The following is a 69,344-nucleotide window of genomic DNA, read 5'->3' as shown; positions in this document are numbered from 1 at the left end:
CGTGTGTACTGTGTCATCCCCGTGTGTACTGTGTCATCCCCGTGTGCACTGTGTCATCCCCGTGTGTACTGTGTCATCCCCGTGTGTACTGTGTCATCCCGTGTGCACTGTGTCATCCCCGTGTGTACTGTGTCATCCCGTGTGCACTGTGTCATCCCCGTGTGTACCGTGTCATCCCGTGTGTACTGTGTCATCCCCGTGTGTACCGTGTCATCCCCGTGTGCACTGTGTCATCCCCGTGTGTACCGTGTCATCCCGTGTGTACTGTGTCATCCCCGTGTGTACTGTGTCATCCCCGTGTGTACTGTGTCATCCCCGTGTGTACTGTGTCATCCCCGTGTGTACTGTGTCATCCCGTGTGCACTGTGTCATCCCCGTGTGTACTGTGTCATCCCCGTGTGCACTGTGTCATCCCCGTGTGCACTGTGTCATCCCCGTGTGCACTGTGTCATCCCCGTGTGTACTGTGTCATCCCCGTGTGTACTGTGTCATCCCCGTGTGTACTGTGTCATCCCGTGTGCACTGTGTCATCCCCGTGTGTACTGTGTCATCCCGTGTGCACTGTGTCATCCCCGTGTGTACCGTGTCATCCCGTGTGTACTGTGTCATCCCCGTGTGTACCGTGTCATCCCCGTGTGCACTGTGTCATCCCCGTGTGTACCGTGTCATCCCGTGTGCACTGTGTCATCCCCGTGTGTACTGTGTCATCCCGTGTGTACTGTGTCATCCCGTGTGTACTGTGTCATCCCCGTGTGTACTGTGTCATCCCCGTGTGTACTGTGTCATCCCCGTGTGCACTGTGTCATCCCGTGTGTACTGTGTCATCCCCGTGTGTACTGTGTCATCCCCGTGTGTACTGTGTCATCCCGTGTGCACTGTGTCATCCCCGTGTGTACTGTGTCATCCCGTGTGCACTGTGTCATCCCCGTGTGCACTGTGTCATCCCCGTGTGTACTGTGTCATCCCCGTGTGTACTGTGTCATCCCCGTGTGTACTGTGTCATCCCCGTGTGTACTGTGTCATCCCGTGTGTACTGTGTCATCCCGTGTGCACTGTGTCATCCCCGTGTGTACCGTGTCATCCCGTGTGTACTGTGTCATCCCCGTGTGTACCGTGTCATCCCCGTGTGTACTGTGTCCTCCCCGTGTGTACTGTGTCATCCCCGTGTGCACTGTGTCATCCCCGTGTGCACTGTGTCATCCCGTGTGCACTGTGTCATCCCCGTGTGCACTGTGTCATCCCCGTGTGTACTGTGTCATCCCCGTGTGCACTGTGTCATCCCCGTGTGTACTGTGTCATCCCCGTGTGTACTGTGTCATCCCCGTGTGTACTGTGTCATCCCCGTGTGTACTGTGTCATCCCCGTGTGTACTGTGTCATCCCGTGTGTACTGTGTCATCCCGTGTGCACTGTGTCATCCCCGTGTGTACCGTGTCATCCCGTGTGTACTGTGTCATCCCCGTGTGTACCGTGTCATCCCCGTGTGTACTGTGTCCTCCCCGTGTGTACTGTGTCATCCCCGTGTGCACTGTGTCATCCCCGTGTGCACTGTGTCATCCCGTGTGCACTGTGTCATCCCCGTGTGCACTGTGTCATCCCCGTGTGTACTGTGTCATCCCCGTGTGCACTGTGTCATCCCCGTGTGTACTGTGTCATCCCGTGTGTACTGTGTCATCCCCGTGTGCACTGTGTCATCCCCGTGTGTACTGTGTCATCCCCGTGTGTACTGTGTCCTCCCCGTGTGCACTGTGTCATCCCCGTGTGTACTGTGTCATCCCGTGTGTACTGTGTCATCCCCGTGTGTACTGTGTCATCCCCGTGTGTACTGTGTCATCCCCGTGTGTACTGTGTCATCCCCGTGTGCACTGTGTCATCCCGTGTGCACTGTGTCATCCCCGTGTGCACTGTGTCATCCCCGTGTGTACTGTGTCATCCCCGTGTGTACTGTGTCATCCCCGTGTGTACTGTGTCATCCCCGTGTGTACTGTGTCCTCCCCGTGTGTACTGTGTCATCCCCGTGTGTACTGTGTCATCCCGTGTGTACTGTGTCATCCCCGTGTGTACTGTGTCATCCCGTGTGTACTGTGTCATCCCCGTGTGTACTGTGTCATCCCCGTGTGTACTGTGTCATCCCGTGTGTACTGTGTCATCCCGTGTGTACTGTGTCATCCCCGTGTGTACTGTGTCATCCCCGTGTGTACTGTGTCATCCCCGTGTGCACTGTGTCATCCCGTGTGCACTGTGTCATCCCGTGTGCACTGTGTCATCCCGTGTGTACTGTGTCATCCCCGTGTGTACTGTGTCATCCCGTGTGTACTGTGTCATCCCCGTGTGTACTGTGTCATCCCCGAGTGCACTGTGTCATCCCCGTGTGTACTGTGTCATCCCGTGTGTACTGTGTCATCCCGTGTGCACTGTGTCCTCCCCGTGTGTACTGTGTCATCCCCGTGTGTACTGTGTCCTCCCCGTGTGTACTGTGTCATCCCGTGTGTACTGTGTCATCCCCGTGTGTACTGTGTCATCCCCGTGTGTACTGTGTCATCCCCGTGTGTACTGTGTCATCCCCGTGTGTACTGTGTCATCCCCGTGTGCACTGTGTCATCCCGTGTGCACTGTGTCATCCCCGTGTGCACTGTGTCATCCCCGTGTGTACTGTGTCATCCCCGTGTGTACTGTGTCATCCCCGTGTGCACTGTGTCATCCCGTGTGTACTGTGTCATCCCCGTGTGTACTGTGTCCTCCCCGTGTGTACTGTGTCATCCCCGAGTGCACTGTGTCATCCCCGTGTGTACTGTGTCATCCCGTGTGTACTGTGTCATCCCCGTGTGTACTGTGTCATCCCCGTGTGTACTGTGTCATCCCGTGTGTACTGTGTCATCCCCGTGTGCACTGTGTCATCCCGTGTGTACTGTGTCATCCCCGTGTGTACTGTGTCATCCCCGTGTGTACTGTGTCATCCCGTGTGTACTGTGTCATCCCCGTGTGCACTGTGTCATCCCGTGTGTACTGTGTCATCCCCGTGTGTACTGTGTCATCCCCGTGTGTACTGTGTCATCCCCGTGTGCACTGTGTCATCCCCGTGTGCACTGTGTCATCCCGTGTGCACTGTGTCATCCCGTGTGTACTGTGTCATCCCCGTGTGCACTGTGTCATCCCCGTGTGTACTGTGTCATCCCCGTGTGTACTGTGTCATCCCCGTGTGCACTGTGTCATCCCGTGTGTACTGTGTCATCCCCGTGTGTACTGTGTCATCCCCGTGTGTACTGTGTCATCCCCGTGTGTACTGTGTCATCCCGTGTGCACTGTGTCATCCCCGTGTGCACTGTGTCATCCCGTGTGCACTGTGTCATCCCCGTGTGCACTGTGTCATCCCGTGTGTACTGTGTCCTCCCCGTGTGTACTGTGTCCTCCCCGTGTGCACTGTGTCATCCCCGTGTGCACTGTGCCATCCCGTGTGTACTGTGTCATCCCCGTGTGTACTGTGTCATCCCCGTGTGCACTGTGTCATCCCCGTGTGTACTGTGCCATCCCCGTGTGCACTGTGTCATCCCCGTGTGTACTGTGTCATCCCCGTGTGTACTGTGTCATCCCCGTGTGCACTGTGTCATCCCGTGTGCACTGTGTCATCCCCGTGTGCACTGTGTCATCCCGTGTGTACTGTGTCCTCCCCGTGTGTACTGTGTCCTCCCCGTGTGCACTGTGTCATCCCCGTGTGCACTGTGCCATCCCGTGTGTACTGTGTCATCCCCGTGTGTACTGTGTCATCCCCGTGTGCACTGTGTCATCCCCGTGTGTACTGTGCCATCCCTGTGTGCACTGTGTCATCCCCGTGTGCACTGTGTCATCCCCGTGTGTACTGTGCCATCCCTGTGTGCACTGTGTCATCCCCGTGTGTACTGTGTCATCCCCGTGTGTACTGTGTCATCCCCGTGTGTACTGTGTCATCCCGTGTGTACTGTGTCATCCCCGTGTGCACTGTGTCATCCCCGTGTGCACTGTGTCATCCCCGTGTGCACTGTGTCATCCCCGTGTGTACTGTGTCATCCCCGTGTGCACTGTGTCATCCCCGTGTGTACTGTGTCATCCCCGTGTGTACTGTGTCATCCCCGTGTGCACTGTGTCATCCCCGTGTGTACTGTGTCATCCCCGTGTGCACTGTGTCATCCCCGTGTGTACTGTGTCCTCCCCGTGTGCACTGTGTCATCCCCGTGTGTACTGTGTCATCCCCGTGTGTACTGTGTCATCCCCGTGTGTACTGTGTCCTCCCCGTGTGCACTGTGTCATCCCCGTGTGTACTGTGTCATCCCCGTGTGCACTGTGTCATCCCCGTGTGTACTGTGTCATCCCCGTGTGTACTGTGTCATCCCCGTGTGTACTGTGTCATCCCCGTGTGCACTGTGTCATCCCCGTGTGTACTGTGTCCTCCCCGTGTGTACTGTGTCATCTCCGTGTGTACCGTGTCATCCCCGTGTGTACTGTGTCATCCCCGTGTGCACTGTGTCATCCCCGTGTGTACTGTGTCATCCCCGAGTGTACTGTGTCATCCCCGTGTGTACTGTGTCATCCCGTGTGCACTGTGTCATCCCCGTGTGTACTGTGTCTTCCCCGTGTGTACTGTGTCATCCCCGTGTGCACTGTGTCATCCCCGTGTGTACTGTGTCATCCCCGTGTGTACTGTGTCATCCCCGTGTGTACTGTGTCATCCCCGTGTGTACTGTGTCATCCCCGTGTGCACTGTGTCATCCCGTGTGTACTGTGTCCTCCCCGTGTGTACTGTGTCCTCCCCGTGTGTACTGTGTCATCCCCGTGTGTACTGTGTCATCCCCGTGTGCACTGTGTCATCCCCGTGTGCACTGTGTCATCCCCGTGTGTACTGTGTCATCCCCGTGTGTACTGTGTCATCCCCGTGTGTACTGTGTCATCCCCGTGTGCACTGTGTCATCCCCGTGTGCACTGTGTCATCCCGTGTGTACTGTGTCCTCCCCGTGTGTACTGCGTCCTCCCCGTGTGTACTGTGTCATCCCCGTGTGCACTGTGTCATCCCCGTGTGCACTGTGTCATCCCGTGTGTACTGTGTCCTCCCCGTGTGTACTGTGTCCTCCCCGTGTGTACTGTGTCATCCCCGTGTGTACTGTGTCATCCCCGTGTGCACTGTGTCATCCCCGTGTGCACTGTGTCATCCCGTGTGTACTGTGTCCTCCCCGTGTGTACTGTGTCCTCCCCGTGTGTACTGTGTCATCCCCGTGTGTACTGTGTCATCCCCGTGTGTACTGTGTCATCCCCGTGTGCACTGTGTCATCCCCGTGTGTACTGTGTCCTCCCCGTGTGCACTGTGTCATCCCCGTGTGTACTGTGTCATCCCCGTGTGTACTGTGTCATCCCCGTGTGTACTGTGTCATCCCCGTGTGCACTGTGTCATCCCCGTGTGTACTGTGTCATCCCCGTGTGTACTGTGTCATCCCCGTGTGTACTGTGTCATCCCCGTGTGTACTGTGTAATCCCCATGTGCACTGTGTCATCCCCGTGTGTACTGTGTCATCCCCGTGTGCACTGTGTCATCCCCGTGTGTACTGTGTCATCCCCGTGTGTACTGTGTCCTCCCCGTGTGTACTGTGTCATCCCCGTGTGTACTGTGTCATCCCGTGTGCACTGTGTCATCCCGTGTGTACTGTGTCATCCCCGTGTGCACTGTGTCATCCCGTGTGTACTGTGTCATCCCGTGTGTACTGTGTCATCCCGTGTGTACTGTGTCATCCCCGTGTGCACTGTGTCATCCCCGTGTGTACTGTGTCATCCCCGTGTGCACTGTGTCATCCCGTGTGTACTGTGTCATCCCGTGTGTACTGTGTCATCCCGTGTGTACTGTGTCATCCCCGTGTGTACTGTGTCATCCCGTGTGTACTGTGTCATCCCGTGTTCACTGTGTCACGGGGGGGGGATTACCACCACCAGCTGGATCATGGCTCTGATCCTAGGGATCCCACAGGTGCCTAGCTGGCTAGGACAGCCCTAGAGCCACGTGGCCAGGCACTGGGCCCCTTAGCCACTGTCCCCGTTTCCTCCACTGAGGGCTCAGGTGAGTATCGAGGGCTAATTTCCTCTGTTCACAGTGGCTCTTAGCCTCGAGCAACTGGTTGGAAACTTCTGGGAGCTGGGTAGAGGTTGGGCAGGACAGCTAGGTCAGGTCACCAGAACTGAAGCTGCCCACTCTATTTGTGTGTGGATGCCGCTACTGGAGCTTGTTTGAGCTCAGGGCCTCTTGCTTAGCTTTTTTTTTTCCTTTTTCTCTCAATCGGGCACTTGAATCATGCTCCCACCTCTGGTTTTGCTAGTTCAATGGAGGTAAGAGTCTTTCAGACTTGTCTGCCTGGGCTGGCTTTGTACCTTAATCCTCAGACCCCAGGCTCCCACCCTCTGCCCGTCTATTCTGTCCAGGGCCGGGCCAGCTGACTGCTGACCTGTGGCCTACCAGACAGAGGCCGGCTTCGGGCAGGAAGGTCCCCCAACTGGCGGTGCAGCTGTGGAGACCACACCAGCCTCTCAGCTCCTGCTTACCTCCTGGAGCCAGGCACCCTCATGGCTAGAAGCCTAAGGAGGCCTGTCCACTCCCTGACTAGCAGCAGACATCCTGGATGGACAGCAGAGGGCGCCCATGCCCACCACACTGGCCTCCAGAACACAGCTTGGTCACTCAGCATCCTGTCTGCAGCTTGGGCAGCCTGGTTGGAGGGAGGAGGCTGGGGAGGCAGATTCTCCCACCCTGGGGGCAGATGGAAGCATCATGCCGTCCCACCCCCACTGGCCCCCTCCACCTCCCACTGCCTGACCACCTGCCTCGGGGCCAGGGGTGGGTTTGCTGGTCTGGGGCCTCAGCGGGCAGCTGATCCTGGGGGTGGACAGTACCCTGCCAGCGTGGGGCCTCAAGGCCTGCCATTTTCTTACCCCACTGGCAGGTTATTGCTGGCTGCTCTGCCCCTCAGGTTCACCGTCACTCCCTACAGGCTGGCCCGATGGCCACATGGCCTGGTACTCCTTGAACTCCAGGCTGTACACCTGACACCCAGGGAGGGGGACCCACGGGGCCTTCCTTGAAGAGGCTCAGTCACCACACCCACAGCACACCCGGGCCCGGCAGCCATCGTGACAGCACACCCTGGGCCCGGCAGCCATCCTGAACTCTGTGGTGGGGCGCTAGGCCCCCTCCCGACCCCTTCTCCCCTGCATCACCAGAAGTGCGGTTCCCAGGGCCTGCTGCTGAGGCTGGTGTTTTTGTGGGGGAAGGGAGTCTTCCCAGGGCAGGGACTGTCACCATGCAGAACCCAGAGCAGGGGTGGATGACCTCTCCCCTCGAGGGTCTCAGACCTATTGGCGTTTCAACCATGATTTTTTCAGCAGGAATTCTGCTGTGTTTTACCCTGGCCTTTAGCTCCCTGGGGTTGGGGCTGTGGGATAAGACCCCTTCCCCACCCAACAGGGTGTTACAGGGGCTTCTGGGGTTTGATGGGAAATGTGGAACCCCAGCAGCACAGCAGGGGCTGTGCCTAGGAATCGGCATGATGTACAGCTGCCCTCCCAGGAAGCTGGTCAGGAGCAGAACCAGAGACCAGGGCGTGGGTCTGGGGAGCCGAGACCAGGGCGTGGGTCTGGGGAGCCGAGACCAGGACGTGGGTCTGAGGAGCCGCGACCAGGGCGTGGGTCTGGGGAGCCGAGACCAGGGCGTGGGTCTGGGGAGCCGAGACCAGGACGTGGGTCTGGGGAGCCGCGACCAGGACGTGGGTCTGGGGAGCCGAGACCAGGGCGTGGGTCTGGGGAGCCGAGACCAGGGCGTGGGTCTGGGGAGCCGAGACCAGGGCGTGGGTCTGGGGAGCCGAGACCAGGGCGTGGGTCTGGGGAGCTGCAGGACTTCTTTGGCCCACTTCCCTGTGTCTGCCTATACTTCCTATACCTGCTGTACTTCCCTGTGTTACTGTACTTCCTTTATCTGCCTGTACTTCTCTCTCTCCACCCTTCACGACTGTCCATACTTCCCTGTATCTGTCTGTACTTCCTTTTCTGCCTGTAGCGTCTATGCCTATCTGTATTTCCTATGTCAGTCCATACTTCCTTGAGTCTGTCTATACTTACGTGCCTGTATTTCCTGTGTCTATCTGTACTTCCTTGTCTACTTGTACAGAGTCTATGTTTGTCTTTACTTCCTATGTCTATTTCCTGTGTCTGCCTGTACTTCCCTGTGTCTGTCTAATCTTCCCTGTATCTGTCTCTAATTCCTTGTGTATGGCTGTACTTCCCTGGATCTATCTATTGTTCCCTGTATCTGTCTATACTTCCCCATGTCTGCCTGTACTTCCTCTGTGTATGTCTGTACTTCCCTGGGTCTGCCTACACTTCCCTGTGTCTGTCTGTACTTCCCTGGGTCTGCCTGTACTTCCCTGGGTCTGCCTGCACTTCCTCTGTGTATGTCTGTACTTCCCTGGGTCTGCCTGTACTTCCCTGTGTGTGTCTGTACTTCCCTGGGTCTGCCTGCACTTCCTCTGTGTATGTCTGTACTTCCCTGGGTCTGCCTGTACTTCCCTGTGTGTGTCTGTACTTCCCTGGGTCTGCCTGTACTTCCCTGTGTGTGTCTGTACTTCCCTGGGTCTGCCTGTACTTCCCTGTGTATGTCTGTACTTCCCTGGGTCTGCCTACACTTCCCTGTGAGTGTCTGTACTTCCCTGGGTCTGCCTGTACTTCCCTGGGTCTGCCTGCACTTCCTCTGTGTATGTCTGTACTTCCCTGGGTCTGCCTGTACTTCCCTGTGAGTGCCTGTACTTCCCTGGGTCTGCCTGTACTTCCCTGGGTCTGCCTGCACTTCCTCTGTGTATGTCTGTACTTCCCTGGGTCTGCCTGTACTTCCCTGTGAGTGTCTGTACTTCCCTGGGTCTGCCTGCACTTCCTCTGTGTATGTCTGTACTTCCCTGGGTCTGCCTGTACTTCCCTGGGTCTGTCTATACTTCCCTGTGTATGTCTGTACTTCCCTGGGTCTGCCTGTACTTCCCTGTGTATGTCTGTACTTCCCTGGGTCTGCCTGTACTTCCCTGTGTGTGTCTGTACTTCCCTGTGTCTGTCTGTACTTCCCTGTGTATGTCTGTACTTCCCTGGGTCTGCCTGTACTTCCCTGTGAGTGTCTGTACTTCCCTGGGTCTGCCTGCACTTCCTCTGTGTATGTCTGTACTTCCCTGGGTCTGCCTGTACTTCCCTGTGTGTATCTGTACTTCCCTGGGTCTGCCTGTACTTCCCTGTGTGTGTCTGTACTTCCCTGGGTCTGCCTGCACTTCCTCTGTGTATGTCTGTACTTCCCTGGGTCTGCCTGTACTTCCCTGTGTGTGTCTGTACTTCCCTGGGTCTGCCTGTACTTCCCTGTGTGTGTCTGTACTTCCCTGTGTCTGTCTGTACTTCCCTGTGTATGTCTGTACTTCCCTGGGTCTGCCTGTACTTCCCTGTGTGTGTCTGTACTTCCCTGGGTCTTCCTGCACTTCCTCTGTGTATGTCTGTACTTCCCTGGGTCTGCCTGTACTTCCCTGTGTGTGTCTGTACTTCCCTGGGTCTGCCTGTACTTCCCTGTGTGTGTCTGTACTTCCCTGGGTCTGCCTGTACTTCCCTGTGTGTGTCTGTACTTCCCTGGGTCTGCCTGCACTTCCTCTGTGTATGTCTGTACTTCCCTGGGTCTGCCTGTACTTCCCTGGGTCTGTCTATACTTCCCTGTGTATGTCTGTACTTCCCTGGGTCTGCCTGTACTTCCCTGTGTGTGTCTGTACTTCCCTGGGTCTGCCTGTACTTCCCTGTGTGTGTCTGTACTTCCCTGGGTCTGCCTGTACTTCCCTGTGTGTGTCTGTACTTCCCTGTGTCTGTCTGTACTTCCCTGGGTCTGCCTGTACTTCCCTGTGTGTGTCTGTACTTCCTTGGGTCTTCCTGCACTTCCTCTGTGTATGTCTGTACTTCCCTGGGTCTGCCTGTACTTCCCTGTGTGTGTCTGTACTTCCCTGGGTCTGCCTGTACTTCCCTGTGTGTGTCTGTACTTCCCTGGGTCTGCCTGTACTTCCCTGTGTGTGTCTGTACTTCCCTGGGTCTGCCTGCACTTCCTCTGTGTATGTCTGTACTTCCCTGGGTCTGCCTGTACTTCCCTGGGTCTGTCTATACTTCCCTGTGTATGTCTGTACTTCCCTGGGTCTGCCTGTACTTCCCTGTGTATGTCTGTACTTCCCTGTGTCTGTCTGTACTTCCCTGTGTATGTCTGTACTTCCCTGGGTCTGCCTGTACTTCCCTGTGTGTATCTGTACTTCCCTGGGTCTGCCTGTACTTCCCTGGGTCTGCCTGCACTTCCTCTGTGTATGTCTGTACTTCCCTGGGTCTGCCTCCACTTCCCTGGGTCTGCCTGTACTTGTCCGTCTGCCTGTACAGCGTCTGTGTCTACAGCCTAGGCCTTGGCTTCTGGGAGCACCTGGTGATTGCCCTACCCTGACTCTTCCATTATGGCCCCAGCACCAGCCATTGAGGCCAGGGTGGGCTTACACAGTAAGGTCTGGAACATTAGACAGGTGAAGGGAGGACCTGATTGCCCCGCCCTCCATGCCCAGATCCCCAGCTGGCTGGGGAGGGAGGAGTGTCTGATGGCGGGAGCAGCCTGGATGCATTGCTGAAGGGCAGAAGGGGGTGCCGGCCCCCGAGCAGCACCCAGGGCCAGCGCAGGAGGGGTAGGTGTGGAGCCACATGGACCACACGAGGGGGTGTGCAGTGGTCCCAGCCGTGGCTCTCGGCCTCATGTATCTCATGCTTCATCTCCAGCCTGCGTGCCTCTCCACTCCCCCTTCCATGTGGCTCAGCCCCTCTTAGGGCCCCAGCTGCTCTCTGGCCAGGACAGGAAATGATTCTTGCGTGCAGGAATGTTTAGCTGTGCTGCTGGGCCCTGAGGACCCTTGGGTGGGCTCTGGGACCCAGGTGGCGAGTGGTGAGACGCCAGCCCTGTCATTACTGGCCAGGCAGTCCTGTCCCTGGGGTCTGGCCAGGCCTCCCGCTCCAGCCATGCCTGGTGTGCCTGGGAGAGGAGCCAGGCTCCCTCCCTTCCCCTCCCTACCAGGCCCAGCCGCCAAGAACTATCACTGCCAGATGTTTCCCTTCTCTACAGACCCAGAGCCAGTACAAGGTAATGGGAAAAACTAACCCATCAGGCCCCACGACACCCAGGCTGCAACCAGCTTCTGGGCCGCTGTCCTGGTGGGCAGCCCTGTGCCCAGTGGGTCCATGGGTCCTGGCCTTCAGCTAGACACTCCTTGGAGTGTCTCTGAGCCCCTCTACCCCTGAATCAGGATCCTTAACTGCCCTAGGACCCTGTCTCCACCCTGAACACAACTCAGGACTGTCTTCCAGGGGGCTACTCCTACCCCCCCTCCAGGCAAAGGAGGGGTCAGCCTCCCTCAAGAACCCTGGGGACCTTGATGGAACCAAAGGGCCTTTGGGTGAGGGGTGGAGCCACTTCTCTACCAGCTTCTGCCCAAATGCCCCCATCAGGCTCCTTGTGTGCTGGCACAGGCAAGCCTGGAATGGGTTCCAACAGCAGTGCTCCAAGCCCAGAGCCAGAATTCCACAGAGACCAAGGGGGCCGCCAGGATCCTGCCACCATGTGGGCAGGTGAGCACTTTCTGGGGAAGAAAGCGTTTGCATGGATTTGCTCTGGTTTCTGTGCCAGCCACAGCTTCCAGAATACCCACACTCAGACCCCTGGGCCTCACACCAGCTCCAGATGCTGCTGTCAGGAGCAGGGGCTGCAGAGACCTCTATGCAGCTCAGGGCCTGGGGTGGTCTCCTGCCCTCAACTGCCTGGCCTCACCCTGGCCCATGGCCACCAGGCCTCACCTGCATACTGACCTTTGATCTTGTGGTGTCTCTACAGAATGATGGTGTGCAAACCAGAGCCTCTATGTCTGATCTCACCAGAAAATAACATTCTCAACCTTCAGGCAAAAGAGCAAAAATAAATTAGGCCAATGCGTGGCTCAGGAAGAGACCGGAGCTCCACCTGTCCGGTGAGTGGGAGTGTGGACAGGTGCACACTGGTGTCTGTAGAGGGGCTGTGGGCATGGCTCCAGGAAGCGTGAGGGGTGCACACTGGTGGGCTGTGTGCATGGCTCCGGGAAGTGAGCAACCTGACAGCTCCTGTAGCCAGAGACTCCGCAGACAAGCAGCCCCTTGCTCGCTTTGGAAGGTCCTTGTGCCATGGCATCCTCTGTACTATGGCAACCTACAGCCTGGAACCAGACACCTCAGCTCTGTCCAGCACAGCCTGTAACCCCAGGACTGTCCCAATGGCTTTGTACTGCTGCCCTTCGGGATGTTGCTTCATTATTTTTGGTTAAAGAAAATGCTGCAGAAACCCACATTCTGGTATGGATGCTGTGCCTCAGCAGAGAGGTGGTCTCTCATTAGCCAGGGAGGTGCTGGGGACACAGTGGAGTTACTCGGTCTAAAAGGGAGTGCCACCGCCAGCCCCAGCTCCTCTGGGCAGCGCCGAGCATCCCGCAGCGTGTGCCGAGGTCTTCCACGCCTCCAGCCCTCGCTGGCTGCTGAGGTCTCACTGGAAGGTTGGTGCCCCACTGGCTGGCATGTGCTCCTGGGAGTACCTGCTCTCCCACCTAGCCACTGACCAGGGGTCAACGAAGACCAACTGGACACCTGAGGGATGACCCCAGGACAGGCAGCTCAAACCAGGCACCGCAGCTCTGGCCACTGGTCCTGGTAGAAGGTCCAGGACTCACTGCACCGCTCAGACCAGGTCCCTGCTGCCGGGAATGGCTGGCCGGGCTCAGGCCCACCGACCACAGGCTCTCCACCCTTGCCTCCTCCCCACCCCAGTGACTCATTTGGAAAACCGTGGCCACTGAGTGTGTGATGACCAGCGAGCCACTGACTGGTTGAGCGTGAGTACAGGTGGGTCACGGAGGGCTGCCAGGAGCCAGGCTCCGAGCCGCCCACATGGAGGGCTGGGCAGGAGTCCCGGCCACCACTGCATGGGGCCAAGGGTGAGGCTGTGCCGCCCAGAGCATGCCAGCTCTGTCCACCGTACAGGCTCCATAGAAACCAAACGTGCAGCGTGGAAAACATTCTCTGCCTGGATGAATCATGTCCCAAACCAGGAGGAAAATTTACTGGGTAGCTGAGGCAATAGAAAAATAAAACTGTCTTTGTAGGGTAGATGCCCAATGGGTCTGGGTCTTTGGGTGTGTAATGAAGGCAGCTTTTCAGAGCCCAGGAAGGGTGTGGACGGTCCGGAAACACCACCGCCTGTGGTGGACCCCTCAGACACCCCGCGCCCCCCATTCTCCAGGCCCGACGCCATGCCCCACAGCCCGGCAGTCACCACACCCTCCTCCCCCTCCTTCAGTGGGTGGAAAATCCTCTGTCAGAGTCCTCCGGGCCTTTGGCGGGTGATCCCTGGCCGCCCTGTCCACAGCAAGGCTGGCCCCTTGGCCATCAGAGCAAGGCTGGCGCTGTGTCCTCGGGCGTCTTTGAGGGCCCTGGCCTTAGGGTGAGTGGCATGGTGAGGAGGCCCAGAGGCTCGTGCAGCACAGACCTTGTCCCCGTGGGCCGTGATTCAGGCGCCCAGGGCTGGGCAGGTGTCCTTGTGTGTCCTGTGCATGCTGCCTGTGGCCCGGGGCCCCTGTCGATCGGGCAGAGCCTGTGGAGCGGGGCACATCTGAGCTGCTCCCAGATGGAGGAGCAAGGAAACGAGCAGACGGCCACCCACAGGAGCAAGGCTCCGTCAGGGCCCAGACCTGGCCCTCACCCTCAGGCCACTCAGCTGCCACACCCCTGCAGGCACATTAACCCACCTCACTGGACCCGGGCGAGCTCTTCCCAGTCCCATCCACTGACTGCCAGACAGCAGGAATTCACTCACGGCTACTATCGTGCGGGTTAAACAGTCTCCCCTGGAGACAATGCCAAGCCCTCTGCTAAAGTGGAGTCAGCTCCTGAGGAAACATGGCGCAGGGGCTTCTCCCCCAGAGCTCAAGCCCAAGACTCCACGTGACTGGCGCGCTAGCCCCAGGGATGCAGAGCACACAGAGCTGGCTGGGAAGCGCAGGCATGGTGGCTGTCTGTTTCAGACACTGCTGGCAGTGCTGTGATGACCTGGGTGACAGGCTGGCCCACAAAGCCCACCACAAGCAGAGGTGCGGCACGTGTGAGGCCTCGGGGCCCGGCAGGCCTCCGGCTGGGCACAGGGCCTCTCCAGACCAGGAGGCTCCAGTGGTCTTTTTCCTTCACAGGCAAACCTGCTTTGAGGCCCAGGGGGGCTCGGGACACTGAAGCCTGTCCCTAGGGCCATAGGTCACCAGGGCACTGTGGCTGCCACCAGAGCAGGCCCTGCAGGTGGCTCCCATCCACACCTCTCCTTCCTGTCGGCCCTCTCTGTCCAGTGTGGGCTCCTGGGCTTCTGTTCTGCTGTCCACCTTGGAGAGGGCCGCCCCGCCCTTCCGGCACAGCCAGGTGGGGAGCGCTAGGCGGGCAGGGAGGGACCAGCCGCCCACTTCGCTTCTCTTGGTGCTCAGAGCTAAAGCAAGTGGGGACCATTCCTTTTCTTTGTTTTTTTTTCTCTCTTTTTTGTCCCTCTCTTTCTTCCTTCCTTCTTCCTCCCTCCATCCCTTTCTTTTTTGTTGTTTAAAAGTCTTGTTCAAGTTGTATTAAGTAGTTGCACAAAGGGGTTACACATCCACAATTCAGTGTAATGCTTCTGCAGTGATGCCCCCCATCCCTGCCGACCTATGGACTCATTTTCTTTTACTTTTTCTTTCTTTCTTGGTCCGTCATGGGGCTTGAACTCTGGACCTGGGCTCTGCCACCGAGCTCTGCAGCTCAGCACTGGCGCTCTACCACTTAAGCCACAGCACCACTTCCGTTTTCTGGTGGTTCATTGGAGATAAGAGTCTCACGGACTTTGTGCCCAGGCTGGCTTTGAACTGCGGTCTCAGATTTCAGCCTCCTGAGCAGCGAGGGTTCAGGTGTGAGTCACCGTGCAGCGGCTTCATTTTCTTTTCTTAAAATGGTTTTTAGCAGACCCATGAGGACATAAAAATCTCAGGTGCTGTGGGACATCCAGGCTGCACTGTTGTTAGGCACAACACCCCAGCTCCAGCCCCACCCCACACTTTCCTCAGTGAAAAGACACCTAAGAGAAATCCCTTCTCAGAAAGAAAGGAATTGTGAGCGGGGCAAGAGGAGGAGAAGGAGAGGGAGAGGAAAAGGAATAGAGGAAGAAAGGAGGAAGAGGAAGTGAAGGAGGAGAAGAAGAGGGAGAGAAGAGGAGAGGGAGAAAGGAGGGAGAGGAGGAGAAAGAGGGACAGAAGTAGAGGGAGAGAGGAGGAGGAGGAGGAGGAGGAGAGAGGGAGAAAGGAGGAAGAGAAAGAGGGACAGAAGTAGAGGGAGAGAGAAGGAGGAAGACGAGGGGAAGAGGGAGCAAGAAGGAGTGGGAGGAGGAAGAGGAGAAAAAGGAGGAGGAAAGGGAGAGGAGAAAGAGGGACAGAAGTAGAGGGAGAGAGGAGGAGGAGGAGGAGGAGAAGGAGGAGGAGGAGGAGGAGGAGAGAGGGAGAAAGGAGGAAGAGAAAGAGGGACAGAAGTAGAGGGAGAGAGAAGGAGGAAGAGGAGGGGAGGAGGGAGAGAGGAGGAGTGGGAGGAGGAAGAGGAGGAGTAGTGGGAGGAGGAAGAGGAGGAGGGAGGGGAGGGAGAGGGAGAGAGGAGGAGGAGGAGGAAGAGGAGGAGGAGTAGTGGGAGGAGGAAGAGAGGGAGGGGGAGGGGGAGGGGAGAGAGGAAGAGTGGGAGGAGGAAGAGGAGGAGGAGTAGTGGGAGGAGGAAGAGGAGGGGAGGGGAGGGGGAGAGGGAGAGAGGAGGAGGAGGAGGAAGAGGAGGAGGAGTAGTGGAGGAGGAAGAGAGGGAGGAGGAGGGGGAGGGGAAAGAGGAAGAGTGGGAGGAGGAAGAGGAGGGGAGGGGAGAGGGAGAGAGAGAGGAGGGGGAGGAGGAGGAGGAGAGGGAGGGGGGAGGAGGCTGTGGACCTGGGGCGATGGCCGGGACTGCAGGGGGCGCTGTTGCTCCACTGAACGAGCTGACCACGCCCATCTCCCGGGCCAGGCCGGCAGGCCAGGTCCACTCCCCACGGCTCCCCTCTCAGGACTGCTCAGGACGGGCAGAGAGTCCCCGGGCAGCCTGGTTCCCCGTGAGGTAGTGAGGCTGCACTGGGGTAAACCTCCCCAAGTAGGCCAGCCTTGGGGTTCTCTGGGGTTTGGCTGGCTGTGGGCTTGAACGCAGGCTCACTCAGCTTGTTTGCTCAGCTGGTGCTCGGCCACTTGAGCCATAGCCCCCACGCAGCATTTAGCCGATCGGATTGTGTCGACTTTCCTGCCCAGCCTGACTTGGACCTGCAGCGATCAGCTCTCGAGTGGCCAGGTGTGAGCTGTTCTGTAGAAGTGAACACACTCAAAGGTTCTGGCCAGCGAGGCCTTGGGCTGGTGTCCGAGGCGAGGCCAGCTTCCTCTGGGCCCCACGTCCTTCCTCCACTGCACTGACACTCCCTCCGATGGGAACCCGTGTGGCAGCCTGCCGCCGTCCTGTGTAAGGGCGTGGGACCTGCCTTGTTCACACCTGTCTCTGCCCTGGCTCCACGCCTGACTCACGGAGCTGCCACTTGCAGGGACATCGGTCCAGAGAGGCCTCCTGGGCGTGGAACGCGGGCGATGGCCCAAACCGGGGCAGCGGAGCAAGCGTTCCCTGTGACTCATGCGTGGGGAACACGGGAGCCACACAGGGCCCTGGAGCTGAGTGGATTCTGCAGCCTTCCTCAAGGTCTCCTGTGGTCACACTGTGTGTTCCCAGCCCCTACGACAGTTAGGTCTCCTGTGGTCACACTTAGGTCTCCTGTGGTCACACTATGTGTTCCCAGCCCCTAAGACATTTAGGCCAGAACTAAGCAAGCCTCAACAAGTCCAATATTCTAAAATCGCTGGGGCCTCCCAGACCTGGATACTGATTGGGCCACCCACTCATGGTACACATGTGCACACACACACACACACACACACACAGCCACTCACAGATTCCCACACTACACACAGAGCTGACGCAGCGGCACTGCCTGACCCGCTGACTCTCAGCTCACACAAGCGACGTTCACACACCACACGGGCCTTCTCACGCTCACACCCTGCCACACACGTCCACACTCACACATCCACGTGCCCACTCCCACTCACCAACACATGGCCTCTAATGCAGACATGAGCTCCCACACGTGCTCACACACAGGGTCACAGAGGCACACCCACAGAAGGACAACTTGTGCACCAGCTCTTACACACACAAAGGCAGACACACTGGCACACACATGCACGTACATTCACACATCCGCTCACCATAGCCCCACTCACACATTTGTATGGTCGCTGATGCCTTTGCTTCCCCAGAATAAACATGAAAATATCTTGTGCAAAGAGTTACACTGTGAAGCAAGAGTCACCCGCCCGAAAACAGTTCAGGACCCCAGGAGCCAGGGCCCAGAGCTGCTGGCAGCCGTGAGCCTCGGCTCCACTGCAGGGCTTGCCCTGAAACGGCCCGGAATGTTTCGTGGAACTCTGTGGGGTTGTGCAGCCTGCAGCCTGCGGGAGCAAGCGCCCCGTCGCACTGCGAGGAGAAGGGGTCCCGTGGCTCGGGAGAGCTCTGGGTCAAGGCTGCTGCCGCAAAGAGGGGCTTTTCTTTCAGAAGGTTCTGGAGGCCCCAATTGCGTGACTCACCCAGCTGGCCGCCCCTCTGGGCCTAGCCCCTCCCCTCCCCGCTCTGCCTCCACCCCTTCCTCCCTCCTTCCTTCCCTCCCTCCCGCCTCCTCCCCTTCTCCTCCCTCCTCCCTCCTGGGTCCTGCACCGCCTTGGGCTGTAACTACTGTGGCAGAGACCGCTTCTCACACTGTGTCCCGGTTGCCCACCCTGGCCCCAGCCCTCGCTCCTTGGGGACCTAGGCCAGTGTCACCATGAGGCTGGGCCTCACCCTGCTGTCCCTGCTGCTGCAGGCCTGCCAGGCAGCTGCCCAGGATGACCCAGGGAGCTCAAAGACCCTGGCCTTCCAAGGTGAGTGAGTGGAGCCCGCCCTGCTGCCAGCGGGGGGAGAGAAGCAGGGGGTCCAGGAACCCTGCGGAGGGAACCTCAGCCAGAGGCTCTGTGGTGGGGTGCCCGGGTGCCCGCCTCTCTCCTTCTGTGTTGGGAGCTGGGGGAACCCCTGCCACTGCAGGTCAGGCTTCTGCCCTGGGCGAGGGGCTGTGGTGAGGAGCAGTGCCGGCCGGCCTTGGCTCTCCGGGTCCTCATACTATGGCACAAGCTGAAATCCAATGGCGAGACTTCAGTGGGTTTTGTCCAGTCCAGTCCCAGAGCCCCTGCCCTGCAGAGCCCCTCCCGCCCTTCAGGCCTCCACACTCGGGACCCCTCCTGGTGCCTGGGGGCGGGTGGGGCCCAGGGGCGGCCCACCTGCCGGGAATGGTGGCGGAGTACCTGCGGGTGGGGTGGGTGCAGGCGGGATGGCTGGATGGCTCACGGACCCTCCTCGGCCCAGACTGCCCTGTGGACCTGTTCTTTGTGCTGGACACCTCTGAGAGCGTGGCCCTGAGGCTGAAGCCCTACGGTGCCCTGGTAGACAAGGTCAAGGCCTTCACCAAGCGCTTCATCGACAACCTGAGGGACAGGTAGGGGCGCTGCAGGCTGCCCTGCGTCGGGTGAGCTGGACCAGCCAGCAGGCAGGGCCCGGCGGTGCCACCCACACCCCCGGCAGCTACTCTGCGCATGGGCCGGAGGCTGGGTGTGAGACCACGGGGTGTGAGACGTGGCCTGGCCATCAGGAGATCCACGGGGCCATGCTGAGAGGGAGGCCTCACAGACCCACGAGGCGTCTGCTCCCGGGCCAGCAGGTTTGGAGGGGGCCCCGGCTGGCAGCTCTGCCTGTGGCCCAGGGGCTCTGTGTCCAGCTGGGCCCCGCGCAGTGCATGCACAACCAGGAACGGGGCCCTCGGGGGTCCCACCCTGGTCTCGGTGACCACCCCACCAGGGACCAAGGCCCACAGCTGATGCCACAGACACAGAGATTGTACACTCCCACTGCCACGCCAGGCGTCACTGACTGCAAACGTGAATGTCGTAGAACGAGGGGTCTGTGGGGAGGAGGAGGGAGGACCCTACGAGGGCTCCAGGCCCTGCTGGGCGCTGCAGTCCTGGCTGTTCAGAAGGCTGAGATCTGAGGATTGTGATTCAAAGCCAGCCTGAACAGGAAAGTCAAGGAGACTCTTATCTCCAATAAACTGTGCAAAAAAAGATGGAAGGGAGGGAGGGAGGGAGGGAGGGAGGGAGGGAGGAAAAGAAAAGAGACGTGGCTCAAGTGGTACAGTGCTGGCCTTGTGCAAAAGAAGCTAGGGACATTGCCCAGACCCTGAGTTCAAGTCCCAGGGCTGACTGCGGGTGCCGGGGGGCGGGGGGGTTCCAGGACCCTTACTCTACTCTCACGTCCGTTTCCCACCTGAGGCGTGACACAGTGCCACCACTGTAGACAGTGCTACACTTCTGCTGGACGGAGGAGGGTGGGCTTCAGAATCTGGAGCAGACCCTGAGAGCCCTGGGCCGGGCCGGGGCCAGGCAGACCCACGCCAGAGGCCCCAGGTCCCAGCTGGCACTGCCTATACCTCCTTCCCCGTCAGCGGCTGCAGTCGTGGCCTCCACGCCGCACACAGCCCTCCACCTGGGGTCTCAAGAGGTCTGAGGCCGCCAGGTGGATGGGCCAAGCTGCTCCTGACAGCCACCTGCAGCTCCTGGCAGAGACCACCCTCTGAGCCTGGGCCAGTGCCCTGCCACCCGGGAGATGCGAACACAGTGCCTTTGGGCATCCTGAGGACGCCACTCCCTCTGGCCAGAGGGGCCCCGGAGGCTCTGCTCCCAGCTCCACTGCCCCTGTGCCCCCAGGCCTCCTCCCCTAGGCCTCCTCCTCTCCCAGCCCCCCTCGTCCCCCACCCCTGTGCCCTCAGGCCTCCTCCCCCAGCCCTCCCTCCTCCCCCACCCCTGTGCCCTCGGCCTCCCCCCAGGCCCCCTCGTCCCCCCCCCCCGTGCCCTCAGGCCTCCTCCCCAGCCCTCCCTCCTCCCCCACCTCTGTGCCCTCGGTCTCCCCCCAGGCCCCCTCGTCCTCCACCCCTGTGCCCTCAGGCCTCCTCCCCCAGGCCCCCTCGTCCCCCACCCCTGTGCCCTCAGGCCTCCTCCTCCAGCCCTCCCTCCTCCCCCACCTCTGTGCCCCTCGGTCTCCCCTCAGGCCCCCCTTGTCCCCCACCCCTGTGCCCTCAGTCTCCCCCCCAGGCCCCCTCCTCCCCCTCCCTGTGCCTCAGGCCTCCTCCCCCAGCCCTCCTTCCTCCCCCACCCCTGTGCCCTCGGCCTCCCCCCAGCCCCCTCGTCCCTCCCCCGTGCCCCCAGGCCTCCCTCCCCCAGGCCCCCTCGTCCCCACCCCTGTGCCCTCGGCCTCCCCCCAGGCCCCCTCGTCCTCCACCCCTGTGCCCTCGGCCTCCCCCCAGGCCCCCTCGTCCCCCCCCCCCCGTGCCCCCAGGCCTCCTCCCCAGGCCCCTCGTCCCCCCCCCGTGCCCCAGGCCTCCTCCCCCAGGCCCCCTCGTCCCCCACCCCTGTGCCCTCAGGCCTCCTCCTCCAGCCCTCCCTCCTCCCCCACCCCTGTGCCCCTCGGCCTCCCCCCAGCCCCCTCGTCCCCCCCCCCCCGTGCCCCAGGCCTCCTCCCCCAGCCCTCCCTCCTCCCCCACCTCTGTGCCCTCAGGCCTCCTCCCCCAGCCCTCCCCTCCTCCCCCACCCCTGTGCCCCCGGCCTCCCCCCAGGCCCCCTCGTCCCCCACCCCTGTGCCCTCAGTCTCCCCCCAGGCCCCCTCGTCCCCCTCCCTGTGCCCTCAGGCCTCCTCCCCCAGCCCTCCTTCCTCCCCCACCCCTGTGCCCTCGGCCTCCCCCCAGCCCCCTCGTCCCCACCCCTGTGCCCCCAGGCCTCCTCCCCCAGGCCCCCTCATCCCCCACCCCTGTGCCCTCAGGCCTCCTCCTCCAGCCCTCCCTCCTCCCCCACCCCTGTGCCCTCAGGCCTCCTCCCCCCAGGCCCCCTCGTCCCCACCCCTGTGCCCTCACCAGGCCCCCTCGTCCCCACCCCTGTGCCCTCGGCCTCCCCCCAGGCCCCCTCGTCCTCCACCCCTGTGCCCTCGGCCTCCCCCCAGCCCCCTCGTCCCCCCCCCGTGCCCCCAGGCCTCCTCCCCCAGGCCCCCCTCGTCCCCCACCCCTGTGCCCTCAGGCCTCCTCCTCCAGCCCTCCCTCCTCCCCCCCCCCGTGCCCCTCAGGCCTCCTCCCCAGCCCTCCCTCCTCCCCCACCCCTGTGCCCTCGGCCTCCCCCCAGGCCCCCTCGTCCCCCACCCCTGTGCCCTTGGCCTCCCCCCAGGCCCCCTCGTCCCCCCCCCCCTGTGCCCTCAGGCCTCCTCCTCCAGCCCTCCCTCCTCCCCCACCTCTGTGCCCTCGGCCTCCCCCCAGGCCCCCTCGTCCCCCCACCCCTGTGCCCTCGGCCTCCCCCCAGGCCCCCTCGTCCCCCCCCCTGTGCCCTCGGCCTGCCCCCAGCCCCGTTCCCCTGGCTGCAGGTACTACCGGTGCGACCGCAGCCTGGTGTGGAATGCGGGGGCCCTGCACTACAGCGACGAGGTGGAGGTCATCCGTGGGCTCACGCGCATGCCCAGCGGCCGAGACGAGCTCCAAGCCAGCGTGGAGGCCCATCAAGTACTTCGGAAAGGGCACCCACACCGACTGTGCCATCAAGAAGGGGCTGGAGGAGCTGCTCGTTGGGTGAGGGGCCACACCAGGCTGGCTGGCTGTCCAGTGCCAGTCTTCCTGGACCCTGGGGCCCCTCCAGACCCTGGGCTTCCGGTAGCCAGGTGACGGCTGGAGATTCAGACATGCCCAGCAAGGAATGTCATGCTAGGGAGCATGGGCCACCCAGCCTGACCAGAGCCCGGGGCTGCCCCACCCGTCCACCCACACACCAGCCCATGTCCCCAGACAAGGACCCCAGTGTCTCCACTCCACTGTGGCCAAGTTCTGCAGAGCAGAGGTGGGGACAGACCAGAGAGCTGCAGAGACTAACAGAAAGAGGTCAAGAGGTCAGAGAGGCCGGGAGCGTGGCCTAGTGGCAGATTTGCCTGCCTAGCACACGTGAAGACCCAGGTTTGATTCCTCGGTACCACATACATAGAAAAGGCCAGAAGTGACGCCGAGGCTCAGGTGGTTGAGCTCTAGCCTTGGAAAGTCCAAGGACAGTGCTCAGGCCCTGAGCTCAAGCCCAGGACTGGCAAAAAAAAAAAAATACAGAGTTGGAGAAAGGTAACAGACTGACTGTAGGAAAGCACCCTGGGTTCCCTGCCGCGGACAGAATGGAGTCCACAGAGCTCCCTCAGGCCTCCTTCCTGGGCTTCCCTGCCCCCAGCACAGGGGAGGGGTCAGAGTGGCAGAGCCCAGGATCCCAAGCAGGGACCGTGGGGAGGGTCTCACAGTGCCCACCTTTCAGGGGCTCCCACCTGAAGGAGAACAAGTATCTGATCGTAGTGACGGACGGGCACCCCCTGGAGGGCTACAAGGAGCCCTGTGGGGGCCTGGAGGATGCAGTGAACGAAGCCAAGCACCTGGGTGTCAAAGTCTTCTCTGTGGCCATCACCCCTGACCACCAGGTAAGACTTCACGGAAATAAAGCAGAGGGCTGCCGCCCCTGCCCCACCCCTGAGGACTCCCCACCCCTGAGGACTCCCCACCCCCTGAGGACTGCCCACCCCTGAGGACTCCCCACCCCTGAGGACTGCCCACCCCCTGAGGACTCCCCACCCCTGAGGACTGCCCACCCCTGAGGACTCCCCCCACCCCTGAGGACTCCCCACCCCTGAGGACTCCCCCACCCCTGAGGACTCCCCACCCCTGAGGACTGCCCACCCCTGAGGACTCCCCACCCCTGAGGACTGCCCACCCCTGAGGACTCCCCCACCCCTGAGGACTCCCCCACCCCTGAGGACTCCCCACCCCTGAGGACTGCCCACCCCTGAGGACTGCCCACCCCTGAGGACTCCCCCACCCCTGAGGACTCCCCACCCCTGAGGACTGCCCACCCCTGAGGACTCCCCACCCCTGAGGACTGCCCACCCCTGAGGACTCCCCCACCCCCTGAGGACTCCCCACCCCTGAGGACTCCCCCACCCCTGAGGACTCCCCCACCCCTGAGGACTCCCCACCCCTGAGGACTCCCCCACCCCTGAGGACTCCCCCACCCCTGAGGACTCCCCACCCCTGAGGACTGCCCACCCCTGAGGACTCCCCACCCCTGAGGACTCCCCATCCCTGAGGACTCCCCCACCCCTGAGGACTGCCCACCCCTGAGGACTCCCCCACCCCTGAGGACTCCCCACCCCCGAGGACTCCCCCACCCCCGAGCACTCCCCACCCCCGAGGACTCCCCATCCCTGAGGACTCCCCACCCCCGAGCACTCCCCACCCCTGAGGACTCCCCACCCCCGAGGACTCCCCACCCCTGAGGACTCCCCCACCCCTGAGGACTGCCCACCCCCGAGGACTGCCCACCCCTGAGGACTCCCCCACCCCTGAGGACTCCCCCACCCCTGAGGACTGCCCACCCCCGAGGACTGCCCACCCCTGAGGACTCCCCACCCCTGAGGACTGCCCACCCCTGAGGACTGCCCACCCCTGAGGACTGCCCACCCCTGAGGACTCCCCCACCCCTGAGGACTCCCCCACCCCTGAGGACTGCCCACACCCTGAGGACTCCCCCACCCCTGAGGACTGCCCACCCCCTGGGGACTCCCCCCACCCCTGAGGACTGCCCACCCCTGAGGACTCCCCCACCCCTGAGGACTGCCCACCCCTGAGGAGTGTCCCCCCCAGGACTCCGCCACCCCTGAGGACTGCCCACCCCTGAGGAGTGTCCCCCCCCAGGACTCCCCCACCCCTGAGGACTGCCCACCCCTGAGGAGTGTCCCCCCCAGGACTCCGCCACCCCTGCGGTGCTGGGTGTCCCTGCGGTCCCTGGGTCCCCCAGCCCAGCCCACCCTAGGCAGGCCCCGCGGGTGGTCCCGGCGCCCAGCGCCCCCTCTCTTCCTGCCCAGGAGCCACGCCTGAGCATCATCGCCAGTGACCACACTTCCTCTCCACCTCCACTCCCACGGCCGCCGAACCCGGAGGAACTTCACTGCAGCCGACTGGGGGCAGAGCCTCGGGGCAGAGGAGACCATCAGGAAGACCATCGACACCATCGTGGAGATGATTGTGAGTGCCGCCCTGCCAGGCGTGGGGAGGGAGAGGCCGCCCTGCCAGGCGTGGGGAGGGAGAGGACGCCCTGCCAGGCGTGGGGAGGGAGAGAACGCCCTTCCACGAGTGTGGAGGGAGAGGATGCCCCAGGCGTGGGGAGGGAGAGAACGCCCCTGCCACACCACACGTGAGGAGGGAGAGGACGCCCCTGCCACGAGTGTGGAGGGAGAGGACGCCCCTGCCACGAGTGTGGAGGGAGAGGACGCCACATGTGTGGGGAACCATATCTTGGCAGTGGTAACTCATTTATTTCTTTCTATTCCAGAAAAACAACGTAGAGCAAGTGGTAAGAACCCCGCCCTGCCTGAAACCTGCACACCAGGGCGTGTGTCCAGGGGCCTGAGCTCTGCACACGCATCCCTCCTGTGTTGGGCCTGTGCCCAGGCACATGGGTGTGCTGAACACACATGCGTGGCTGGGCACCTGTCTTCCGTGCTTGGACTTTCTGACCTGTCTGTCTCCTGCCTTCCTCTCCACAGTGCTGCTCCTTCGAGTGTCAGGTAAGTGTGGGGCTCCCCAGATGGCCATGCCCCGGGCGGGTTCCAGGACTGATGCTCCACGTCTGCCTTGCAGCCTGCCAGAGGACCTCCAGGGCCCCGGGGTGACCCTGGGTATGAGGTGAGTGGTCCTGAGATGCTCCTGTGCTGTGGAAAATGCCAGGAACACAGCTTCCACTGTGCCCTGAGCAACCTGTGCTGCCAGCCAGGGCGGGGCAAGTGCCCTGGGTCCAGGTAGCACCACCAGGTGTGGGGCCACACCGTGGGCAAGTGTGGGGTGGGGGGCCCACGGAGGCTGCGCCGAGGCCACAGCCCTCTGGGAGTTAAGTGTCTTTCTGGCACCTACCTGGCCCCTGGAAAGGCCTCTGGAAGGACCCAGGCGTGGACCAGGCCTGGCTTCTGGAAGGACCCGGACGTGGACCTGGCCTGGCCTCTGGAAGGACCCGGCGTGGACCAGGCCTGGCTTCTGGAAGGACCCGGCGTGGACCAGGCCTGGCTTCTGGAAGGACCCGGTGTGGACCTGGCCTGGCCTCTGGAAGGACCCGGCGTGGACCTGGCCTGGCCTCTGGAAGGACCCGGCGTGGACCTGGCCTGGCCTCTGGAAGGACCCGGGCGTGGACCAGGCCTGGCCTCTGGAAGGACCCGGCGTGGACCTGGCCTGGCCTCTGGAAGGACCCGGGCGTGGACCTGGCCTGGCCTCTGGAAGGACCCGGCGTGGACCAGGGCCTGGCTTCTGGAAGGACCCGGCGTGGACCAGGCCTGGCCCTCTGGAAGGATCTGAGCATGGATGAGACCTGAGACTGTGCAGCTCACAGATCCTGATACTAAAAAGCAGTCTGCATTTCTACCCTGGAGGCTGCTCGGGAGCATGGCTCTCCGGTTCCTCAGAAGGGTCGGGAGGGACTTCCAGTCCTGTAGCCACCATGAGCGGGGCTGAGCCACAGTACCCGATGACACCACCTGCTCCCAGGGCCCGGGACTGGGCAGAACTGGTGGGAGGAGATGGGGACTGGGTCCAGCCCGAAAGGCTGTGTTGCGGCCTACAGGTTTCTGGGCTCCCAGAGCCCATCAGGTCGGGATGGGGCCCGGAGGACTTGGCCCTGGGATCGACTCATCCCAGAGACCCTGTGTGTACCCGCTAGTCCCTCCCCCAGCTTTCTGGAAAGGGCTGCATGACCCTGACCTGGTCTGTTCTGTCCCCCAGGGAGAGCGAGGAAAGCCAGGTCTCCCCGGAGAGAAAGGAGAAGCTGGAGACCCTGTGAGTGCTGGGTGGCGAGGAGCCGTAGCAGGGGGAGCTTCAGAGGACAGAGAGATCACAGGGTGGAGGAAGTGCCCTATGGGCAGGCCCACAGACGCCCAGGGCCACCCTCCCTCTCGCTCTTCCCCTCCCTGACCTGTCCCCCTTCTTTCCCCTGCCCTCTCCTCCCCCTAGGCTACCTGGGTTCTTTCCTGGAGCTCACTGTGAGGCTCTGGAGCCCCAGAGGCCACCCTCAAGTCAGCAGCTCCCAGAGCCCCCAGAGGGCTCACAGCGACGCAGGCCTAGGCTTCAGGCTAGGGCGGGGTGAGCGAGGTGGGGCCACCTGGGTGCTGGGTCTGACTGCCCACTTTTCTCTTCCAGGGAAGGCCTGGGGACCTGGGGCCTGTGGGGTACCAGGGGATGAAGGTGCGTGTCCAGCCTCTGCAGTCTGCCTCCAGAGCAGACCGGACCCGGTGTGTCCCCGTGGGGTGTGGCATGCGGGGCCCCACACAGCTGTGACACTTCTTCCTCTTCCGTCTTGTTTTCAGGGAGAAAAGGGAAGCCGAGGGGAGAAGGTAAGCGAGGCCTGACTTGAGGACACAGCCCTCTGGGCCCTGAGCCTCCTCTTGGTTGAGAGCAAGAGCAGGAGCAATGCAGGAGACGCTGGTCTTCCCGGGGGCCATGCAGGAGCCTGCTCACCCTCCCCCTTGCCCTGAGCCCTGGACCAGGCCTGGGGCTCACCTGTTACTTTCACCGGCTGCAGGGCGGGGACTTGGGAGGCCGGGCCCCCTCCCCTCCTCTCTGTGCCCAAGTCCCACCCTGGCAGCACAGGACTGGCACGTGTGCATCCTCAGGGGTTCCCTGCCAGACTTCACCTGCCCCCCCATCTGCTGGGCGGAGTTGAAGTGAGGGGGCTCCCCACAGGCCAGCAAGGGCTACCCTCACCCCTCTTCTTGTCTCCACAGGGCTCCAGGGGACCCAAAGGCTACAAGGTGAGTGTGTGTGGACCTGGCCACCCGCGTCCCTGTGGTTAATGCCAGCAGACCTTCATCTGACCTTTTGTTTCTGTGCCCCCCCCCAGGGCGAGAAGGGCAAGCGCAGGCATCGACGGGGTGGACGGCATGAAGGTGACCCCTGGGGATGGGACGTGGAGGGGCTGGGCGTGCGCTCACCGGGGGAGGCTGGCAGGTGCCGCTCCCGGCCCCAGCAGGTCCCCGGCTGCACAGCCCATCTCCAGAAATGGTGGCCTTCCTGGGAGAGGCGGGAGTGGGCAGAGCCCAGTCCTGGCTGCCGACCTGGGAGCCCACCTGCCCATTTCAGCCGGACTTTTCCTCCTCCAGGGGGAGACAGGGTACCCAGGCCTGCCTGGCTGCAAGGGCTCGCCGGGGTTTGATGTAAGTCACTTGCCCAGTTCTGTCCCTCCACTGCTGCGGCTGTGCCCATCAGACAGACTCTACTCCTGACGGGCACAGCAGGCGCTGGCCCACCATGACTTGCCACATGCATCTTCTCACCAGGGCATTCAAGGACCCCCCGGCCCCAAGGGTGACGCTGGCTCCTTCGGACTGAAAGGAGAAAAGGTGAGTGGCACACAGCCCCACAAGGGCCGGCTTGCCCCGTGGGGACAGGCAGGCCGGCTAGGTGCCTCTCCCCACGGCAGAAAGGATGGGCCTGGCTCTGGCAGCACAGCCCCAGGGGCCTCAGGGACCCTGGTGGTCAGAGCTACAGCAGGACTGACCAAGGTGTGCAAGCCTGGTGTGTCCACAGCTGCACAGTGCCCTCCACCCAGCCCAGCCCAGCCAAATCTCTGTGGAAAAGCAAAGCTTGAGAGTAAGCAAGATGCTAGTGAGAAGAAGGTAACAGGCAGGGGCAGGGCAGGGTTTTCGTTGCTGTTTTGAGAGGGGGGAGAGAGTCCTGGGGCTGAAACGCAGGGCTCTGTCCCCAAGCTTCTTTTGCCCAAGGCTAGTGCTCTACCCCTTGAGTCACTGCTCCACTTCCACCCCTTTTTTGGTGGTGGTTAATTGAGGATAAAAGTCTCATTGACTTTCCTGCCTGGAGTGGCTTTTACTGCGGTCCTCGGATCTCAGCCTCCTGAGTAGTTAGGATGACAGGCGAGAGCCACGGGCAACCTGTAAGTCTCACGTGAGCCTGCGTTTCAGTTGCATGTCTCAGGATTATAATGAAGATAGGAGGTGCAGGAGAGGTGAGAGAAAGTCGGGTACGCTTCCCTCCCACTGTGTCCCAATACGGGAGGACGTCACCTCTCAGATGGCCTCCTGGCCCAGACAGAAGTGTGCAGCCGGCAGCTCCAGCCCCGAGTCGGGCGGGCAGGTGGACTGGGTTAGCCCAGCAGCGTGTGGGTCTAGGTGCTGCAAGTGGCAGCGGTGGCAGCCACAGGGGTGCCTGGGGTCCTTGGAGGCCAGCACTTTGTGGGCTTGGCAGTGGGGTGGGAGGTGGGCCCTGAGGTGGCCTCCACAGCCCGCACCCCCAAGGGAGCACGCGTGACCCCTCTTCTTCCTCAGGGTGAAGCTGGAGCCAATGGAGAAGCTGGAAGACCCGGGAACTCGGGGCCACCTGGAGATGAGGTGTGATGAGGGGGACAAGATGTCCATGGGTGATGGGGCTCAGAGCTGAGGGCTGCAGTGGTCATCCCGCCTGTCTTCCCACAGGGTGACCCCGGAGAGCCCGGTCCCCCTGGAGAGAAAGGAGAGGCTGGTGACGAGGTGAGCCCCTCCGCTTCTGCTTCCCTCCTGAGCTTGCCGGTGCCTGCCAGTGTGCCAACTAACGCTGGGTTTGCTCCTCCTGTTCCAGGGGAACGCTGGCCCAGATGGCGCCCCGGGAGAGAGGGTGAGTTGGCAGACAGCAGGCTGCTTCTGCCAGTCCTGCCAGGGGGACCCTGGCCCCCGCAGGTCCACTCCTGACAGACTCCTGGGTCTCAGTTCCCGGATGGTTGGACGCTGGCAGGGAAGGCAGACCCAGAACCACCTTGTGATTCTGCCTCGGGCCTGGGACCCTACGCATCTGTGGGGTTGGTGGAACGAGGGGATTCCTGGCCTCTGAAGTGACCCGGCTTGAAAACAGCTGCCCAGGCTGTCACCCAGCCACTGTAAACCCCCCTCTCCACACAGGGAGGCCCTGGAGAAAGAGGACCTCGTGGGACCCCAGGTGTGCGGGGCCCCAGAGGAGACCCGGTGAGTCACACTCTGAGGCTAAGGCCCTGCCCAGCCCTGTGGGGGACAGGTCAGGGGTTAGAACCCCAGGGCTTCCACACAGTCCTATGGGTGTCCAGACGTCAGCCCTGTCCACCCCACCAGCCTGGCTGCCTAAGTCCAGGACCCACGGATCTGGAAGGGAGCAGCCAAGAGTCCTGGGGAACTCACACCTCCCCCTCCCCTTTCCTGGGGGAAACGACCCCAGCATGTCAGCCACAGGGGTAAAGTGATCCGTGGTCTTTCCGTGTGACTGGCCATAGCATTCATGGCAACCTTTACCATGCAGCTCTGTTCTCAGGACACACCTGCAAGCTGCCCCGGGGGGCTCCAGGGTCTGGGTCCCCAGGCCAGGCCTGCTGGCCACCCCTACCCCAGGAATGTGGCGCTGGCAGACATGGGACTCCATGCTTTCTCTCCAGGGCGAAGCTGGACCCCAAGGTGACCAGGGAAGAGAAGGCCCTGTTGGCATCCCAGGAGACCCGGTAAGGAGCCTGAGGGGGCAGGGGGCCCGCCAGCCCCCATGGCACCCCGGCTGGTCCGCATGAGGCCAAGGTCATGATGAAGGGTATGAGGTCATGAGCGTGTGGACACACATCTGGACATGGCACTGGGGAAGGCGGCTCAGAGCTCAGCTTCAGGAGCCCTGGCCCTGTGGGTGATCAAAGCAGGCTGGAGACCCAGGGTTCAGACCCATGCAGCCTGGTTTAGTCCAGAAGCAGCACGGGGGGGAGTCAGGGCTGCAGGCCAGGTGCAGGCCAGGGAGCTCTGCAGGGAACTGGCCAGGGCCCTGCCCTAGGCAGAGGCCAACTGAGTCTGGGATCCCTCCCTGTGGTACCTGTGAGGCGGGCTGAGCGCTGGGCGGGAAGCCTCCATGCAGGTGGTTCCCAGTGTGTCCACGTGGGCTTCTGTGGGAGTCTAGACCAGTGTGGCCGCCCAGCCAGGCGGGGCACCAGGGAGCCCAGAGAGCCTCTGCTTGGAGACAGGAGGAACCTGGTCTGCCCACACCCAGTGCTGGCAGTTGTGGCTCACCCGCCATGCCATGGCATCTGTCCCTCAGGGCGAGGCCGGCCCCATTGGGCCGAAAGGATACCGCGGTGACGAGGGTCCCCCCGGGCCAGAGGTGAGTGCCTGCCCACCTGGATGCGGGCCGTCCAGGAGGGCTGCCCTGACCCCCTGCGGGCACCACTCCCTTTCCTTGGAGGGCGTGAGCTCCTCACCTACACTGTGAGCTGGCTTCCACTCCTCTCCCCCTCCTTAGGGTCTCAGAGGCGCCCCAGGACCTGTCGGGCCCCCAGGAGACCCGGGGCTGATGGGTGAACGGGTAAGTGTTTGGTCGCAGAGCCCTGCTGGGTCCATGCTGGGTCGTCAGAGAACCTTTCCCCCACCCCCTGCCCACCACCACAAGCCTTGGCTGGGCCTGAGCCAGCACTGGGGGAAGGGACCGTCCCTGGTGACCGGTGACCACACGGCCAGCATGCACAGTCTGCAGCCAAGCAAGAGGACATCTGGGCGTCCTTCCTGCTGGAGCTCCACTCTAGGGAGACGAGCCCCGGGGTAGCTGGATGAGGATCACAGGTCCCAGTCTGACCAGAAGAACCTCTGGGTGCTACTGTCTTGGGCCTGTGCTGTTCTTGGGTGTCCTGTGCTGTCCTGGGCCTGTCCCGGGTGTCCTGTCCTGTCCTGTCCCGGGTGTCCTGAGCCTGTCCTGGGCGTCCTGTCCTGTCCCGGGCGTCCTGTCCTGTCCCAGGTGTCCTGTCCTGTCCCGGGTGTCCTGGGCCTGTCCCAGCGTTCTGGGCCTCTCAGGGTGTCCTGTCCTCTCCCAGGTGTCCTGTCCTGTCCTGGGTGTCCTGTCCTGTCCTGGGTGTCCTGGGCCTCTCCCGGTGTCCTGTCCTGTCCCGGGTGTCCTGGGCCTGTCCTAGGCGTTCTGGGCCTCTCCCGGGTGTCCTGTCCTCTCCCGGGTGTCCTGTCCTGTCCCAGGTGTCCTGTCCTGTCCCGGGTGTCCTGGGCCTGTCCCGGGCATTCTGGGCCTCTCCCGGGTGTCCTGTCCTCTCCCAGGTGTCCTGTCCCGGGTGTCCTGGGCCTGTCCTGGGCATTCTGGGCCTCTCCCGGGTGTCCTGTCCTCTCCCGGGTGTCCTGTCCTGTCCCGGGTGTCCTGTCCTGTCCTGGGTGTCCTGGGCTTCTCCCGGGTGTCCTGTCCTGTCCCGGGTGTCTTGGGCCTCTCCCAGGTGTCCTGTCCTGTCCCGGGCGTCCTGTCCTGTCCCGGGCGTCCTGGGCCTGTCCTGGGCGTCCTGTCCTGTCCCGGGCATCCTGGGCCTGTCCCGGGCGTCCTGTCCTGTCCCGGGCGTCCTGTCCTGTCCCGGGCGTCCTGGGCCTCTCCCGAGTGTCCTATCCTGTCCCAGGCGTCCTGTCATGTCCCAGGCGTCCTGTCCTGTCCTGGGCGTCCTGAGCCTGTCCCGGGCGTCCTGTCCTGTCCCAGGTGTCCTGGGCCTGTCCCGGGCGTCCTGTCCTGTCCCGGAATCCTGTCCTGTCCCGGGCATCCTGTCCTGTCCCGGGCGTCCTGTCCTGTTCCGGGTGTCCTGTCCTGTCCCGGGAATCCTGTCCTGTCCCAGGCGTCCTGGGCCTCTCCCGGGCGTCCTATCCTGTCCCGGGCGTCCTGTCCTGTCCCGGGCGTCCTGTCCTGTCCCGGGAATCTGTCCTGTCCCGGGCGTCCTGGGCCTCTCCCGGGCGTCCTATCCTGTCCCGGGCGTCCTGTCCTGTCCCGGGCGTTCTGTCCTGTCCCAGGCGTCCTGGGCCTGTCCCGGGCGTCCTATCCTGTCCCGGGCGTCCTGTCCTGTCCCGGGCGTCCTGTCCTGTCCCGGGAATCTGTCCTGTCCCGGGCGTCCTGGGCCTCTCCCGGGCGTCCTATCCTGTCCCTGGCGTCCCGTCCTGTCCCGGGCGTCCTGGGCCTCTCCCGGGCGTCCTATCCTGTCCCGGGCGTCCTGTCCTGTCCCGGGCGTCCTGTCCTGTCCCGGGAATCTGTCCTGTCCCGGGCGTCCTGGGCCTCTCCCGGGCGTCCTATCCTGTCCCGGGCGTCCTGTCCTGTCCCGGGCGTTCTGTCCTGTCCCAGGCGTCCTGGGCCTGTCCCGGGCGTCCTGTCCTGTCCCGGGCGTCCTGGGCCTGTCCCTGGCGTCCCGTCCTGTCCCGGGCGTCCTGGGCCTGTCCCGGGCATCCCGTCCTGTTCCGGGCGTCCCGTCCTGTCCCGGGCGTCCTGGGCCTGTCCCTGGCGTCCCGTCCTGTCCTGGGCGTCCTGGGCCTGTCCCGGGCGTCCCGTCCTGTCCCGGGCGTCCCATCCTGTCCCGGGCGTCCCGTCCTCTCTCAGGCGTCCCTCCCTCTCCCAGGCGTCCCGTCCTCTCCCGGGCGTCCCATGCTGTCCCGGGCGTCCCGTCCTCTCCCGGGCGTCTCGTCCTCTCCCGGGCGTCTCGTCCTGTCCCGGGTGTCCCGTCCTGTCCCGGGCGTCCTGTCCTGTCCCGGGTGTCCTGCATAGGCGTCACGCATGGTGCCAGCAGCTCTGCTCTATTCCCCAGGGTGAAGATGGTCCTCCTGGAAATGGCACCGAGGGCTTCCCTGGCTTTCCTGTGAGTGTCCCCCAGCCATGCCACCCTCCACACCATTCTGGGTGTGTGCAGGGCCGGCAGGCCAGACCACTGACGGGTTGACCAGGACTCTGCCATGGAAAGGCTGTCTCCACCGTGTCCACGTCTGACCCTGGTGTGAACACCCTGCCTTTCTCCCACAGGGGTATCCAGGCAGCAGGGGCCCCCCTGGGCTGAACGTGAGTGTGCCCCACCCTGCCTCTGCCTGCCCAGCTTACACACACGTGTGGGCACGCGTGTCCGTTCACGCACACCTGCAAGAGCGGGGTCCACGCATGCTCACGTCTAGACACATGCCGTGACCTCATGCACTGCAGACACACGCACCCCTGCCCCCCACCTTCCAGCCCCCTCCCCCACCTTCCCTCTGCGAGTGCCCTGCCCTGAAGTTTCTGTCGTGCACAGGGAACGAAGGGCTACCCTGGCCTCAAGGGAGACGAAGGTGAAGCTGGAGAGCCTGGAGAGGACGTAAGTGGGGGGTGGAGCCGCCGGTGTGAGCCCCAGGTCAGCCTAGCGTTTGGGGCGGCAGGGTGGACCCAGCCGGGAGACAGAAATGAGGAGCCCGGGTGAGCAGGTGACTGTGGTGGACGGCCAGGCTGCTGACCGTGCCACCTCCTTTCAGAACAATGACGTTTCACCACGCGGGGTCAAAGGAGCAAAAGGGTACCGCGGCCCAGAAGGCCCACAGGTGAGCGATGAGGCTGTGAGAGGGGAGGAGAGAAGGGAAGGCCTGGGGAGGGGGAGAGGGAGAGGAGGGGGCAGGGGATCCAACTGTGTGGAGCCCCGGGATGCAGCTGGCACGGGGTGAGGGGCAGCGATTCGCTGCCTGGAGGAACAGAAAGGGTCCAGGAGGCTGGAGCACATTCTGTGCCCGTGGGGTGTGGGGCGATGGGAGTGGGGACGTAGGTGGGGTGGGGCCCTGGGCGGGGAGGCTGGGACCTGAGGGGCCCTGAGGGGCAGAAGTCCCCAGGGCCGTCTGGGCCTCCAGGAGCACACGCTCCACGCACACCCAGGAACCTCCCGGCACCTCCCACTCAGAGCTGCTGTTATGCCCTGACAGGGACCCCCAGGACACGTGGGACCACCTGGACCCGACGTAAGTGGGGTGCCCACAATGTCCTCCGGGGGCCACAGACCCTGTAGAGACCATGGGTGGGAACCTATGGTGCTGACCATGGATGGGGGGAGGGACAGGGGGAGGCTGGAGCCCCGCCCTTGGGCCCGAGTGGGTGCATGGTGGATGACCTTGAGGACACATGGATGACCTTGAGGACACGTGGATGACCCTGGGGACATATGGATGATCCTGGGGACACATGGATGACTGTGGGGACACATGGATGACCCTGGGGACATGAAAACCTTGGGTTGTTGACCATATGGCACATGGCATACACCATGGTGGTGAATAAAGGTCTAGTAGTCACGTCAGGACACCCTGGGACAAAGCAGGCCCTGGGGCTCCAGGAGTGACCGGAAGACCCCTAGCTCAGGGCCAGGGTAACTCTCCTGCCTCTCTCTCCTCAGGAGTGTGAGATTCTGGACATCATCATGAAAATGTGCTGTGAGTACAGCGATCTCAGGAAAAGCATTTAGTGAACAAGCTCATGCCCACCAGCTCCGGGCCCCATTGTGTGGAGAGGACTCCATGAAGTTAGGGGAGGGGGGCTGGGTACAGCCTACAAGTGGTGTAGAGGAGCAGGCTGGACTTGGCTACTTGTCCCCAGAGGTTGCTAACTGAGAGCCTGGGCAGAGCGGGGCAGAACTGGGCAGAGAGGCTCCAGGAAGGGGCCGGGAGCAGGGTGAAGGCATGAGTTATTTCGTTGTCTAATCACCTCCTTCTTCTCCTCTTTCTCCAGCCTGCTGTGGTGAGTACATCTTCATGCTTAGCAATCACCATGTGGCCTTATGGGTTCCTATCGTGGGCAGAGCGGTGCCCCTGGCTGCTGTGGGTGGAGGTTGAGCCTGGGCTGGGCCTGCCTACCAGTCACCGTGACTCCACGTGGCGTCAGGGTCAGGGCCCAGAGGCAGCCGGGAGCCACCTGGCCTGGGTCTGGCCGAAGGCAGGTGGCCCCCTGCCCAGGAGCCAGGGGAGGGGTGGCTGGTTCTTTTGTGAGGAGTGGTCTGAGCCAGGGGCCGGGGAGCATCCTGGGAGAGGTCCTGAGGGTCCACCCTGCCCATCCCCAGAGTGCAAGTGTGGCCCCATCGACATCCTCTTCGTGCTGGACAGCTCTGAGAGCATCGGCCTGCAGAATTTCGAGATTGCCAAGGACTTCATCATCAAGGTCATTGACCGACTGAGCAGAGTCGAGCTGGTCAAGGTGAGGAGAAAGCTGCCTGCGGGGCTGTCACCACTGTGAGCACAGGCTGACCCTCGAGGTGTGCACTGGCCAGTCCCGCCCAGCCTCTGCCTCGCACAGCCCGGCCCGTCAGGCGGCATGGAGGGGGAGCAGCCCCAGGCTGCCCCCCTGGCACGGGCTCATTCCTTGAGGGTGGAAATGGGGAGCTTCTTAGGGCCCTGGTAGACAGGCGGCCTGGAGGCCAGAGGCTGTGGTGAAGGGGCTCCTGTGGAGACACGAACTCTGGGCGTTGGGGACGGGCTCAGATGCAGCCCTGTCCTCCCTCAGTTTGAGCCAGGACAGTCGCATGCCGGCGTGGTACAGTACAGCCACAACCAGATGCAGGAGCACGTGGACATGAGGATGCCCAACGTCCGCAACGCCCAGGAGTTCAAGGAGTGAGTAGGCCCCCGAGCAGGCGTGGCCATGGCCCTTGGCCTGGACCCCGACCCCGACCCCGACCCTGACCCTGGCGTGGCTGTCCCGTGCTGAACAGAGCCGTGAAGAAGCTGCAGTGGATGGCAGGTGGCACGTTCACCGGGGAGGCTCTGCAGTACACCCGGGACCGGCTGCTGCCGCCCACCCAGAACAACCGCATCGCCCTGGTCATCACAGACGGACGCTCCGACACCCAGAGAGACACCACACCCCTCAACGTGCTGTGCGGCCCCAACATCCAGGTAGACGGGCGCTGGGCACACTCAGGGCTTCTTGGGGTGCAGGGTCAGCTGATGAGACTTGTCCTTTGCAGGTGGTCTCCGTGGGCATCAAAGACGTGTTTGGCTTTGTGGCTGGCTCTGACCAGCTCAACGTCATCTCCTGCCAAGGCCTGCTGTCCCAGGGCCGGCCGGGCCTCTCCCTGGTGAAGGAGAACTACGCAGAGCTGCTGGACGACGCCTTCCTGACGAACATCACCGCGCAGATCTGCATAGGTGGGCACAGGGCACACCCCACCTCGGGGCGGCAGCCGCCACCGCCTCCTCTGAGCCGCCTCGCCAAGGAAACGGCCTGCAGACGCTGCCTGGCCCCTCACCCGAGACAAGCCCTGGGGCAGGGCCGTGTGAGCACGTGACGCACACGCGAGTCCCAGGCCTGCGCTCGGCAGGGCCGTGAGAGGACGTGTGAGGCACACATCCCCCCCGACGTCCACCCGGCTCCCCACACGCAGCGTGTGCAGTTAGCCAGGCCTGGCGGCCAGCGCCCACTTCCCCCATGGGGAGGGCAGCAGGGCAGCAGGCAGAGCTGGTGCCAGGTGGATGATGGGCAGGTAATGGGGCACATTGGTCCCCAGACCACTCTGGAGCCACTCTTCCTCCGTCTCCACACTGCAAAGGAGCCAAGGCTCTGTCCTGCCCCTCGAGGGGCTGGTGACCTGCCTGGGAGCCCAGGCCCCTGGCAGGACTCGGGGGCTGGACAGGCTGTGGGGTCTGAGGCAGAGGCAAAGGCAGAACTCCTGGTTGGGTGCTCATGGCGGGAGTGTCAGTCACTCACGGAGTCATCTCTTCACAGACAAGAAGTGTCCGGATTACACCTGCCCAAGTGAGTACCTGGGTCTGGAGAGAGTGTGGGGTACCTGGCGGCCCCACAGTGCTCTGGAGCTGCCACCTGCCCCACCTGGGGGCCCTGTGAAGTGGGGTGTCTTGTCGCCAGCCCCGTGGCTGCACCGGGGGCCCCGTGAGGTGGGGTGTCTTGTCGCCAGTCCCGTGGCTGCACCGGGGGCCCCGTGAGGTGGGGTGTCTTGTCGCCAGTCCCGTGGCTGCACCGGGGGCCCCGTGAGGTGGAGTGTCTTGTCGCCAGCCCCGTGGCTGCACCGGGCATCCTTGTGCTCACAGCCTCTCTCTCACCCACAGTCACCTTCTCCTCCCCGGCTGACATCACCATCCTGCTGGACGGCTCGGCCAGTGTGGGCAGCCACAACTTCGACACCACCAAGCACTTTGCCAAGCGTGTGGCTGAGCGCTTCTTGTCGGCCAGCCAGGAAGCCCCCGGCCACGAGGTGCGTGTGGCCGTGGTACAGTACAGCGGCCAGGGCCAGCAGCAGCCAGGGCGGGCAGCCCTGCAGTTTCTGCAGAACTACACAGTGCTGGCCGGTACTGTGGACAACATGGACTACTTCAATGACGCCACAGACATCAACGACGCCCTGAGCTACGTGACGCGCTTCTACCGTGAGGCGTCGCCAGGCACCGCCAAGAAGAGGGTTCTTCTGTTCTCTGATGGCAACTCACAGGGGGCCACGGCGGCGGCCATCGAGAAGGCCGTGCAGGAGGCTCAGCGCGTGGGCATCGAAATCTTTGTGGTGGCCGTGGGCCACCAGGTAAACGAGCCCCACCTCCGCGTGCTGGTCACCGGCAAGACGGCCGAGTACGACGTGTCCTTCGGCGAGCGCCACCTGTTCCGTGTGCCCAGCTACCAGGCCCTGCTCCGGGGCGTCTACTACCAGACGGTCTCCAGGAAAGTGGCGCAGGGCTAGCAGGCACGCCCGCCACCACGGGCCTCCCGTCCCTCCCGCCATGACACCGCAGAAAGAAGAAATGTGACCTGATCTCCTCAGCAACCCCTGCAGCTGAGGAGAGACCTGAGAGCCGGGGCAGCAGGCAGCGCAGCGTGACACCTCCGCTGTTCACTAGAGCTGCCTCTGTCCCTCTCTCCCTCACTTCACCCAGCACAACAGTGCCCGGCCCCCTTCCCTCCCTCCCTCCCTCTGTGCCCTGCCGTCTCCAGCCCAGCTAGCCTCCCTTCCCTTCCTACCAAGCCTACCTGGCCAACCCCCCAGGCTCATCCTGTGCCCCTGCTCCGGTGAGATGCTGGGCTGTTTCGTGCTCAGGATGCCGGGGCAGAAGGTTGTCACACACGGGCCCTTCCTTGCCACTGCTCTCGGTGACTGACTCGGACCCGGCCCCCGAGGCAGATGCTGGCTGACGTTCTTGTGCTCTTAGAGCAAGGTGCTACCCCGAGGACCCCACCCTCACAGCCTGGCCGGGCAGCAGCATCCCGTCAGAAGCACCCTAGGATTTCCCTGGCGGGCATCGCACATCCTGCGACTGTCAACGACCCCCTCCGTAGTTCGTCCTCAGCCCCTGCTTCCTCAGCAGGGCCAAGTGGGCGGCCTCTGCCAATAAAAGTTTTGACTTCTCCCCATGGCTGTTTTCTGGGCACATCTATACCCGTGGGGAGATGCCAGTGGCCGCCCGGCCCCGGCCCCTGCCCATCTCTACCCACAGAAGCCAAGGTTCTAGCCCAGCGCTACCCCACTTGTGATCACTGCCGTGTGCCCTACAGGAAAGCAGGCATGGGGGCTTTGCCCCGCCTGCAGGCCAAGTGCATCACCACCTGGAGAACTGGGCGCAGATGCGGCATCCAATAAAGTAAACCCCCAAGTGCGCTGGGCCAGTTCTGGTACTGAAAAGACCCTCAGAGCAGGGGCGGCTGGGCCGCGGGGCCCCTAGGAGGTAGACCGAGGAGGCTTGACCAGGACATAGCAGCAGCCGGTAAGTGGCAGGGCCAGACCTAGGCCTATGGGCAGGAGAAGGCTCTGACTGAAAGGGCCTGCACAGGACGGGGGCGCTGACAGAGACCGTTACGGTCCAGTGTCACAACTTTGCAACCATTCTGGTTTCCAGAGGAACAGGCAGGGCATTGGTGGTCTGCTGGCCTGTGCTGTGTCTGCCCGGCGTGGCGGTGCCAGGGCTCCCGGGTCCTGCTGGCTCTTGAGTATCTGTCCCGCATGTCTGAGGACATGCCTGAGCTACAGGAGTGTAGCTTGGGGGGCTCCCCAGCCTCCTCCCAGGTCCCATAGCCCTCTCACTGCTGCTCGTGGGTACCACGGGACCCCGCCCACTGCTCTCCACAGTCTCACAGTAACCTGAATCTCAGTGTCAGTCCGAGGCCAGGTGTGGGTCCCCGTGCAGAGTTCAAAATCAGATGCCTGCCTCCTGGCTACCACTGTGCTTCGGTGGCCTGAGTGCCTGCATCCACAGCCCGAAGCTCTCACTCCAGGAGCCCTGCAGGTCAACGCTTCCCCACCCCCTCCCAGCCCCGTGGTGGCTGCTTCTGGGGGTGAGGCCTTTAAGGAAGCAGGTGAGGTCACAGTAGTGAGGAAGGCCCAGGTGCCGGGCACCTGCCCAGGATCATGGGAAGCAGAGATCGAGAGGCTCATAGTTCAAAGCTAGTCTAGGCAAAAAGTGAGACCCATCTCAACCAGTGAACCAGGTGTGGCATTCGTGTCACCCCACCCCTGCAGTCACCTTACCCCTGCAGTGGTGGCATTCGTGTTACCTCACCCCTGCAGTGGTGGCATTCGTATCACCTCACCTCTGCAGGAGATATAGATAGGAGGGTTTTGGTCTAGGCCAATCTGACTAAAGAAATGCAAATGCCAACCTGAAATGCAAATCCTGATCTGAACAATAACTTTAAAAAATGGGAGGGGGAAGCTTGGGACATGACAGGAGCAGAAGAGCACTGCCTGGCTAGTGTGATGCCCTGAGTTCAAACCCCAGCGCCGTGGGAAAGTGGGGCCTAGGGGATTCGGATAAGTATCATTTTGGAGAAAAAAGCCAAGAACTCCTGACTTTTCTCTTTCATCTCCCTGACACACATCCCTGTTCTCTCTCCCCCCTCTCCCTCTCCCTCTCTCTCTCTCTCTCTCTGTCTCTCTGTCTCTCTGTCTCTCTGTCTCTCTGTCTCTCTCTCTGTCTCTCTGTCTCTCTCTCTCTCTCCCTCTCTCTCTCTCTCTCTCTCTCTCTCTCTCTCTCACACACACACACACACACACACACGCGCGCGCGCACACACACAAATGCACATATGCTTTTGCCCTGTCCTTCTCTCCACCATGTGAGGACACCTCCTGAAGAAGGTGCTGCTGAAAAGGTTAGATCGCCACCAGACACCAATCAGCTGATCCTTCACCTGAACTTCCAGCCTCCAGGAAACTCCTTTTGTGAAGCACATGTGCATATCGGTTGCCATTTGCCTTTGAGACGTTCACACCATGGCTTCCTTGGAAAAACACTGGCTGGGGCGGGCTGCCACAGAAGAGGCAGGGGACGCCTGGAGAGTAAGAGCCAGCACTGCCATGAGCACAGGGGCCAGGCGGTCATCTCTGGCAAGGCCACACTCTAAACTGAGCCACCAGGGCCCAGGAGCCCTTGAGCCCCGAAGGCTCGGGAGAGGGGAACCTTCACACCCATCGCCCCTCACCCCCAGGCCCCTCAGGGTCTGCTCAGCTTCCTTCTCCAGGCTTCATTGAAGAGAGTGCTCATTTCGCTCAGGCCAGCCAGCCAGGAGGGCCAGGGGGGAGCGGGGGCGGACATCGCAGGTGTGGGGACCAGGGCAGCGAGGAGAGCCCAGGTGGGGGGACCGGACTTTGGTCCCCCTCAGTGATGCCACACCCCTCCTCTCCCGTGGCTTCAAGGCCCTCTAACAAAGCAGAAAATGAAGAGTATGGACACCAGGCCCAGGCTTCATGGGTGTCAGTCTGCCCCACAGCAGCAGGTTAAGAGGCCTGTACTGCCTCCGGTCCCACCCCGCCAGCCACTCAGAGCAGGCGGAACCCCAACACTCCAGTGTCATGTGCCAGCCAGCGTTTCCTGCACCCTCTCGTCCCCTCCTAGAACAACATGCCCTCATGACATGGCCCAGGTATCCAGAACACAAAGCAGTAGAACTTTAAAGTGGGACCCTCAACACCACAATACTGAAAGTCAAGCCATGGAAAGGTGGCAGGGAGCCCAGGAGAGGAGAATGTTCTCCAAGCTTGATGTCTCCGACTACTGGGCCCTCGAGCAGCTGCACACCTTTCGAGGCACACAGGTCAGTGGGCACCTTGGACCAGAGTGTTCAGATGGAATCCCGGGGGCCGTTTGTGAGCACCGAAGGTCCCGCCCAACCACGAGAAGGAAACCTCCTGGGGGCCTGTGACCAGACAGCCTGGCAGTGCCAGGTGCCAACGGGCGAGGCCGGCTATAACGGCTCCTCAGGCCTGATGGAAATACTTAGTGATACACATATTTCAGAGAAATGGCTCTTAAAATGTTAAACAGATGCTTGCCACGTGATCCAACAATTCCTCTCCTAGTTATATTTCCAAGAAAAATGAAAATCATGATTTAAATGAAGACCTGCTTGGAAACATTTGCAGCAGCTTCACTTCTAAAAGCCTGGACTGGAGAGTGTGGCCGGGAGGAGCTGCCATGGCAGAGCATGCCATCGAAAGGCCCTGCTCACCACCCGGAGGCAGGCTCTGCCTCACACGCCCTCCACATGCCCCTCTGAATCTTCCCCTGCCAGGTGACGTCTTGTGACTCCACCATGGGGCAGCAGGGGGAACAGACAACCACCTGGAAAATGAGAAACTGTGGCTGCCCAGGGCGTGGCACCTGGGGAGACCCTCGTCCTCCTCTCACAGAAGACACCCTGCCTCAGTGGACTCGGGAGTGTGGCAACCCGCCAAAGAGAGCAGGGCTGCTCTTTGTCTCCCACTGGCCCCCACTGAAGGCAGTCATGTGGGGCCAGGAAGCCTGCTGTCTCTCGTGCAGACGGAAGTTCAGTCAGAAGGCGCAGGGGGCAGGATGTGACATTAGTGTGGGGAGATGAGCAGTCCTCACTGAGAATGGCCCCGCATCAGCACAACGCTGGGGACATCCAGAGACAAGGCTGAGTCAGGAACCGGATGCAGAGCCGCACCCCGGCATCCCAGTGGGGAGCCACGGGTCTCTGAGGGCTTGGACTCTCCTTGTCTTAACCACAAACCCCCCTGCTGGGGGCTCACCCCTCCTCCTGGTCTCCCCCATGTTGTCCTCAAGTACATAGGAAACATAAACAGGAAGAGTCCAGAAAATCCTGGAAACATCAGCAATGGCGGGGGTGTGAGGCTGTCCTCGGCAGATGCTAAAAGTACTCCGAAGTGTTCACAGCTGAGTATGGCCTTGGTACCTCAGCAGAGCAGAGAGAACAGTCTGGAAGATCCAGCACAACCCCCACCCCACCCCGGTCAGTCCCAGCCGAGGACAGAGCCCCACCTCCACCTGGAGAAACATGCTCAGTGACTTGGCTTATGGTTAGGAAAACAAAGTTGGGTTCTGTGCCACGCAGTGTATCATAGGACAAACTCCAAAAGGAAAGGCCAAAAATAAGGCACGAGCTCATGCCTATAAGGAGGAGGCGTGTGAATGCTTCACTGTCTGTTCAGAGAGAATCCTCCCTAACTCTGGCTAGAGATTCCATGTAATTAGAGGAAACGGCACACGGCTGACGCCAAGCATCTGCCTGCCAAGAGTCACACAAATATGGCAAAGGGAATTGTCATCCACCTGGGAGAAAGCACGGCGACGCATCCTGACCTGTGGTCTCCGCAGCTTCAAGACTTCATGAGTGAAAATGAAAATGATTTTTCAAAGAAGAGATTTGACTTAAACAGGAGAGTGCGTGAAGTGTGAGGCCCTAGCGCTGATCTGTGTGTTTCGAGCTCAGGCAGCTGTACCCAGCCCCCTCATGTCTTTTCTTATCCTGGAAAAGCACTCCCTAGAAAACTAATAAACTCTACGAGAAGCCCTCCCCATAAGAAAATCACTCTTTGTGGCCAAGTTTAGGCTGCACGGCTTACACAAACCAGATGTTCTTGTGTCCAGCCAGCAGATTCTCTGGAAATCAAGATGGGGCCTCAAGACACCAACTGCTCCTCTCCCACGCGGGGGGAGGGGGGCTGTTTCCACTCCCTGTCCAGGAAGAGCCCTGCCCACCCTGTCTGCATGGGCAGGGAAAAAGAAGAAAGCTGTGGGATTACATCAGGAAATTGCTGGGGGGGGGGGACAAGGCAGTGCCAGGTCCTGAGCCGTGGGTGACTGTGTCCCCAAGTCTAGAGCACATTCACTAAAGCTATGACTTCCCTGGAGAGCTTGGACATACACTGTCAGGACTTGGGCATCATCTCTCATGCCTACATCTTACTTGCAATCACCTCCCCGCACTGAACATGAACTAAGAACACGCAGAATGCAGCAGTGCCACAGGGATAGTGTTCCTGCATGACAGAGGCTAGCGCAGGCCTGTGCCATGCTGAGAGCAGCCCCGTCACAGAACTACAGGAGAACCCACAGCCCACTTGCCCACAGCAGCTCACTGGTTCCTGCACCGAGTCTGCTCAGGTCACAGGGTCCCAAGACTCAAGCAGTCATGAGTCCAGTGAGTTATCAAACCCCAAGGGATTGTGTGGCAGCCAACTGCATGCAGCAGGAAGAGTGACACTGGAACTGCCGCCTTCCTGACCCTTCCTGATCACCTACACGGCGGCTTCGTGCTGTGTTTAGTTAGCAGTGCAGGGCTGGCGCCACCTGACTCACCTCAGGCCTTGTGCCCCCCTCTGCTGTGTGGCACATCCCACTGCAGGATGGCATCCCCTGGTCAGACCCCCACCCTGTTTTTCTGTGGCTCTGTCCTGAGTTCTGCAGAGCTGTATGTCCTTTGCCGGCTGGGAATAATGAGGTCTCCCGCAGGCTTGTGTTTGATCTCACTTCCCAGATGGCCCCAAATGTGGCCACAGAGGCCCTGGAGCAGCGGTGACTGATGGTGCTCTTCAGACATCTGGCTGTGGGGGACCCCAGGGGAGAACAGCTGGGACAAGCTGTCCCCAGAGCCAAGCAGGAATCCCAGGCCCACATGGCCCCTCCGCACGTCAGGCTGTGTTCCACCTCTGTGGAGTTGGCCAGGCACGGAAGGGGAAGAATTGGAGCCATCTCTACCAGAAGGCCTCAGGCCTGGCCAATCAAGTCCCAGAACACACAGTCTTTGCAGCCTTGCAGTCTTTGCAGTCTTTTCACCCTAGGCTAGACTTGGTTCAGAGAAGTCTCTGTGGACATGGATGCCAGGCCCAGCTCTCATCAAGCTAGTCTCACCCACAAAGCTGGGGCCTGGTCCAGCTAGTTACATGAAGAACTCAGGTTGTTTCAGTGGGCAGCCACTGGCTTGGGGAAGAGAAGCCCAGGGGCTCAGGACTGGGGTCTATACATTATTTCCATGCTCAGAAACCAAACCAAATGCCATTGAAATACACAGAGGAGGACCAGAGGCAAGCCCAGGGCCAGTGCTGGGCCGGAAGTGAGATCCCTGGATGGCTTGTTGGGGGATTAGGGATGGAAATAACTGCAAGGTCTCATGGATGAGCCTCCTAGAAAACAAGGTCCTCTACACCCCCAAGATGAGGGGAGCCTTAACCGAGCCCAAGAGTAGGAACTGAGGGGCCGGGAGTTTGGCCTAGTGCGTGCCTAGCATGCACAAAGACCCGGGTTCAATTCCTTGGTACCACATGCATAGAAAAAAGCCAGAAGTGGTGCTGAGGCTCAAGTGGTAGAACTCCAGGCTTGAGAAAGTCCAAGGACAGTGCTCAGGCCCTGAGCTCAAGCCCAGGACTGGCAAAAAAAAGAGTAGGAACTGAGATATTGGTGGGGTAAGGGAGAATGATGTGAGGTGCTGATGTAATCAGATGGATTGGATGGGATGAGGAAGAATGAGGGAAGGTGATGATCTGATCAACTACATTGGAGGAGATAAGGGAGAATGATTGAAGGTGTGGATATGACCAGGTTCAATGGAGGGAAGAGGGAGGATGGGAGATGGAGGTGTGATCAGGTTCAAGGAGGGATGAGGGAGGGGTGAAAGATGGAGGTGTGATCAGGTTCAAGGATGGATGAGGAGAAGGGTGGAAGATGGAGATGTGATCAGGTTCAAGGAGGGATGAGGAGAAGGGTGGAAGATGGAGGTGTGATCAGGTTCAAGGAGAGATGAGGAGAAGGGTGGAAGATGGAGGTGTGATCAGGTTCAAGGAGGGATGAGGGAGGATGGGAGATGGAGGTGTGATCAGGTTCAAGGAGGGATGAGGGAGGGGTGAAAGATGGAGGTGTGATCAGGTTCAAGGAGGGATGAGGAGAAGGGTGGAAGATGGAGATGTGATCAGGTTCAAGGAGGGATGAGGAGAAGGGTGGAAGATGGAGGTGTGATCAGGTTCAAGGAGGGATGAGGAGAAGAGTGGAAGATGGGGATGTGATCAGGTAATGGAGGGATGAGGAGAAGGGTGGAAGATGGAGATGTGATCAGGTTCAAGGAGGGATGAGGAGAAGGGTGGAAGATGGGGGTGTGATCAGGTTCAAGGAGGGATGAGGAGAAGGGTGGAAGATGGAGGTGTGATCAGGTTCAAGGAGAGATGAGAAGAAGAGTGGAAGATGGAGATGTGATCAGGTAATGGAGGGATGAGGAGAAGGGTGGAAGATGGAGGTGTGATCAGGTTCAAGGAGGGATGAGGAGAAGAGTGGAAGATGGGGGTGTGATCAGGTAATGGAGGGATGAGGAGAAGGGTGGAAGATGGGGGTGTGATCAGGTTCAAGGAGGGATGAGGAGAAGGGTGGAAGATGGAGGTGTGATCAGGTTCAAGGAGAGATGAGAAGAAGAGTGGAAGATGGAGATGTGATCAGGTAATGGAGGGATGAGGAGAAGGGTGGAAGATGGAGGTGTGATCAGGTTCAAGGAGGGATGAGGAGAAGAGTGGAAGATGGGGGTGTGATCAGGTAATGGAGGGATGAGGAGAAGGGTGGAAGATGGAGGTGTGATCAGGTTCAAGGAGAGATGAGAAGAAGAGTGGAAGATGGAGGTGTGATCAGGTTCAAGGAGGGATGAGGAGAAGGGTGGAAGATGGGGGTGTGATCAGGTTCAAGGAGGGATGAGGAGAAGGGTGGAAGATGGAGGTGTGATCAGGTTCAAGGAGGGATGAGGAGAAGAGTGGAAGATGGAGGTGTGATCAGGTTCAAGGAGGGATGAGGAGAAGGGTGGAAGATGGGGGTGTGATCAGGTTCAAGGAGGGATGAGGAGAAGGGTGGAAGATGGAGGTGTGATCAGGTTCAAGGAGAGATGAGAAGAAGAGTGGAAGATGGAGATGTGATCAGGTAATGGAGGGATGAGGAGAAGGGTGGAAGATGGAGGTGTGATCAGGTTCAAGGAGGGATGAGGAGAAGGGTGGAAGATGGAGGTGTGATCAGGTAATGGAGGGATGAGGAGAAGGGTGAAAGATGGAGGTGTGATCAGGTTCAAGGAGGGATGAGGAGAAGGGTGGAAGATGGAGGTGTGATCAGGTAATGGAGGGATGAGGAGAAGGGTGGAAGATGGAGGTGTGATCAGGTAATGGAGGGATGAGGAGAAAGGTGGAAGATGGAGGTGTGATCAGGTTCAAGGAGGGATGAGGAGAAGGGTGGAAGATGGAGGTGTGATCAGGTTCAAGGAGGGATGAGGAGAAGGGTGGAAGATGGAGGTGTGATCAGGTTCAAGGAGAGATGAGAAGAAGAGTGGAAGATGGAGATGTGATCAGGTAATGGAGGGATGAGGAGAAGGGTGGAAGATGGAGGTGTGATCAGGTTCAAGGAGGGATGAGGAGAAGGGTGGAAGATGGAGGTGTGATCAGGTTCAAGGAGGGATGAGGAGAAGGGTGGAAGATGGAGGTGTGATCAGGTAATGGAGGGATGAGGAGAAGGGTGGAAGATGGAGGTGTGATCAGGTAATGGAGGGATGAGGAGAAGGGTGGAAGATGGAGGTGTGATCAGGTTCAAGGAGGGATGAGGAGAAGGGTGGAAGATGGAGGTGTGATCAGGTTCAAAGATGGATGAGGAGAGGGGTGGAAGATGGAGGTGTGATCAGGTTCAAGGATGGATGAGGAGAGGGGTGGAAGATGGAGGTGAGATCAGGTTCAAGGAGGGATGAGGAGAAGGGTGGAAGATGGAGATGTGATCAGGTTCAAGGATGGATGAGGAGAGGGGTGGAAGATGGAGGTGTGATCAGGTTCAAGGAGGGATGAGGGAGGGGAATGGAAGATGGAGGTGTGATCAGGTTCAAGGATGGATGAGGAGAAGGGTGGAAGATGGAGGTGTGATCAGGTTCAAGGAGGGATGAGGAGAAGTATGGAAGATGGAGGTGTGATCGGGTTCAAGGAGGGATGAGGAGAAGGGTGGAAGATGGAGGTGTGATCAGGTAATGGAGGGATGAGAAGAAGGGTGGAAGATGGAGGTGTGATCAGGTTCAAGGAGGGATGAGGAGAAGGGTGGAAGATATAGGTGTGATCAGGTAATGGAGGGATGAGGAGAAGGGTGGAAGATGGAGGTGTGATCAGGTTCAAGGAGGGATGAGGAGAAGGGTGGAAGATGGAGGTGTGATCAGGTTCAAGGAGGGATGAGGAGAAGGGTGGAAGATGGAGATGTGATCAGGTTCAAGGAGGGATGAGGAGAAGGGTGGAAAATGGAGGTGTGATCAGGTTCAAGGAGGGATGAGGAGAAGAGTGGAAGATGGGGATGTGATCAGGTTCAAGGAGGGATGAGGAGAAGGGTGGAAGATGGGGGTGTGATCAGGTTCAAGGAGGGATGAGGAGAAGGGTGGAAGATGGAGGTGTGATCAGGTTCAAGGAGGGATAAGGAGAAGGGTGGAAGATGGAGGTGTGATCAGGTTCAAGGAGGGATGAGGAGAAGGGTGGAAGATGGGGGTGTGATCAGGTTCAAGGAGGGATGAGGAGAAGGGTGGAAGATGGAGGTGTGATCAGGTTCAAGGAGAGATGAGAAGAAGAGTGGAAGATGGAGATGTGATCAGGTAATGGAGGGATGAGGAGAAGGGTGGAAGATGGAGGTGTGATCAGGTTCAAGGAGGGATGAGGAGAAGGGTGGAAGATGGAGGTGTGATCAGGTAATGGAGGGATGAGGAGAAGGGTGAAAGATGGAGGTGTGATCAGGTTCAAGGAGGGATGAGGAGAAGGGTGGAAGATGGGGGTGTGATCAGGTAATGGAGGGATGAGGAGAAGGGTGGAAGATGGGGGTGTGATCAGGTTCAAGGAGGGATGAGGAGAAGGGTGGAAGATGGAGGTGTGATCAGGTTCAAGGAGAGATGAGAAGAAGAGTGGAAGATGGAGATGTGATCAGGTAATGGAGGGATGAGGAGAAGGGTGGAAGATGGAGGTGTGATCAGGTTCAAGGAGGGATGAGGAGAAGAGTGGAAGATGGGGGTGTGATCAGGTAATGGAGGGATGAGGAGAAGGGTGGAAGATGGAGGTGTGATCAGGTTCAAGGAGAGATGAGAAGAAGAGTGGAAGATGGAGGTGTGATCAGGTTCAAGGAGGGATGAGGAGAAGGGTGGAAGATGGGGGTGTGATCAGGTTCAAGGAGGGATGAGGAGAAGGGTGGAAGATGGAGGTGTGATCAGGTTCAAGGAGGGATGAGGAGAAGAGTGGAAGATGGAGGTGTGATCAGGTTCAAGGAGGGATGAGGAGAAGGGTGGAAGATGGGGGTGTGATCAGGTTCAAGGAGGGATGAGGAGAAGGGTGGAAGATGGAGGTGTGATCAGGTTCAAGGAGAGATGAGAAGAAGAGTGGAAGATGGAGATGTGATCAGGTAATGGAGGGATGAGGAGAAGGGTGGAAGATGGAGGTGTGATCAGGTTCAAGGAGGGATGAGGAGAAGGGTGGAAGATGGAGGTGTGATCAGGTAATGGAGGGATGAGGAGAAGGGTGAAAGATGGAGGTGTGATCAGGTTCAAGGAGGGATGAGGAGAAGGGTGGAAGATGGAGGTGTGATCAGGTAATGGAGGGATGAGGAGAAGGGTGGAAGATGGAGGTGTGATCAGGTAATGGAGGGATGAGGAGAAGGGTGGAAGATGGAGGTGTGATCAGGTTCAAGGAGGGATGAGGAGAAGGGTGGAAGATGGAGGTGTGATCAGGTTCAAGGAGGGATGAGGAGAAGGGTGGAAGATGGAGGTGTGATCAGGTTCAAGGAGAGATGAGAAGAAGAGTGGAAGATGGAGATGTGATCAGGTAATGGAGGGATGAGGAGAAGGGTGGAAGATGGAGGTGTGATCAGGTTCAAGGAGGGATGAGGAGAAGGGTGGAAGATGGAGGTGTGATCAGGTTCAAGGAGGGATGAGGAGAAGGGTGGAAGATGGAGGTGTGATCAGGTAATGGAGGGATGAGGAGAAGGGTGGAAGATGGAGGTGTGATCAGGTAATGGAGGGATGAGGAGAAGGGTGGAAGATGGAGGTGTGATCAGGTTCAAGGAGGGATGAGGAGAAGGGTGGAAGATGGAGGTGTGATCAGGTTCAAAGATGGATGAGGAGAGGGGTGGAAGATGGAGGTGTGATCAGGTTCAAGGATGGATGAGGAGAGGGGTGGAAGATGGAGGTGAGATCAGGTTCAAGGAGGGATGAGGAGAAGGGTGGAAGATGGAGATGTGATCAGGTTCAAGGATGGATGAGGAGAGGGGTGGAAGATGGAGGTGTGATCAGGTTCAAGGAGGGATGAGGGAGGGGAATGGAAGATGGAGGTGTGATCAGGTTCAAGGATGGATGAGGAGAAGGGTGGAAGATGGAGGTGTGATCAGGTTCAAGGAGGGATGAGGAGAAGTATGGAAGATGGAGGTGTGATCGGGTTCAAGGAGGGATGAGGAGAAGGGTGGAAGATGGAGGTGTGATCAGGTAATGGAGGGATGAGGAGAAGGGTGGAAGATGGAGGTGTGATCAGGTTCAAGGAGGGATGAGGAGAAGGGTGGAAGATATAGGTGTGATCAGGTAATGGAGGGATGAGGAGAAGGGTGGAAGATGGAGGTGTGATCAGGTTCAAGGAGGGATGAGGAGAAAGGTGGAAGATGGAGGTGTGATCAGGTTCAAGGAGGGATGAGGAGAAGGGTGGAAGATGGAGATGTGATCAGGTTCAAGGAGGGATGAGGAGAAGGGTGGAAAATGGAGGTGTGATCAGGTTCAAGGAGGGATGAGGAGAAGAGTGGAAGATGGGGATGTGATCAGGTTCAAGGAGGGATGAGGAGAAGGGTGGAAGATGGGGGTGTGATCAGGTTCAAGGAGGGATGAGGAGAAGGGTGGAAGATGGAGGTGTGATCAGGTTCAAGGAGGGATAAGGAGAAGGGTGGAAGATGGAGGTGTGATCAGGTTCAAGGAGGGATGAGGAGAAGGGTGGAAGATGGGGGTGTGATCAGGTTCAAGGAGGGATGAGGAGAAGGGTGGAAGATGGAGGTGTGATCAGGTTCAAGGAGAGATGAGAAGAAGAGTGGAAGATGGAGATGTGATCAGGTAATGGAGGGATGAGGAGAAGGGTGGAAGATGGAGGTGTGATCAGGTTCAAGGAGGGATGAGGAGAAGGGTGGAAGATGGAGGTGTGATCAGGTAATGGAGGGATGAGGAGAAGGGTGAAAGATGGAGGTGTGATCAGGTTCAAGGAGGGATGAGGAGAAGGGTGGAAGATGGAGGTGTGATCAGGTAATGGAGGGATGAGGAGAAGGGTGGAAGATGGAGGTGTGATCAGGTAATGGAGGGATGAGGAGAAGGGTGGAAGATGGAGGTGTGATCAGGTTCAAGGAGGGATGAGGAGAAGGGTGGAAGATGGAGGTGTGATCAGGTTCAAGGAGGGATGAGGAGAAGGGTGGAAGATGGAGGTGTGATCAGGTTCAAGGAGAGATGAGAAGAAGAGTGGAAGATGGAGATGTGATCAGATAATGGAGGGATGAGGAGAAGGGTGGAAGATGGAGATGTGATCAGGTTCAAGGAGGGATGAGGAGAAGGGTGGAAGATGGAGGCGTGATCAGGTAATGGAGGGATGAGGAGAAGGGTGGAAGATGGAGGTGTGATCAGGTTCAAGGAGGGATGAGGAGAAGGGTGGAAGATGGAGGTGTGATCAGGTTCAAGGAGGGATGAGGAGAAGGGTGGAAGATGGAGGTGTGATCAGGTTCAAGGAGGGATGAGGAGAAGGGTGGAAGATGGAGGTGTGACCAGGTTCAAGGAGGGATGAGGAGAAGGGTGGAAGATGGAGATGTGATCAGGTTCAAGGAGGGATGAGGAGAAGAGTGGAAGATGGAGGTGTGATCAGGTTCAAGGCGGGATGAGGAGAAGGGTGGAGGATGGAGGTGTGATCAGGTGGCTGGCCCAGCAGTGATGCAGGTGGCTGGCCTGGCGGTGATGCAGGTGGCTGGCCCGGCGGTGATGCAGGTGGCTTGCCTGGCGGTGATGCAGGTGGCTGGGCTGGTGGTGATGCAGGTGGCTGGCCTGGTGGTGATGCAGGTGGCTGGCCTGGTGGTGATGCAGGTGGCTGGCCCGGCGGTGATGCAGGTGGCTGGGCTGGTGGTGATGCAGGTGGCTGGGCTGGTGGTGATGCAGGTGGCTGGCCTGGTGGTGATGCAGGTGGCTGGGCTGGTGGTGATGCAGGTGGCTGGCCTGGTGGTGATGCAGGTGGCTGGCCCAGCGGTGATGCACGTGGCTGGGGTGCGGCTGGTTCAACACACCATTCCCTGAGACTTGCCGGCTCAGCACTAAGTACACAGCATCTGGCCAGTGGCCTCCAGGCCAGGTGAGATCCCAGAGAGGTTATCACAAGCCCGGAAGGTGCTCAAAGCATCATCCAGCATCTGGCCCTCTTGGGCTTTCCTTTCGGGAAATCTTGGGTGAAAGGAGGGCCAGCTAGTTTTCCTAAGAAGAGACTACCTGGTCCTCAGCTCAGGCCACAGCCCCTCCTCAGCCTGTGGGTGCCCTCAGCTGGTCCCAGCCCAGTCACACGTCCTGGGGACCTGCGAGGCCAGCGGCACCCCAGACACACTGTTTTGAGTGAATTGTCTTTTCCAGGGCCTCCTATGCTTGCCATCCTGGAGGAAACAAATTTAAAATGTTGTGCATGTGCATCATTCTGCTTTAAAGCCACACGGAAGCAACCGGTCCCAGCCATTAGCAGGACTCTGTCCACTGAGGATCACCGGCCCCCTCTCCCTGCTGGGAGAGACACAGTGGCTCCAAAGCCAGCAAGTGCCAAGACGCTGCCACCCACCTCGCCTAGGCGAAGCTAAGGAGAGCCTGCACCAGGCCGGCCTGCCTGCAAGCTGCCGGATGTCCATGTGGGTGGACCTGCAGACGTCACTCAGGGGCCATCCTGCAGCAGTGTGGACAGCCAGGCCAGAAGGCCACATGGGCCTTGAAGATGCCCCGATGACAGAAGGTGGACACACAGCGTTCCACTTCTCAAAGTCAAGGCCAAGTCACTGAGCCAGGCACCTTTGACCCCAGGCGGGGCCCCAGGGCTGCTGCAGCTGCCACATCCCCTTGGTTTTGCTGCAGTGAGCAGGGCACTGCTGGCCAGTGCCTCAAGCTCTGAGGGGTGGTGGCGTATGGCACAAGGGAGCCGGGCTCACTGAGCTGTTCTAGAACACCACTCGGGCCACTGCACGAGGCGGCCACTACGCGAACCTTCACCACAGGAAGGAGCTGAGCTAAGGCCTTGTGCTGCTGGAGGTGGGGTGTCAAGTGTCTGGTAGGAGGAGGCAGGTCTAGTGGGGGAAGGGAGGCAGGGCGGGGAGGGGGGCAGAAGGGAGGGATGGGGGAGGGAAGGGGGATGGGGGAGGGAGGCAGGGATGGGAGAGGGAGGCAGGGATGGAGGAGGGAGGCAGGGCGGGGAGTCTTCCTGGAATGAACCCAGGCATGGATTCCACCCCCTGGGCTCAGCCCCAGTGCCTTGCACACTTGGACCTTGAGACAGAAGACACCTCCCCCTCCCTCCCTCCCATCTACCCCCCTCAGCACAGAGGCCCGTGGGTCCTGGCGGTCTGCCCTGGCCCAGGGTCCTGCCTGGGGGATAAGGACACATCTGCAGGGGACTTCCTCAGAACCACGAGGAGCACGGAGCCAGGGCTGGAGGAGCACGGAGCCAGGGCTGGAGGGGGCGGAGAGGCCCTGGCGTTGAGAACAGCTGTGCTGCTGTGCTGCTGCGGACTCTGCCATGGCCCTGGGCTGACCACCAGTCCTGGGGTCCCTCTTGAAGGGAGGAGTCATTCACGGGGTGGAGGCAGACGCACTGCTGCTCCTCTTCTCTGGGGTTCCCAGCACCTCACCCCTGAGGCATCCTTGGGCCAAAGGCAGTCAAGTCCTGGGCCCGGGGCTGAACCCAGAACAGAGAGGCCTCTGGGAACACCAGGGCCATGTCCCCAGCTAGACAGCAACGGGTTCTCCACATGCCCTCACTGCCTCAGAGAGCTGCAGGGGCAGATAGAGAAACTGAGGCACCATGACACGTCACGACCAGGACCTCTGGGTACAGGGTCCAGCAGCATGCCAACAGCAGGGGACCAAGAATAAAGAAGCAAAGACTCTTGCTGTGAAAAGAAAGAGTCATTGGGTAGAGGTGGCAGCACTCCCTGAAGAGCCAGGTCAGGGGTTCTGTCCCTCAGGAGGCCTGAGGCCCGGCTCCCTGGCCGGTGCTCTGAGCCAGTGAGGGCGCGCTGCTGTGCAGTCGCACATCCCGTTCTCTCGGCTCTCTTGGCCTAGCCCTGCTGGGTGGCCGGCCATGGGAGAGACCTCACTCCCTAGAGGTGCATGAGCTCCATGAGGAGGATGCAGAGCCATTTTCTTCACCTTAATCACTGATTCAGTGTGTGTGCCCCAGGGTTTACGATTCTTATCCTCAAAGGAAAATGGACCCTTGTCACCTAGGACCATAGCAGCCAGGGGTGAGGGTTCCTGATTATTTCTGGGGATGGAGATAGCTGCTGAACTAGGAAGGGGCCATGCCTCTGACAGGCCAAAGCAGGGGTGCCAGCGTGTCCCCTCTGTGTGGATGCAGCCCCTGAAGGCAGGGCTGGGACGAGGTCTTCCTGACACCCACACAAACACTCATGGTGGACCACAAGCCCAGTGTAAAGCCTACACCACACAACCACTGGAGAAAACACTAGAGAAAATCTCTGTGTTGGCAACGAGTCTCAAAAACATCAGCAAAAACATGACTGAGAAGCAGGAGTAAGTCAGGCTTTAGCAAAATGAGTACATTTACCCTTGGGAAGGCACCAAGAGAATAGAAGGGCAAAGATTCTCTAGAAGCAAATGATTATAAATCTTATATCTGATGAAAGACGTAGCCGGCATATAAAAAGAACTCAAAACTCAACAAGAAGAACATGATCCTGCCCGACGCAGTGGCTCACGCCTGGCATCCTAGCTCCTCAGGGCGGCTGAGATCTGACCATCAAGGTTCAAAGCCAGCCCGGGTAGGAAAGAAAGTCTGTTAGATTCTTACCTCCAATGAACACCAGGAAACTGGAGGTGGCCCCATGGATCAAAATGGTAGAGCACTAGCTTTGAGCACTAGAGCTCAGGAAGACTGCACAGGCCCCAAGTTCAAGCCCCAAAAGAATCCCCACCCCCCAAAATAAGCAACCTAATCCTTTCCATGGGCAGCTTTCAAAGTATGCCACCAAAGAACAGATAAGGACATCGGGTGTGCAGAGAGGAAGATGTCCATGTCATTAACCACCAGGGAGGCGAAGCCGCCTGTGTCACCATCACACACACTGGGCAGCCAGAGCAGCAAGAGGGGCTGAGGACATGGAGCCACAGAAGGCCCTGAGCCTGCCCGCGCCAGCACCCAGCCCGCTCTGGAAACGCTTCAGCATGGTCGCCCTGCAGGACCTGCGGGGCAGCCCACGGAAGAAGGAGGCAGGAGCAGCCGTGAGGCCAAGGAGGACACAGGAAGGGGAGTAGCACGCCTGGAGCCCTTGGGGCTCGGGACTGGGTTTGAGCCCTGATGGGGAGCCAAGGTACAAGGAAGCCACCACCAGGTCCCTGGCTCTAATGACACCCGAACAGCTTAGTGAATTTATTAACTGTATAGGAAATTTTTAAATTTTTTTTGTCAGTTGTGGGGCTTGAGCTCAGGGCCTGAGCACTGTCCCTGGACTTTCTCAAGGCTAGAGCTCTACCACTTGAGCCTCAGCACCACTTCCAGCTTTTTTTCTATGTATGTGGTACTGAGGAATTGAACCTGGGTCTTCATGCATGCGAGGCAAGCACTCGACCACTAGGCCACACACTCCCAGTCCAACAAAATGTTTGTTTTGTATGATACTGGGATTGGAACTCAGGACCTCCCTCTAGGCAGGCAAGGGCTCTACCACAGAGCCATGCCTCCAGTCCCTTAAATAATTTTTAATGCAAATTAATGCAGCCAGAAGCTGTGTCTCCAGGGAGGTGGTGTGTGCCTGGCCACACACTGTGATCTTTTGGAGTTCGAGCACAGTGTCTGGCAAGACAGGAAGAGAATGTGATGAATATATACTAGTGTCAACAAGACGATGTAACCACATTGACTATGATTTCCTCGACGCTGAAAGGAGCCAGAGCACAATGCCTACACAACTTCAAGGAACATCTAAAATATTTCCTGAGTGTCAGAGACTTTAGTATGGAATTTGGCAAAAGTGGAAGGAGGTGACTGGAATGTGGGTGGAGAGTGGAAGGAAGTGACTGGAATCTCGGTGGACAGTGGAAGGAAGTGACTAGAATCTTGGTGGACATTGGAAGGAAGTGACTGGAATCTTGGTGGACAGTGGAAGAAAGTGACTGGAATCTTGATGGACAGTGGAAGGAAGTGACTGGAATCTTGATGGACAGTGGAAGGAAGTGACTGGAATCTTGACAGACAGTGGAAGGAAGTGACAGGAATCTTGGAGGACAGTGGAAGGAAGTGACTGGAATCTTGGTGGACAGTGGAAGGAAGTGACTGGAATCTTGGTGGACAGTGGAAGTGACTGGAATCTTGGTGGACAGTGGGAGGAAGTGGCTGGAATCTTGGTGGACAGTGGAAGGAAGTGACTGGAATCTTGGTGGGCAGTGGGAGGAAATGACTGCAGTCTTGGTTGGCAGTTGAAGGAAGTGACTGGAATCTTGGTGGACACTGGAAGGAAGTGACTGGAATCTTGGTGGACAGTGGAAGGAAGTGACTGGAATCTTGGGGACAGTGGAAGGAAGTGACTGGAATCTTGGTGGAAAGTGGAAGGAAGTGACTGGAATCTTGGTGGACAGTGGAAGTGACTGGAATCTTGGTGGACAGTGGGAGGAAGTGGCTGGAATCTTGGTGGACAGTGGAAGGAAGTGACTGGAATCTTGGTGGACAGGGAAGGAAGTGACGGGAATCTTGGTGGACAGTGGAAGGAAGTGACGGGAAACTTGGTGGACATGGAAGGAAGTAACTGGAATCTTGGTGGACATGGGAAGGAAGTGACTGGAATCTTGGTGGACAGTGGAAGTGACTGGAATCTTGGTGGACAGTGGGAGGAAGTGACTGGAATCTTGGTGGACAGTGGAAGGAAGTGACTGGAATCTTGGTGGACAGGGAAGGAAGTGACGGGAATCTTGGTGGACAGTGGAAGGAAGTGACTGGAAACTTGGTGGACATGGAAGGAAGTGACTGGAATCTTGGTGGACATTGGAAGGAAGTGACTGGAATCTTGGTGGATAGTGGAAGGAAGTGACTGGAATCTTGGTGGACAGTGGAAGGAAGTGACTGGAATCTTGGTGGACATTGGAAGGAAGTGACTGGAATCTTGGTGGACAGTGGAAGGAAGTGACTGGAATCTTGGAGGGCAGTGGAAGGAAGTGACAGGAATCTTGGTGGATAGTGGAAGAAGGTGACTGGAATCTTGGTGGACATTGGAAGGAAGTGACTGGAATCTTGGGGACAGTGGAAGGAAGTGACTAGAATCTTGGTGGACAGTGGAAAAAAGTGACAGGAATCTTCTTGCTCAGTGGAAGGAAGTGATTGGAATCTTGCTGGACAGTGGAAGGAAGTGCCTGGAATCTTGGTGGACAGTGGAAGAAAGTGACTGGAATCTTGGTGGACAGTGGAAGGAAGTGACTGGAATCTTGGTGGACAGTGGGAGGAAGTGACTGGAATCTTGGTGGAGAGTGAAAGGAAGTGACTAGAATCTTGGTGGACAGTAGGAGGAAGTAACTGCAATCTTGGTGGACAGTGGGAGGAAGTGACTGGAATCTTGGTGGAGAGTGGGAGGAAGTGAGTGGAATCATGGTGGACAGTGGAAGGAAGTGACTGGAATCTTGGTGGACAGTGGAAGGAAGTGACTGGAATCTTGGTGGACAGTGGGAGGAAGTGACTGGAATCTTGGTGGACATGGGAGGAAGTGGATGGAATCTTGGTGGACAGTGGAAGGAAGTGGCTGGAATCTTGGTGGACAGTCGAAGGAAGTGACTGGACTCTTGGTGTAGAGTGGAAGGAAGTGACTAAATCTTGGTGGACAGTGGGAGGAAGTGACTGGAATCTTGGTGGACATGGAAGGAAGTGACTGGGATCTTGGTGGACAGAGGGAGGAAGTGACTGGAATTTTGGTGGACAGTGGAAGGAGGTGACTGGAATCTTGGTGGACAGTGGAAGGAAGTGACTGGAATCTTGTTGGACAGTGGAAGGAAGTGACTGGAATCTTGGTGGACAGTGGAAGGAGGTGACTGGAATCTTGGTGGACAGTGGAAGGAAGTGACTGGAATCTCGGTGGACTGTGGAAGGATGTAACTGGAATCTTGGTGGACAGTGGGAGGAACTGACTGGAATCTAAGTGGACAGTGGGAGGAAGTGACTGGAATCTTGGTGGACATTGAAAGGAAGTGACTGGAATCTTGGTGGACAGTGGAAGGAAGTGACTGGAATCTTGGAGGGCAGTGGAAGGAAGTGACAGGAATCATGGGGGATAGTGGAAGGAAGTGACTAGAATCTTGGTGGACAGTGGAAAAAAGTGACAGGAATCTTCTTGCTCAGTGGAAGGAAGTGACTGGAATCTGGGTGGACAGTGGAAGGAAGTGCCTGGAATCTTGCTGGACAGTGGAAGAAAGTGACTGGAATCTTGGTGGACAGTGGAAGGAAGTGACTGGAATCTTGGTGGACAGTGGGAGGAAGTGACTGGAATCTTGGTGGAGAGTGAAAGGAAGTGACTGGAATCTTGGTGGACAGTAGGAGGAAGTCACTGGAATCTCGGTGGACAGTGGGAGGAAGTGACTGGAATCTTGGTGGACATGGGAGGAAGTGACAGAAATCTTGGTGGACAGTGGAAGGAAATGGCTGGAATCTTGGTGGACAGTGGAAGGAAGTGACTGGACTCTTGGTGTAGAGTGGAAGGAAGTGACTGGAATCTTGGTGGACAGTGGGAGGAAGTGACTGGAATCTTGGTGGACATGGAAGGAAGTGACTGGGATCTTGGTGGACAGTGGGAGGAAGTGACTGGAATCTTGTTGGACAGTGGAAGGAAGTGACTGGAATCTTGGTGGACAGTGGAAGGAGGTGACTGGAATCTCGGTGGACTGTGGAAGGATGTAAATGGAATCTTGGTGGACAGTGGGAGGAACTGACTGGAATCTAAGTGGACAGTGGGAGGAATTGACTGGAATTTCGATGGACATGGAAGGAAGTGACTGAAACCTTGGTAGACAGTGGAAGGAAGTGAGTGGAATCTTGGTGGACAGTGGGAGGAAGTGACTGGAATCTTCGTGGACTGTGGGAGGAAGTGACTGGAATTCTGGTGGACAGTGGGAGGAACTGACTGGAATCTTGGTGGACAGTAGGAGGAAGTAACAGGAATCTTGGTGGACAGTGGGAGGAAGTGACTGGAATCTTGCTGGAGAGTGGGAGGAAGTGAGTGGAATCATGGTGGACAGTGGAAGGAAGTGACTGGAATCTTGGTGGACAGTGGAAGGAAGTAACTGGAATTTTGGTGGACAGTGGGAGGAAGTGACTGGAATCTTGGTGGACAGTGGAAGGAAGTGACAGAAATCTTGGTGGACAGTGGAAGGAAGTGGCTGGAACCTTGGTGGACAGTGGAAGGAAGTGACTGGAATCTTGGTGGACAGTGGGAGGAAGTGACTGGAATCTTCGTGGACTGTGGGAGGAAGTGACTGGAATCTTGGTGGACAGTGGGAGGAACTGACTGGAATCTTGGTGGACAGTAGGAGGAAGTAACAGGAATCTTGGTGGACAGTGGGAGGAAGTGACTGGAATCTTGGTGGACAGTGGAAGGAAGTAACTGGAATCTTGGTGGACAGTGGGAGGAAGTGACTGGAATCTTGGTGGACATGGGAGGAAGTGGATGGAATCTTGGTGGACAGTGGAAGGAAGTGACAGAAATCTTGGTGGACAGTGGAAGGAAGTGGCTGGAATCTTGGTGGACAGTGGAAGGAAGTGACTGGACTCTTGTGTAGAGTGGAAGGAAGTGACTGGAATCGTGGTGGACAGTGGGAGGAAGTGACTGGAATTTTGGTGGACAGTGGGAGGAAGTGACTGGAATCTTGTTGGACAGTGGAAGGAAGTGACTGGAATCTTGTTGGACAGTGGAAGGAAGTGACTGGAATCTTGGTGGACAGTGGAAGGAGGTGATTGGAATCTTGGTGGACAGTGGAAGGAAGTGACTGGAATCTCGGTGGACTGTGGAAGGATATAACTGGAATCTTGGTGGACAGTGGGAGGAACTGACTGGAATCTAAGTGGACAGTGGGAGGAAGTGACTGGAATCTTGGTGGACATTGGAAGGAAGTGACTGGAATCTTGGTGGACAGTGGAAGGAAGTGACTGGAATCTTGGAGGGCAGTGGAAGGAAGTGACAGGAATCTTGGTGGATAGTGGAAGAAGGTGACTGGAATCTTGGTGGACAATAGAAGGAAGTGACTGGAATCTTGGTGGACATTGGAAGGAAGTGACTGGAATCTTGGGGACAGTGGAAGGAAGTGACTAGAATCTTGGTGGACAGTGGAAAAGTGACAGGAATCTTCTTGCTCAGTGGAAGGAAGTGACTGCAATCTTGGTGGACAGTGGAAGAAAGTGACTGGAATCTTGGTGGACAGTGGAAGGAAGTGACTGGAATCTTGGTGGACAGTGGGAGGAAGTGACTGGAATCTTGGTGGAGAGTGAAAGGAAGTAACTGGAATCTTGGTGGACAGTAGGAGGAAGTCACTGGAATCTTGGTGGACAGTGGGAGGAAGTGACTGGAATCTTGGTGGAGAGTGGGAGGAAGTGAGTGGAATCATGGTGGACAGTGGAAGGAAGTGACTGGAATCTTGGTGGACAGTGGGAGGAAGTGACTGGAATCTTGGTGGACATGGGAGGAAGTGACAGAAATCTTGGTGGACAGTGGAAGGAAGTGACTGGACTCGGTGTAGAGTGGAAGGAAGTGACTGGAATCTTGGTGGACAGTGGGAGGAAGTGACTGGAATCGTGGTGGACATGGAAGGAAGTGACTGGGATCTTGGTGGACAGTGGGAGGAAGTGACTGGAATTTTGGTGGACAGTGGGAGGAAGTGACTGGAATCTTGTTGGACAGTGGAAGGAAGTGACTGGAATCTTGGTGGACAGTGGGAGGAACTGACTGGAATCTAAGTGGACATTGGGAGGAAGTGACTGGAATCTCGTTGGACATGGCAGGAAGTGACTGGAACCTTGGTGGACAGTGGAAGGAAGTGAGTGGAATCTTGGTGGACAGTGGGAGGAAGTGACTGGAATCTTCGTGGACGGTGGGAGGAAGTGACTGGAATCTTGGTGGACAGTGGGAGGAAGTGACTGGAATCTTGGTGGACATTGGAAGGAAGTGACTGGAATCTTGTTGGACAGTGGAAGGAAGTGACTGGAATCTTGGTGGACAGTGGAAGACAGTGACTGGAATCTTGGTGGACAGTGGAAGGAAGTGACTGGAATCTTCTTGGACATGGAAGGAAGTGACTGGAATCTCGGTGCACAGTGGAAGGAAGTGACTGGAATCTCGGTGGACACTGGAAGGAAGTGACTGGGATCTCGGTGGACAGTGGGAGGAAGTGACTGGAATCTTGGTGGACAGTGGGAGGAAGTGACTGGAATCTTGGTGGACAGTGGAAGGAAGTGACTGGAATCTTGGTACACATGGAATGAACTAACTGGAATCTCGGTGGACAGTGGAAGGAAGTGACTGGAATCTTGTTGGACAGTGGGAGGAAGTGACTGGAATCTTGGTGGAGAGTGGAAGGAAGTGAATGGAATCTTGGTGGGCAGTGGAAGGAGGTGACTGGAATATTGGTGGACAGTGGAAGGAAGTGACAGGAATCTCGAGGGAAAGTGGAAGTGACTAGAATCTCGGTGGACAGTGGGAGGAAGTGACTGCAATCTTGGTGGACATGGAAGGAAGTGACTGGAATCTCGGTGGACAGTGGAAGGAAGTGACTGGAATCTTGGTGGACAGGGGAAAGAAGTGACTGGAATCGGGGTGGACAGTGGAAGGAAGTGTCTGGAATCTTGGTGGACAGTGGAAGGAAGTGACAGGAATCTCGGGGGACAGTGGAAGTGACTAGAATCTCGGTGGACAGTGGGAGGAAGTGACTGGAATCTTGGTGGACATGGAAGGAAGTGACTGGAATCTCGGTGGACAGTGGGAGGAAGTGACTGGAATCTCGGTGGGCAGTGGGAGGAAGTGACTGGAATCTCGGGGGGCAGTGGGAGGAAGAGACTGGAATCTCGGTGGACAGTGGGAGGAAGTGACTGGAATCTCGGTGGGCTGTGGGAGGAAGTGACTGGAATCTTGTTGGAGAGTGGGAGGAAGTGACTGGAATCTCGGTGGACAGTGGGAGGAAGTGACTGGAATCTCAGTGGACAGTGGAAGGAAGTGACTGGAAATTTGCTGGACAGTGGGTGGAAGTGACTGGAATCTTGGTGGACAGTGGGAGGAAGTGACTGGCATCTTGGTGGACAATGGAAGGAAGTGACTGGAATCTTGGTGGGCAGTACAAGGAAGTGACTGGAATCTTTGTGGACAGTGAAAGGAGGTGACTGGAATCTTGGTGGATAGTGGAAAGAAGTGAATGAAATCTTGGTGGACTGTGGAAGGAAGTGACAGGAATCTTGTTGGACAGTGGAAGGAATTGAGAGGAATCTTGGTGGACAGTGAAAGGAAGTGACTTGAATCTTGGTGGACAGTGGGAGGAAGTGACTGGAATGTTGGTGGACATTGGAAGGAAGTGACTGGAATCTTGCTGGACAGTGGAAGGAAGTGACTGGAATCTTGGTGGACAGTGGGAGGAAGTGACTGGAATCTTAGTGGAGAGTGGAAAGAAGTGACTGGAATCTAGGTGGACAGTGGAAGGAAGTGACTGGAATCTCGGTGGACAGTGGAAGGAAGTGACTGGAATCTCAGTGGACAGTGGAAGGAAGTGACTGGAATCTTGTTGGACAGGGGAAAGAAGTGACTGGAATCTTGGTGGACAGTGGAAGGAAGTGTCTGGAATCTTGGTGGACATGGAAGGAACTGACTGGTATCTTGGTGGACAGGGGAAAGAAGTGACTGGAATCTTGGTGGGCAGTGGGAGGAAGTGACTGGAATATTGGTGGACAGTGGAAGGAAGTGACTGAAATCTTGGTGGACAGGGGAAAGAAGTGACTGGAATCTTGGTGGACATTGGAAGGAAGTGAGAGGAATCTTGTTGGACAGTGAAAGGAAGTGACTGGAATCTTGGTGGACATGGAAGGAAGTGACTGTAATCTCGGTGGACAGTGGAAGGAAGTGACTGGAATCTTGGTGGACAGGGAAAGAAGTGACTGGAATCTCGGTGGACAGTGGAAGGAAGTGTCTGGAATCTTGGTGCACATGGAAGGAAGTGACTGGAATCTTGGTGGACAGTGGGAGGATGTGATTGGAATCTTGGTGGACAGTGGAAGGACGTGAGTGGCATCTTGGTGGACAGTGGGAGGAAGTGACTGGAATCTTGATGGACAGTGGAAGGAAGTGCCTGGAATCATGGTGGACAGTGGAAGGAAGTGACTGGAATCTTGGTGGAGAGTGGAAGGAAGTGACTTGAACCTTGGTGGACATTGGAAGGAAGTGACTAGAATCCTGGTGGACAGTGAAAGGAAGTGACAGGAATCTTGGTGGACAGTGGGAGGAAGTGACTGGAATATCGGTGGACAGTGGAAGGAAGTGACTGGAATCTTGGTGGACAGTGGAAGAAAGTGACTGGAATCTTGTTGGACAGTGGAAGGAAGTGACTGGAATCTTGGTGGAGAGTGGAAGGAAGTGACTGGAATCTTGGTGGGCAGTGGAAGGAAGTGACAGGAATCTTGTTGGACAGTGGAAGGAGGTGACTGGAATATTGGTGGACAGTGGAAGGAAGTGAATGGAATCTTGGTGGGCAGTGGAAGGAGGAGCCTGGAATCTTGGTGGACAGTGGAAGGAAGTGAGTGGAATCTTGGTGGACAAGGAAGGAAGTGAGTGGAATCATGGTGGACAGTGGAAGGAAGTGACAGGAATCTTTTTGGACTGTGGAAGGAAGTGACAGCAATCTGGTGGACAGTGGAAGGAATTGACTGGAATCTTGGTGGACATTGGAAGGAAGTGACTGGAATCTTGTTGGACAGTGGAAGGACGTGACTGGAATCTTGTTGGACAGTGGAAGGAAGTGACTGGAATCTTGTTGGACAGTGAAAGGAAGTGACTGGAATCTTGGTGGACATGGAACGAAGTGACCGGAATCTCAGTGGACAGTGGAAGGAAGTGACTGGAATCTTGGTGGACAGGGGAAGGAAGTGTCTGGAATCTTGGTGGACAGTGGAAGGAAGTGACAGGAATCTCGGTGGACAGTGGGTGGAAGTGACTAGAATCTCGGTGGACAGTGGGAGGAAGTGACTGGAATCTTGGTGGACATGGAAGGAAGTGACTGGAATCTAGGTGGACAGTGGGAGAAAGTGACTGGAATCTCGGTGGGCAGTGGGAGGAAGTGACTGGAATCTCGGTGGGCAGTGGGAAGAAGAGACTGGAATCTCGGTGGACAGTGGGAGGAAGTGACTGGAATCTCGGTGGGCTGTGGGAGGAAGTGACTGGAATCTCGGTGGGCAGTGGGAGGAAGTGACTGGAATCTCGGGGGGCAGTGAAAGGAAGTGACTGGAATCTCAGTGGACAGTGGAAGGAAGTGACAGGAAATTTGCTGGACAGTGGGAGGAAGTGACAGGAAATTTGCTGGACAGTGGGAGGAAGTGACTGGAATCTTGGTGGAGAGTGGAAGGAAGTGACTGGAATCTTGGTGGACAGTGAAAGGAAGTGACTGGAATCTTCTTGGACATGGAAGGAAGTGACTGGAATCTCGGTGCACAGTGGAAGGAAGTGACTGGGATCTCGGTGGACAGTGGGAGGAAGTGACTGGAATCTTGGTGGACAGTGGGAGGAAGTGACTGGAATCTTGGTGGACAGTGGGAGGAAGTGACTGGAATCTTGGTGGACAGTGGGAGGAAGTGACTGGAATCTTGGTGGACAGTGGAAGGAAGTGACTGGAATCTTGGTGGACATGGAATGAACTAACTGGAATCTCGGTGGACAGTGGAAGGAAGTGACTGGAATCTTGCTGGACAGTGGAAGAAAGTGACTGGAATCTTGTTGGACAGTGGGAGGAAGTGACTGGAATCTTGGTGGAGAGTGGAAGGAAGTGAATGGAATCTTGGTGGGCAGTGGAAGGAAGTGACAGGAATCTTGTTGGACAGTGGAAGGAGGTGACTGGAATATTGGTGGACAGTGGAATTAAGTGACTGGAATCTTGGTGGGCAGTGGAAGGAGGAGCCTGGAATCTTGGTGGACAGTGGAAGGAAGTGAGTGGAATCTTGGTGGACAAGGAAGGAAGTGAGTGGAATCATGGTGGACAGTGGAAGGAAGTGACAGGAATCTTTTTGGACTGTGGAAGGAAGTGACAGCAATCTGGTGGACAGTGGAAGGAATTGACTGGAATCTTGGTGGACATTGGAAGGAAGTGACTGGAATCTTGTTGGACAGTGGAAGGAAGTGACTGGAATCTTGTTGGACAGTGGAAGGAAGTGACTGGAATCTTGGTGGACATGGAAGGAAGTGACCGGAATCTCACTGGACAGTGGAAGGAAGTGACTGGAATCTTGGTGGACAGGGGAAAGAAGTGACTGGAATCGGGGTGGACAGTGGAAGGAAGTGACTGGAATCTTGGTGGACAGTGGGAGGAAGTGACTGGAATCTTGGTGGACATGGAAGGAAGTGACTGGAATCTTGTTGGACAGTGGAAGGACGTGACTGGAATCTTGTTGGACAGTGGAAGGAAGTGACTGGAATCTTGTTGCACAGTGAAAGGAAGTGACTGGAATCTTGGTGGACATGGAACGAAGTGACCGGAATTTCAGTGGACAGTGGAAGGAAGTGACTGGAATCTTAGTGGACAGGGGAAGGAAGTGTCTGGAATCTTGGTGGACAGTGGAAGGAAGTGACAGGAATCTCGGTGGACAGTGGGTGGAAGTGACTAGAATCTCGGTGGACAGTGGGAGGAAGTGACTGGAATCTTGGTGGACATGGAAGGAAGTGACTGGAATCTTGGTGGACAGTGGGAGAAAGTGACTGGAATCTCGGTGGGCAGTGGGAGGAAGTGACTGGAATCTCGGTGGGCAGTGGGAAGAAGAGACTGGAATCTCGGTGGACAGTGGGAGGAAGTGACTGGAATCTCGGTGGGCTGTGGGAGGAAGTGACTGGAATATCGGTGGGCAGTGGGAGGAAGTGACTGGAATCTCGGGGGGCAGTGAAAGGAAGTGACTGGAATCTCAGTGGACAGTGGAAGGAAGTGACAGGAAATTTGCTGGACAGTGGGAGGAAGTGACAGGAAATTTGCTGGACAGTGGGAGGAAGTGACTGGAATCTTGGTGGAGAGTGGAAGGAAGTGACTGGAATCTTGGTGGACAGTGAAAGGAAGTGACTGTAATCTTCTTGGACATGGAAGGAAGTGACTGGAATCTCGATGCACAGTGGAAGGAAGTGACTGGGATCTCGGTGGACAGTGGGAGGAAGTGACTGGAATCTTGGTGGACAGTGGGAGGAAGTGACTGGAATCTTGGTGGACAGTGGGAGGAAGTGACTGGAATCTTGGTGGACAGTGGGAGGAAGTGACTGGAATCTTGGTGGACAGTGGAAGGAAGTGACTGGAATCTTGGTGGTCATGGAATGAACTAACTGGAATCTCGGTGGACAGTGGAAGGAAGTGACTGGAATCTTGCTGGACAGTGGAAGAAAGTGACTGGAATCTTGTTGGACAGTGGGAGGAAGTGACTGGAATCTTGGTGGAGAGTGGAAGGAAGTGAATGGAATCTTGGTGGGCAGTGGAAGGAAGTGACAGGAATCTTGTTGGACAGTGGAAGGAGGTGACTGGAATATTGGTGGACAGTGGAATTAAGTGACTGGAATCTTGGTGGGCAGTGGAAGGAGGAGCCTGGAATCTTGGTGGACAGTGGAAGGAAGTGAGTGGAATCTTGGTGGACAAGGAAGGAAGTGAGTGGAATCATGGTGGACAGTGGAAGGAAGTGACAGGAATCTTTTTGGACTGTGGAAGGAAGTGACAGCAATCTGGTGGACAGTGGAAGGAATTGACTGGAATCTTGGTGGACATTGGAAGGAAGTGACTGGAATCTTGTTGGACAGTGGAAGGAAGTGACTGGAATCTTGTTGGACAGTGGAAGGAAGTGACTGGAATCTTGGTGGACATGGAAGGAAGTGACCGGAATCTCACTGGACAGTGGAAGGAAGTGACTGGAATCTTGGTGGACAGGGGAAAGAAGTGACTGGAATCGGGGTGGACAGTGGAAGGAAGTGACTGGAATCTTGGTGGACAGTGGGAGGAAGTGACTGGAATCTTGGTGGACATGGAAGGAAGTGACTGGAATCTCGGTGGACAGTGGGAGGAAGTGACTGGAATCTCGGTGGGCAGTGGAAGGAAGTGACTGGAAACTCGGTGGGCAGTGGGAGGAAGAGACTGGAATCTCGGTGGACAGTGGGAGGAAGTGACTGGAATCTAGGTGGGCTGTGGGAGGAAGTGACTGGAATCTCGGTGGGCAGTGGGAGGAAGTGACTGGAATCTTGTTGGAGAGTGGGAGGAAGTGACTGGAATCTCGGTGGGCAGTGGGAGGAAGTGACTGGAATCTCGGGGGGCAGTGAAAGGAAGTGACTGGAATTTGCTGGACAGTGGGAGGAAGTGACGGGAATCTTGGTGGACAGTGGGAGGAAGTGACTGGCATCTTGGTGGACAGTGGGAGGAAGTGACTGGAATCTTGGTGAACAATGGAAGGAAGTGACTGGAATCTTGGTGGGCAGTACAAGGAAGTGACTGGAATCTTGGTGGACAGTGGAAGGAGGTGACTGGAATCTTGGTGGATAGTGGAAGGAAGTGACTGAAATCTTGGTGGACTGTGGAAGGAAGTGACTGGAATCTTGTTGGACATGGAAGGATGTGAGTGGAATTTTGGTGGACAGTGGAAGGAAGTGACAGGAATCTTGTTGGACAGTGGAAGGAATTGAGAGGAATCTTGGTGGACAGTGAAAGGAAGTGACTTGAATCTTGATGGACATGGAAGGAAGTGACTGGAATGTTGGTGGACATTGGAAGGAAGTGACTGGAATCTAGCTGGACAGTGGAAGGAAGTGACTGGAATCTTGGTGGACAGTGGAAGGAAGTGACTGGAATCTTAGTGGAGAGTGGAAGGAAGTGACTGGAATCTCGGTGGACAGTGGAAGGAAGTGACTGGAATCTCAGTGGACAGTGGAAGGAAGTGACTGGAATCTTGTTGGACAGGGGAAAGAAGTGACTGGAATCTTGGTGGACAGTGGAAGGAAGTGTCTGGAATCTTGGTGGACATGGAAGGAACTGACTGGAATCTTGGTGGACAGGGGAAAGAAGTGACTGGAATCTTGGTGGGCACTGGGAGGAAGTGACTGGAATCTTGGTGGACATTGGAAGGAAGTAAGAGGAATCTTGTTGGACAGTGGAAGGAAGTGACTGGAATCTTGGTGGACAGGGAAAGAAGTGACGAATCTCGGTGGACAGTGGAAGGAAGTGTCTGGAATCTTGGTGCACATGGAAGGAAGTGACTGGAATCTTGGTGGACAGTGAAAGGAAGTGACTGGAATCTCGGTGGACAGTGGAAGGAAGTGACTGGAATTTCGCTGGACAGTGGAAGGAAGTGACTGGAATCTTGTTGGACAGTGGAAGGAAGTAACTGGAATCTTGGTGGAGAGTGGAAGGAAGTGACTGGTATCTTGGTGGGCAGTGGAAGGAAGTGACAGGAACCTTGTTGGACAGTGGAAGGAGGTGACTGGAATGTTGGTGGACAGTGGAAGGAAGTGAATGGAATCTTGGTGGGCAGTGGAAGGAGGAGCCTGGAATCTTGGTGGACAGTGGAAGGAAGTGAGTGGAATCTTGGTGGACAAGGAAGGAAGGGAGTGGAATCATGGTGCACAGTGGAAGGAAGTGACAGGAATCATTTTGGACTGTGGAAGGAAGTGACAGCAATCTGGTGGACAGTGGAAGGAATTGACTGGAATCTTGGTGGACATTGGAAGGAAGTGACTGGAATCTTGTTGGACAGTGGAAGGAAGTGACTGGAATCTTGTTGGACAGTGAAAAGAAGTGACTGAAATCTTGGTGGACACGGAATGAAGTGACCAGAATCTCAGTGGACAGTGGAAGGAAGTGTCTGGAATCTTGGTGGACAGTGGAAGGAAGTGACAGGAATCTCGGTGGACAGTGGGAGGAAGTGACTAGAATCTCGGTGGACAGTGGGAGGAAGTGACTGGAATCTTGGTGGACATGGAAGGAAGTGACTGGAATCTAGGTGGACAGTGGGAGGAAGTGACTGGAATCTCGGTGGGCAGTGGGAGGAAGTGACTGGAATCTCGGTGGGCAGTGGGAAGAAGAGACTGGAATCTCGGTGGACAGTGGGAGGAAGTGACTGGAATCTCGGTGGGCTGTGGGAGGAAGTGACTGGAATCTCGGTGGGCAGTGGGAGGAAGTGACTGGAATCTTGTTGGAGAGTGGGAGGAAGTGACTGGAATCTCGGTGGGCAGTGGGAGGAAGTGACTGGAATCTCAGTGGACAGTGGAAGGAAGTGACAGGAAATTTGCTGGACAGTGGGAGGAAGTGACTGGAATCTTGGTGGACAGTGGGAGGAAGTGCCTGGAATCTTGGTGGACAGTGGAAGGAGGTGACTGGAATTTTGGTGGATTGTGGAAGGAAGTGACTGAAATATTGGTGGACAGTGGAAGGAAGTGACTGGAATCTTGGTGGACATGGAAGGAAGTGAGTGGAATCTTGGTGGACAGTGGAAGGAAGTGACAGGAATCTTTTTGGACAGTGGAAGGAAGTGACAGGAATCTTGGTGG

At 58.3% G+C, this 69,344-nt stretch overlaps 1 protein-coding gene across 1 annotated transcript; it reads left to right on the top strand.

The window, feature by feature from the left end:
* Nucleotides 1-17,928: 17,928 nt before the first annotated feature.
* On the top strand, nt 17,929-37,918 carry LOC150069802 (collagen alpha-1(VI) chain-like). The gene is given in 38 exon segments (XM_090351095.1): nt 17,929-18,139; nt 18,618-18,747; nt 21,708-21,837; nt 21,839-21,909; nt 22,628-22,787; nt 24,228-24,262; nt 24,294-24,387; nt 24,695-24,715; nt 24,909-24,929; nt 25,003-25,047; nt 26,131-26,184; nt 26,545-26,589; nt 26,712-26,738; nt 27,129-27,155; nt 27,245-27,262; nt 27,264-27,290; nt 27,504-27,557; nt 27,681-27,743; nt 28,686-28,748; nt 28,833-28,886; nt 28,975-29,010; nt 29,292-29,354; nt 29,795-29,857; nt 30,433-30,495; nt 30,634-30,696; nt 32,939-32,989; nt 33,151-33,186; nt 33,413-33,475; nt 33,630-33,695; nt 34,068-34,103; nt 34,535-34,571; nt 34,867-34,875; nt 35,195-35,328; nt 35,635-35,744; nt 35,843-36,026; nt 36,098-36,278; nt 36,856-36,885; nt 37,197-37,918. Coding segments are annotated over 38 exon segments (3,084 nt in total). The 5' UTR covers nt 17,929-18,042; the 3' UTR covers nt 37,820-37,918.
* Nucleotides 37,919-69,344: the final 31,426 nt, after the last annotated feature.

Source organism: Megascapheus bottae, chromosome 1 (assembly GCF_031878675.1).
Source record: "Megascapheus bottae isolate mThoBot1 chromosome 1, mThoBot2.hap1, whole genome shotgun sequence".
Classification (NCBI taxonomy): Eukaryota; Metazoa; Chordata; class Mammalia; order Rodentia; family Geomyidae; genus Megascapheus; species Megascapheus bottae.
Note: the sequence above shows the minus strand (reverse complement) of the source record. Positions and strands in the feature narration are given on the sequence as shown.